This window comes from Triticum urartu, chromosome 7A (genome assembly GCF_056163025.1).
Source record: "Triticum urartu cultivar PI428250 chromosome 7A, HENAU_Tu73, whole genome shotgun sequence".
NCBI lineage: Eukaryota > Viridiplantae > Streptophyta > Magnoliopsida > Poales > Poaceae > Triticum > Triticum urartu.
Window position 1 is genome coordinate 177,758,683 of NC_141879.1, and position 60,410 is coordinate 177,819,092.

General features: G+C 44.5%; 2 protein-coding genes, 1 long non-coding RNA gene and 1 pseudogene across 4 annotated transcripts; 1 reads left to right on the plus strand and 3 right to left on the minus strand.

Moving 5' to 3' along the window:
• Positions 1–18,248: 18,248 nt before the first annotated feature.
• LOC125525359 (DExH-box ATP-dependent RNA helicase DExH12-like) lies at positions 18,249–27,426 on the minus strand (annotated as a pseudogene). Its single transcript, XR_015611693.1, has 5 exons — positions 26,713–27,426; positions 24,356–26,607; positions 22,877–23,266; positions 22,435–22,779; positions 18,249–21,062 (listed from the first exon to the last, which is right to left on the minus strand). The product of XR_015611693.1 is annotated as a DExH-box ATP-dependent RNA helicase DExH12-like (transcript).
• Positions 27,427–28,682: 1,256 nt separating this feature from the next.
• Positions 28,683–40,630, plus strand: LOC125520623 (uncharacterized). Its single transcript, XM_087532338.1, has 6 exons — positions 28,683–28,891; positions 29,000–29,245; positions 38,336–38,600; positions 38,728–39,052; positions 39,153–39,449; positions 39,713–40,630. Exons 1-4 carry the CDS (start codon positions 28,683–28,685, stop codon positions 38,983–38,985), a joined length of 978 nt encoding a protein of 325 aa, XP_087388464.1. The 3' UTR covers positions 38,986–39,052; positions 39,153–39,449; positions 39,713–40,630.
• A 96-nt stretch (positions 40,631–40,726) lies between these two features.
• On the minus strand, positions 40,727–41,483 carry LOC125520624 (uncharacterized). Its single transcript, XR_007288775.2, has 2 exons — positions 41,305–41,483; positions 40,727–41,219 (listed from the first exon to the last, which is right to left on the minus strand). It is a non-coding gene; the product is annotated as an uncharacterized LOC125520624 (long non-coding RNA).
• A 2,366-nt stretch (positions 41,484–43,849) lies between these two features.
• On the minus strand, positions 43,850–45,393 carry LOC147958863 (uncharacterized). Its single transcript, XM_087532339.1, has 2 exons — positions 44,016–45,393; positions 43,850–43,920 (listed from the first exon to the last, which is right to left on the minus strand). Exons 1-2 carry the CDS (start codon positions 45,391–45,393, stop codon positions 43,850–43,852), a joined length of 1,449 nt encoding a protein of 482 aa, XP_087388465.1.
• Positions 45,394–60,410: the final 15,017 nt, after the last annotated feature.

Genomic DNA, 60,410 nt, shown 5'->3' on the forward strand with positions numbered 1-60,410 from the left:
AACCTTCCGGCTACATCATATACAATTCTTCCTTAAGGAAACCATTAAGGAATGCCGTTTTGACGTCCATTTGCCATATCTCATAATCATAGAATGCGGCAATTGCTAACATGATTCGGACGGACTTCAGCTTCGCTACCGGTGAGAAAGTCTCATTGTAGTCAACCCCTTGAACTTGTCGATAACCCTTAGCGACAAGCCGAGCTTTATAGATGGTCACATTACCATCCGCATCTGTCTTCTTCTTAAAGATCCATTTATTTTCTATGGCTCGCCGCTCTACAGGCAAGTCAGTCAAAGTCCATACTTCGTTTTCATACATGGATCCTATCTCGGATTTCATGGCTTCCAGCCATTTGTCGGAATCCGGGCCCGCCATCGCTTCTTCATAGTTCAAAGGTTCACCGTTGTCTAACAACATGATTTCCAAGACAGGGTTGCCGTACCAATCTGGTGCGGAACATGTCCTTGTGGACCTTCGAATTTCAGTAGGAGCTTGATCAGAAGTATCTTGATCATCATCATTAACTTCCTCTCTAGTCGGTGCAGGCACCTCAGGAACATTTTCTTGAGTTGCGCCATTTTCCGGTTCAAGAGGTAATACTTTATCAAGTTCTACTTTCCTCCCACTTACTTCTTTCGAGAGAAACTCCTTCTCTAGAAAGGATCCATTCTTGGCAACAAAGATCTTGCCTTCGGATCTGAGGTAGAAGGTATACCCAATAGTTTCTTTAGGGTATCCTATGAAGACGCATTTTTCCGACTTGGGTTCGAGCTTTTCAGGTTGAAGTTTCTTGACATAAGCATCGCATCCCCAAACTTTTAGAAACGACAGCTTAGGTTTCTTCCCAAACCATAATTCATATGGTGTCGTCTCAACGGATTTCGACGGAGCCCTATTTAAAGTGAATGCGGCAGTCTCTAAAGCATAGCCCCAAAAAGATAGCGGTAAATCGGTAAGAGACATCATAGATCGCACCATATCTAATAGAGTGCGATTACGACGTTCGGACACACCATTACGCTGAGGTGTTCCAGGAGCCGTGAGTTGTGAAACTATTCCACATTTTCTTAAGTGTGTGCCAAACTCGTGACTCAAGTATTCTCCTCCACGATCTGATCGCAGGAACTTGATTTTCCTGTCACGTTGATTCTCAACCTCACTCTGAAATTCCTTGAACTTTTCAAAGGTCTCAGACTTGTGTTTCATTAAGTAGACATACCCATATCTACTCAAGTCATCAGTGAGTGTGAGAACATAACGATAGCCACCGCGAGCCTCAACACTCATTGGACCGCACACATCAGTATGTATGATTTCCAATAAGTTGGTTGCTCGCTCCATTGTTCCTGAGAACGGAGTCTTGGTCATTTTACCCATGAGGCATGGTTTGCACGTGTCAAATGATTCGTAATCAAGAGACTCTAAAAGTCCATCAGCATGGAGCTTCTTCATGCGTTTGACACCTATGTGACCAAGGCGGCAGTGCCACAAGTATGTGGGACTATCATTATCAATCTTACATCTTTTGGTACTCACACTATGAACATGTGTAGCATTACGCTCGAGATTCATTAAGAATAAACCATTCACCATCGGAGCATGACCATAAAACATATCTCTCATATAAATAGAACAACCATTATTCTCGGATTTAAATGAGTAGCCATCTCGAATTAAACGAGATCCTGATACAATGTTCATGCTCAAAGCTGGCACTAAATAACAATTATTAAGGTTTAAAACTAATCCCGAAGGTAAATGTAGAGGTAGCGTGCCGACGGCGATCACATTGACCTTGGAACCATTCCCGACGCGCATCGTCACCTCGTCCTTCGCCAGTCTCCACTTATTCCGTAGCTCCTGTTTTGAGTTACAAATGTGAGCAACCGCACCGGTATCAAATACCCAGGAGCTACTACGAGTACTGGTAAGGTACACATCAATTACATGTATATCACATATACCTTTCGTGATGCCGGCCTTCTTGTCCGCTAAGTATTTGGGGCAGTTCCGCTTCGAGTGACCACTTCCCTTGCAATAAAAGCACTCAGTCTCGGGCTTGGGTCCATTCTTTGGCTTCTTCCCGGCAGCTTGCTTGCCGGGCGCGGCAACTCCCTTGCCGTCCTTCTTGAAGGCTTTCTTACCCTTGCCTTTTTGAACTTAGTGGTTTTATTCACCATCAACACTTGATGTTCCTTTTTGACTTCTACCTCTGCTGATTTCAGCATTGCAAATACTTCAGGAATGGTCTTTTCCATCCCCTGCATATTGAAGTTCATCACAAAGCTCTTGTAGCTTGGTGGAAGCGACTGAAGGATTCTGTCAATGACCGCGTCATCCGGGAGATTAACTCCCAGCTGAGTCAAGCGGTTATGCAACCCAGACATAGTGAGTATGTGCTCACTGACAGAACTGTTTTCCTCCATCTTACAGCTGAAGAACTTGTCGGAGACTTGATATCTCTCGACCCGGGCATGAGCTTGGAAAACCATTTTCAGCTCTTCGAACATCTCATATGCTCCGTGTCTCTCAAAACGCTTTTGGAGCCCCGGCTCTAAGCTGTAAAGCATGTCGCACTGAACGAGGGAGTAGTCATCGGTACGTGCCTGCCAAGCGTTCATAACATCTTGTTCTGCAGGGAGAACAGGTGCGTCACCTAGCGGTGCTTGTAGGACATAATCTTTCTTGGCAGCTATGAGGATGATCCTCAGGTTCCGGACCCAGTCCGTGTAGTTGCTGCCATCGTCTTTCAGCTTGGTTTTCTCTAGGAACGCGTTGAAGTTGAGGACTACGTTGGCCATTTGATCTACAAGACATATTGTAAAAAAATTTAGACTAAGTTCATGATAATTAAGTTCATCTAATCAAATTATTCAATGAACTCCCACTTAGATAGACATCCCTCCAGTAATCTAAGTATAACATGATCTGAGTTAACTAGGCCGTGTCCGATCATCACGTGAGACGGACTAGTCAACATCGGTGAACATCTTCATGTTGATCGTATCTTCTATACGACTCATGCTCGACCTTTCGGTCTTCTGTGTTCCGAGGCCATGTCTGTACATGCTAGGCTCATCAAGTCAACCTAAGTGTTTGCATGTGTAAATCTGTCTTACACCCGTTGTATGTGAACGTTGGAATCTAACACCCGATCATCACGTGGTGCTTCGAAACAACGAAATGTCGCAACGGTGCACAGTTAGGGGGAACACTTTCTTGAAATTATTATGAGGGATCATCTTATTTACTACCGTCGTTCTAAGTAAACAAGATGCAGAAACATGATAAACATCACATGCAATCAAATAATAATAGTGACATGATATAGCCAATATCACATAGCTCCTTTGATCTCCATCTTGGGGCTCCATGATCATCTTGTCACCGGCATGACACCATGATCTCCATCATCGTGTCTCCATGAAGTTGCTCGCCAACTATTACTTATACTACTACGGCTAACGCGTTTAGCAATAAAGTAAAGTAATTTACATGGCGTTTCTCAATGACACGCAGGTCATACAAAAAATAAAGACAACCCCTATGGCTCCTGCCGGTTGTCATACTCATCGACATGCAAGTCGTGATTCCTATTACAACAGCATGAACATCTCATACATCACATATATATCATTCATCATTCATCACAACTTTGGCCATATCACATCACAGAACACTTGCTGCAAAAACAAGTTAGACGTCCTCTAATTGTTGTTGCAAGTTTTACGTGGCTGCAATAGGGTTCTAGCAAGAACGTTTTCTTACCTACGTGAAAGCCACAACGTGATTTGTCAACTTCTATTTACCCTTCATAAGGACCCTTTTCATCGAATCCGCTCCAACTAAAGTGGGAGAGACAGACACCCGCCAGCCACCTTATGCAACTTGTGCATGTTAGTCGGTGGAACCGGTCTCACGTAAGCGTACGTGTAAGGTTGGTCCGGGCCGCTTCATCCCACAATACCGCTGAAGCAAGATAAGACTAGTAGCGGCAAGAAAGTTGACAACATCTACGCCCACAACAAATTGTGTTCTACTCGTGCAAAGAGAACTACGCATAGACCTAGCTCATGATGCCACTGTTGGGGAACGTTGCAGAAAACAAAAAATTTCCTACGGTTTCACCAAGATCCATCTAGGAGTTCATCTAGCAACGAGTGATTGGATTGCATCTACATACCTTTGTAGATCACGCGCGGAAGCGTTCAAAGAATGGGGATGAGGAAGTCGTACTCGACGTGATCCAAATCACCGGAGATCCTAGCGCCGAACGGACGGCACCTCCGCGTTCAACACACGTACGGTCAGCGTAACGTCTCCTCCTTCTTGATCCAGCAAGGGGGAAGGAGAGGTTTGAGGAAGATGGCTCCAGCAGCAGCAGCACGACGGCGTGGTGGTGATGGAGCTGCAGTACTCCGACAGGGCTTCGCCAAGCTCTATGGAGGAGGAGGATGTGTTGGAGAGGGAGAGGGAGGCACCAAAGGCAAAAGTAAGAGGTCCTCCATCCCCCCCACTATATATAGGGGGGCCTAGGGGGGGCGCCGGCCCTAGGATATGCAATCTCCTAGGGGGGCGGCGGCCAAGGGGTGGGGGGCTTGCCCCCCAAGCAAGGGGGCGCCCCCCCCCCTTTAGGGTTTCCCCCACCCTAGGCGCATGGGCCCTAGGGGAAGTGGCGCCCCAGCCCACTTTGGGCTGGATCCCTTCCCACTTCAGCCCATGGGGCCCTCCGGGATAGGTGGCCCCACCCGGTGGACCCCCGGGACCCTTCCGGTGGTCCCGGTACAATACCGGTGACCCCAAAACTTGTCCCGACGGCCGAAATAGCACTTCCTATATATAATTCTTTACCTCCGGACCATTCCGAAACTCCTCGTGACGTCCGGGATCTCATCCGGGACTCCGAACAACTTTTGGGTTACCGCATATACATATCCCTACAACCCTGGCGTCACCGAACCTTAAGTGTGCAGACCCTACGGGTTCGGGAGACATGTAGACATGACCGAGATTGCTCTCCGGTCAATAACTAACAGAGGGATCTGGATACCCATGTTGGCTCCCACATGCTCCTCGATGATCTCATCGGATGAACCACGATGTCGAGGATTCAAGCAACCCCGTACACAATTCCCTTCGTCAATCGGTATGTTACTTGCCCGAGATTCGATCGTCGGTATCCCAATACCTCGTTCAATCTCGTTACCGGCAAGTCACTTTACTCATACCGTAATGCATGATCCCGTGAACAGACACTTGGTCACCTTGAGCTCATTATGATGATGCATTACCGAGTGGGCCCAGTGATACCTCTCCGTCATACGGAGTGACAAATCCCAGTCTTGATCCGTGTCAACCCAACAGACACTTTTGGAGATACCCGTAGTATACCTTTATAGTCACCCAGTTACGTTGTGACGTTTGGTACACCCAAAGCACTCCTACGGTATCCGGGAGTTACACGATCTCATGGTCTAAGGAAAAGATACTTGACATTGGAAAACTCTAGCAAATGAACTATACGATCTTGTGCTATGTTTAGGATTGGGTCTTGTCCATCACATCATTCTCCTAATGATGTGATCTCGTTATCAATGACATCCAATGTCCATAGTCAGGAAACCATGACTATCTGTTGATCAACGAGCTAGTCAACTAGAGGCTTACTAGGGACATGCTGGTGTCTATTATTCACACATGTATTACGATTTCCGGATAACACAATTATAGCATGAATAAAGACAATTATCATGAACAAGGAAATATAATAATAATGCTTTTATTATTGCCTCTAGGGCATATTTCCAACACCTTCCCATTTAGAGAGAAGTTTTCCTGCAAAAAATCTTGAACGAGAGTTGTATAACAATACATAATCACCTACATTAAACTCACATTTTTGTATCCTTTTGTCGTGCCATCTTTTAACCTTTTCTTTAAACAGTTTGGCATTCTCATAAGCCTAGGTTCTCCATTCATCAAGTGAGCTAATGTCAAAAAGCCTCTTCTCTCCGGCATGTTTAAAATCATAATTGAGCTCTTTAATGGCCCAATATGCCTTATGTTCTAGTTCGAGAGGTAAGTGACATGCTTTTCCATAAACCATTTTATATGGAGACATACCCATATGATTTTTATATGCAATTCTATAAGCCCATAATGCATCATCAAGTTTCTTGGAACAATTCTTTCTAGATCTATTAACAGTCTTTTGCAAAATTAATTTAAGCTCTCTATTGCTCAATTCTACTTGACCACTAGACTGTGGGTGATATGAAGATGCAATTCTATGATTAACATCATACTTAGAAAGCATTTTACGAAAAGCACCATGAATAAAATGTGAACCACCATCAGTCATTAAGTATCTAGGGACTCCAAACCTCGGAAAAATAACTTCTTTAAGCATCTTAATAGAGGTGTTATGATCAGCACTACTAGTTGGAATAGCTTCTACCCACTTAGTAACGTAATCAACAGCAACTAAAATATGTGTATACCTATTAGAGGAAGGAAACGGTCCCATATAGTCAAAGCCCCAGACATCAAATGGTTCAATAACAAGTGGATAATTCATAGGCATTTCTTGAGGTCTACTGATATTGCCAATTCTTTGACATTCATCACAAGACAAAATAAACTTATGGGCATCCTTGAAGAGAGTAGGCCAATAAAACTAGATTGCAATACCTTATGCACAGTTCTATCTCCAGCATGGTGTCCTCCATAAGCCTCAGAGTGACACTTGCGTAGGATCTGTTCCTGTTCATGCTCAGGTACACAATGTCTAATGACACCATCTACTCCTTTGTAAAGGTGTGGGTCATCCCAAAATTAATGTCTTAAATCATAGAAGAACTTTTTCTTTTGTTGGTATGTGAAACTAGGTGGTATAAATTTAGCAACAATATAATTGGCATAATCAACATACCATGGAGCAGTATGAGAAGCATTTATGACAACTAATTGTTCATCAGGAAAGCTATCATCAATAGGTAGTGGGTCATCAAGAACATTCTCTAACCTAGACAGGTTGTCTGCAGCGGGGTTCTCAGCTCCCTTTCTATCAATAATATGCAAATCAAATTCTTGTAGCAAGAGAACCCATCTAATAAGTCTAGGTTTAGCATCTTTCTTTTCCATAAGGTATTTAATAGCAGCATGATCAGTGTGAACAATCACTTTAGAATCAACAATATAAGGTCTGAACTTATCACAAGCAAATACAACTGCTAAAAATTCTTTTTCTGTAGTAGAATAATTTCTCTGGGCACTGTATAGAGTTTTACTAGCATATTGGATAACGTTTAATTTCTTATGAACTCTTTGTCCTAGAACAACACCTACAACATAATCACTAGCATCACACATAATTTCAAAGGGTAAATTCCAATCAACTGGCTGAACAATAGGTGTAGAAATCAAAGCTTTCTTAAGTATTTCAAATGCTTCTACACAATCATCATCAAAGACAAAAGGAACATCTTTTTGTAAGAGGTTAGTCAGAGGCCTAGAAATTTTTGAGAAGTTTTTAATGAACCTCCTATAAAAACCGGCATGACCAAGGAAACTTCTTATACCTTTAATGTCCTTAGGACACGTCATCTTTTCAATAACATCAACTTTAGCCTTATCAACTTCAATACCTCTTTCAGAAACTTTATGCCCCAAGACAATACCTTCATTAACCATAAAGTGGCACTTCTCCCAATTCAAGACAAGATTAGTTTCTTCACATCTCTGCAAAACTCGATCAAGGTTGCTTAAGCAATCATCAAAAGAAGTTCCATACACGAAGAAATCATCCATGAAAACCTCAACAATCTTTTCACAAAAGTCAGAGAATATAGCAGTCATACATCTTTGAAAGGTAGCAGGTGCATTACATAAACCAAAAGGCATACGTCTATAAGCAAAGGTACCGAAAGGGCAAGTAAAAGTTGTCTTTTCTTGATCCTCTTTTGACACAGGTATTTGAGAGAAACCAGAATAACCATCTAGAAAGCAAAAATGTGTATGTTTGGATAATCTTTCTAGCATTTGATCAATAAAAGGTAAAGGGTAATGATCCTTTCTAGTAGCTTTATTTAATTTGCGGAAATCAATTACCATTCTATAACCTGTAACAATTCTTTGTGGGATCAGTTCATCTTTATCATTAGGAACAACAGTAAGACCTCCCTTCTTAGGGACACAATGGACAGGACTTACCCACTGACTATCAGCAACAGGATAAATTATACCTGCCTCCAGAAGCTTTAGTATTTCTTTTCTTACCACTTCTTTCATCTTAGGATTTAACCGTCGTTGGTGATCAACAACCGGTTTCGCGTCTTTCTCCAATTTTATTTTGTGCTGGCATAGAGTGGGACTAATGCCCTTAAGATCATCAAGAGTATATCCAATAGTAGCACGGTGCTTCTTTAGAGTTTTCGATAATTTCTTTTCTTCATGCTCTGAAAGGTTAGCACTAATAATAACATGATATATCTCTTTCTCATCAAGATAAGCATATTTAAGAGTATCATGTAAAGGTTTAAGCTCAAACACGGGATCACCCTTGGGTGGAGGAGGATCCCCTAAAATCTCAACAGGCAAGTTGTGTTTCAAAATAGGTCCCTGTTTAAAGAATACTTCATCTATTTCCCTTCTTTCATTCATAAACATATCATTTTCATGGTCTAGCAAATATTGTTCTAAAGGATCATTAGGAGGCACAGCAATAGAAGCAAGACCAATAATTTCATCTTTACTAGGCAATTCTTTATCATGGGATTGTCTACGAAATTTAGCAAAATTAAACTCATGAGACATATCCCCCAAACCAATAGTAACAACATCCTTTTTGCAGTCTATCTTAGCATTAACAGTATTCAAGAAGGGTCTACCAAATATAATGGGACAAAAGTCTTCTTGTGGGGAACCAAGAACAAGAAAATCAGCAGGATATTTAACTTTCCCACACAAGACTTCAACATCTCTAACAATCCCAACTGGTGAAATAGTGTCTCTATTGGCAAGCTTAATTGTAACATCAATTTCCTCTATCTCAGTAGGTGCAATATCATGCATAATTTATTTGTATAAGGAATGAGGTATTGCACTTGCACTAGCACCCATATCACATAAGCCATGATAGTAATGATCTCCTATTTTAACAGAAATAATAAGCATGCCTACAACAGGTCTATGCTTGTTTTTAGTATCAGGTCTAGCAATTCTAGCAGCTTCATCACAGAAGTAAATAACATGCCCATCAATATTATCATCCAAGAGATCTTTAACCATAGAAATACTAGGTTCAACTTTAATTTGCTCAGAGGGAGTAGATGTTCTAGTATTACTCTTACACTAGAACTACAGTTGAAGCTTTAGCATGATCCTTTATTCTAACAGGGAAAGGTGGTCTCTCAATATAAGCAGTAGGAACAACAGGATCATTATATGTGATAGTCTTTTTCTTCAACTTTAATAGGTGCAACTACTTTTACTTCAATGGGAGGATTATATTTAAACCACTTCTCCTTAAGGAGATCAACATGAGTAGCAAAGGATTCACAGAAAGAAGCTACTATCTCAGAGTCAAGTCCATATTTAGTGCTAAATTCACGGAAAACATCGGTATCCATAAAAGATTTAACACAATTAAACTTAGGTGTTCTACCTAACTCCTTACCTTCGTCGAGATCGCAATCTTCAGAGTTGCGTTTAATTCTTTCCAACAAAACCCATTTGAATTCAATAGTATTCATCATGAAAGAGCAAGTACAAGAAGTATCGAGCATGGAGCGATTATCGAGAGAAAGCCGAGCATAAAATTTTTGAATAATAATTTCTCTTGAAAGCTCATGATTGTGGCATGAATATAACATTGACTTAAGCCTCCCCCAAGTTTGAGCGATGCTTTCTCCTTCGCGAGGCCAAAAATTATATATATAATTACGATCATGATGAACAAGATGCATAGGATAAAACTTCTGATGAAATTCCAATTTCAATCGGTTGTAGTTCCATGATCCCATATCATCACATAGCCTAAACCATGTAAATGCCTTTCCCTTCAAAGATAAAGGGAGACCTTCTTCTTGATAACATCCTCAGGCATACCTGCAAGCTTAAATAATCCACAAACTTCATCCACATAGATTAGGTGCAAATCGGGATATAATGTTCCATCACCTGTGAAAGGATTAGCTAGAAGTTTCTCTATCCTTTTTAGTAGCTTTATTTAATTTGCAGAAATCAATCACCATTCTATAACCTGTAACAATTCTTTGTGGGATCAGTTCATCTTTATCATTAGGAACTATAGTAATACCTCCCTTCTTAGGGACACAATGGGCAGGACTTACCCACTGACTATCAGCAACGAGATAAATTATACCTGCCACCAGAAGCTTTAGTATTTCTTTTCTTACCACTTCTTTCATCTTAGGATTTAACCGTCGTTGGTCATCAGCAACCGATTTAACGTCTTTCTCCAATTTTATTTTGTGCTGGCATAGAGTGGGACTAATGCCCTTAAGATCATCAAGAGTATATCCAATAGCAGCACGGTGCTTCTTCAGAGTTTTCAATAATTTCTTTTCTTCATGCTATGAAAGGTTAGCACTAATAATAACAGGATATATCTCTTTCTCATCAAGATAAGCATATTTAAGAGTATCAGGCAATGGTTTAAGCTCAAACACGGGATCACCCTTGGGTGGTGGAGGATCCCCTAGGATTTCAACAGGCAAGTTGTGTTTCAAAATAGGTCCCTGTTTAAAGAATACTTCATATATTTCCCTTCTTTCATTCATAAACATATCATTTTCATGGTCTAGCAAATATTGTTCTAAAGGATCACTAGGAGGCATGGCAATAGAAGCAAGACCAATTATTTCATCTTTACTAGGCAATTCTTTATCATGGGGTTGTCTACGAAATTTAGCAAAATTAAACTCATGAGACATATCCCCCCAAACCAATAGTAACTACATCATTTTTGCAGTCTATCTTAGCATTAACAGTATTCAAGAAGGGTCTACCAAATATAATGGGACAAAGGTCATCTCGCGGGGAACCAAGAACAAGAAAATCAGCAGGATATTTAATTTTCCCACACAAGACTTCAACATCTTTAACAATCCCAACTAGTGAAATAGTGTCTCTATTGGCAAGCTTAATTGTGACATCAATTTCCTCTATCTCAGCAGGTGCAATATTATGCATAATTTCTTTATATAAGGAATGAGGTATTGCACTTGCACTAGCACCCATATCACACAAGCCATGATAGCAATGATCTCCTATTTTAACAGAAATAATAGGCATGCCTACAACAGGTCTATGCTTATTTTTAGTATCGGGTCTAGTTAGCAGCTTCATCACAGAAGTAAATAACATGCCCATCAATATTATCAGCCAAGAGATCTTTAACCATAGCAACACTAGGTTCAACTTTAATTTGCTCAGAGGGAGTAGGTGTTCTAGTATTACTCTTATGAACAACAGTTGAAGCCTTAGCATTATCCTTTATTCTAACACGGAAAGGTGGTTTCTCAATATAAGCAGTAGGAACAACAGAATCATTATAAGTGATAGTCTTTTCTTCAACTTTAATAGGTGCAACTACTTTTTCTTCAATGGGAGGATTATAGTTAAAACGCTTCTCTCCTTAGGGAGATCAACATGAGTAGCAAAGGATTCATAGAAAGAAGCTACTATCTCAGAGTCAAGTCCATATTTAGTGCTAAATTCACGGAAAACATCGATATCCATAAAAGATTTAACACAATCGAACTTTGGGGTTATACCTGACTCCTTACCTTCGTCGAGATCCCAATCTTCAGAGTTGCGTTTAATTCTTTCCAATAAATCCCATTTGAATTCAATAGTCTTCATCATAAAAGAGTCAGTACAAGAAGTATTGAGCATGGAGCGATTATTGAGAGGAAGCCGAGCATAAATTTTTTGAATAATAATTTCTCTTGAGAGCTCATGATTGGAGCATGAATATAACATTGACTAAAGCCTCCCCCAAGCTTGAGCGATGCTTTCTCCTTCGCGAGGCAAAAAATTATATATATAATTACGATCACGATGAACAAGATGCATAGGATAAAACTTCTGATGAAATTCCAATTTCAATCGGTTGTAGTTCCATGATCCCATATCATCACATAGCCTAAACCATGTCAATGCCTTTCACTTCAAAGATAAAGGGAAGACCTTCTTCTTGATAACATCCTCGGGCATACCTGCAAGCTTAAATAATCCACAAACTTCATCCACATAGATTAGGTGCAAATCGGGATATAATGTTCCATCACTTGTGAAAGGATTAGCTAGAAGTTTCTCTATCATACCCGAAGGAATTTCAAAGTAAACATTTTCAGTAGGTTGAGGAGTAACTCTTTGCTCTACTAGTCGGGGTGAAGATACCCCGAACAAGCTCCTCAAAGGATTATGTTCCATAGTAACAAGTGACAGTAAATTTCATCACACTATATAAATTTTTCCTTACCAAATTCCACTCACCAAAGGCGCTTCACTCCCCGGCAACGGCGCCAGAAAAGAGTCTTGGTGACCCACAAGTGTAGGGGATCTATCGTAGTCCTTTCGATAAGTAAGAGTGTTGAACCCAACGAGGAGCAGAAGGAAATGATAAGCAGTTTTCAGTAAGGTATTCTCTGCAAGCACTGAAATTATCGGTAACAGATAGTTTTGTGATAAGGTAATTTGTAACGGGTAACAAGTAATAAAAGTAAATAAGGTGCAGCAAGATGGCCCAATCCTTTTTGTAGCAAAGGAGCCTGGACAAACTCTTATATAAAGAAAAGCACTCCCGAGGACACATGGGAATTATCGTCAAGCTAGTTTTCATCACGTTCATATGATTCGCGTTCGGTACTTTGATAATTTGATATGTGGGTGGACCGGTACTTGGGTACTGTCCTTCCTTGGAGAAGCATCCCACTTATGATTAACCCCTATTGCAAGCATCCGCAACTACAACAGAAGTATTAAGGTAAACCTAACCATAGCATGAAACATATGGATCCAAATCAGCCCCTTACGAAGCAATGCATAAACTAGGGTTTAAGCTTCTGTTACTCTAGCAACCCATCATCTACTTATTACTTCCCAATGCCCTCCTCTAGGCCCAAACAATGATGAAATGTCATGTAGTCGACGCTCACATGACACCACTAGAGGAAAGACAACATACATCTCTTCAAAATATCGAACGAATACCAAATTCACATGACTACTTATAGCAAGACTTCTCCCATGTCCTCAGGAACAAACATAACTACTCACAAATCATATTCATGTTCATAATCAGAGGGGTATTAATATGCATAAAGGATTTGAACATATGATCTTCCATCGAATTAACCAACTAGCATCAACTACAAGGAGTAATCAACACTACTAACAACCCACAGGTACCAGTCTGAGGCTTTGGGGCAAAGATTGGATACAAGAGATGAACTAGGGTTTGGAATGAGATGGTGCTGGTGAAGATGTTGATGGAGATTGACACCCTCCCGATTAGAGGATCATTGGTGATGACGATGGTGATGATTTCCCCCTCCAGGAGATAAGTTTCCCCGGCAGAACAGCTCCGCCGGAGCCCTAGATTGGTTCCGCCAAGGTTCCGCCTCGTGGCGGCGGAGTTTCGTACCGTGAGCTTGCTTATGATTTTTTTCCTGGACGAAAGACTCCATATAGCCAAAGATGGGCATCAGAGGGCTGCCAGGGGGCCCACGAGGCAGGGGGCGCGCCTAGGGGGGGGGGGTAGGGCGCACCCCCACCCTCGTGGATGGTGGGTGTTCCCCATCTGGTACTTCTTTCGCCCAATATTTTTATATATTCTGAAACTTGCTCCCCGTGAAGTTCTAGGACTTTTGGAGTTGTGCAGAATAGGTCTCTAATATTTGCTCCTTTTTCAGCCCAGAATTCCACCTGCCGGCATTCTCCCTCTTCATGTAAACCTTGTAAAATAAGAGAGAATAGGCATAAGTATTGTGACATAATGTGTAATAACATCCCATAATGCGATAAATATCGATATAAAAGCATGATGCAAAATGGATGTATCACCAAACTTTACCAATTTTTTTCCACAAGGTCGTGAGAGCACGCCACGGGCACACATCGATTTTGATGATGTCCGGACTCCATCTGAATTTCCTGTAATTAAAATACCAACTAGGCCTACGCCAGTGGCCGCACCTCACGACCGAAATGTTTGAAACTTCTCCCCGCTTCTCCAACAAACGGATGAAAATTCTTGCCAATCCATTTAAAGGCATTGCATGTATCTGGTTTGGCCTTTGAGGGCCATACGAACTCAACAACATGTACCTCAACCACATTGCCCGTACTATCATTACCATATTAAACCATATGCATTTTAGAGCTACTGGATTTATACCTACGAATTTCTTTAAGTTGTTTTCTTCATCTCTTTTGAGCTAAAACTTTTTGTAAGACTTGGTTAGTACTTATAAACTTATAATCTTCTAACCTATTTCTAGTGTGAGTTTTTAAGCCATTAAGCACAAGATTTGTCAAACGTCTCCCAGTTATCACTAAGTTATAACATTGTTTTTATATCTTTAAATCTTTTGACATGATCAATGACCGATTCATCATGTTATTGGTTAATTGATGTAATATCTGATAAATCAAGCTCATTATCGTTGTTGCTTAAAAAATTATGATGAAATTTTTGTTCTAGTTGGGACCATATGAGAATAGGGCCGTGTGTAAAGCAACAAACCATGAAAATGCCGAGAAAATTAAAGATAAAAGAATTAAACACACTTTCAACTCATTAAAAAACACGCCTCACCTAATTGCACCAAATATTGGCTAGCATGATCCCATGTTTTTTTCATACCCTCACCATTAAACTTAACAAAATTGGGAACCTGATTACCGTAAGAATATGAAACTTTGAAATACCTTACTCATAGCCTCCCTAAGTTTAGCCAAAGCTTTGAATTTGCTAATCAAACGCACTTGTAGTGATGGCATAGGTGGGGCTAGACTACCAACCAAGGGTTCGGCCGAGTCCTAACCAAGCTCATGCGTAGAGGTGGAGTAGCTAAATCTTGGTTCAACATTGCCACCAGACCTGACACACTCATGATTGGACTCCAGATGCCACTGGTGGAGCTACGGCTAGACTTGTATTGTGAAGAGAAATTTTCTAGGGTCCTCAGATTGGAAAATATCGTCTTTGCCCCCCCTCGAACATCTATATATTGTGATTCGCCCCCTCAGAAGATCTGGGCTAGCTCCGCAAGAGCCACACATTCGAGCAACTTCTCCCACTACTCATGGTAGATATTTAACGGTTGTGTGTTATACAATTATCCATCATCTCCTACATACTCCCCTATAAACTAATATAAGACCATTTAAATCACTACTTTAATGATCTAAACGATGTTATATTAGTTTACAGATGGTGTATATATGAGATTGTTGAACTTTCATACAAGAAAATGACTTCAATATTCGCCCAAAACCTAAAACCTACCCTGACTCATAGTAAGTTGGACAATCCAGCCTACAAGGACCTCTGGTCGCTGGATGGCGGCCACTTGTCCGGGTCACCTTGTTGGTTCATTGACGAAAGCATATTCCCGTGCACGGAGCATAAACAAAGCTGCGGCTGGTATGTTGGTTGCTGTGACAAATGGATCAGCATGACATGGCGTGAATCGCGAAGATAAAAAGACCATGGAAACAAGCTGCAGCTGGTTGTTGCGGGCCGTGGCGAACGCCCGTGACATGGCGTGAACCTCGAAGTGAAGAGCATTGTTTGAAACTGGACAAATCCTGTGGGTAGAGTTATCCCCTTGTCTTTTTCTGGAACAATCCCCTTATCTTATCTTCAATGTCAACTTGCATCCTTTCGTCACCGTGGCTACACCACTTTAGATATTGCGTACAAGCAGTATATTAGTAACGCGTCACCCAGCGTATCCAGAAAGCAATGTCCCCAACTGCCGCTAAAGATAAAAAGGGAAGAGAAGAGGCTCACCGCTCACCAGGCACTGCTAGTCTACGTCGACTATTCGTACTAATTCATCTCACTCTCGTCAGTTTTGGTCATAATTTCATATGTGCCCCGGTTTCATTAGTGAAACCCATTGCAAAAAATCACTTTGGAACCCGCGTGCATTGGAGCCCTATTTTTTGAACCGTGCCAAAATGCTATTTTGAAGTTTTAAAAAATTCTGAAAACAAATCAACATGTTTATATGAATGTATATTGCACATGTGTAAATTTTGATGCTGAAATAAGTAACCATGTGAGTTACACAAAAATGACAAAATCATGATTTTGGAAAGATAAGCAGTGCATGCATTATTCACTATTTGGAAATCACCATTTTGTCATTTTTGTATAGGTCACATATTTACTTATTTCACCACCAAACTTTACACATGTGTAATATACATCCATATGATCACGTAGAATTTTTTTTAGAATTTTTTGAAAGCTAACAACAGCCTAACACAGAGCGCAAAGTACCCCACTTATCAAAAACCCAAAAGTCACACGCAGCAACCATAAGACATACTCCCTCCGTTCCAAAATAGATAAACCAACTTTGTACTAAAGTTAGTACAAAGTTGGGTCATCTATTTTGGAATGGATGGAGTATCCAGCATGATCATCTAAATTTGTTCACTCACTTCATGAAGTTCACCACAGTTGGATCATTTGGCATCTTCCCTTGGGAAACAAGCATTGTTGCTAAGTTCCCACAGGACCCAAATATAACCTCAGCTACTCCTATACCAAGATTTCATTGACTTCAGGATCATGAACAATTGCAGCCATCGATCCATTAGACTGCAGAGTTGACCGAACAGATGAAATGAAGAAAGGCATTTTTAATTTATTTTGAAAGGTATCACGGTACATGTTTGTGCCTAAAGAGTACTAGGAACTAAATAAATGCCAGCGATCCAATGAAACATGGCACTGATCATCAAACCACCTCAAGTTGGCCTTTGATCTCGAGCATGCAACAAAAATGGCAGGCCATGTGGCCGTGAGCTAGTCAAGTACTTTCTCCGTTCCAAACCGTGAGGCGCTTACATATCGCAAGACTTAGTTTTGACCCAAAAAATTAGATAATTGAGTTGACACACAAGTGATATTAGCTATTCCAACAACATCCTTTCTGTATCACTTGCTGGTCAAACCTAAATTTTGACATGCATGAACGGCCTTACATTTTGCGATGAATTAAGTACTTCCAAATTCCAAAAAAATGGAGAATACTTTCAAACATTCTATAAAAGACAGCTAGTAGTGTATTCTGTATTCTAGCAACAATGAAACATTCTAGAAAAGATTGGCTAGTGTAATACAGTTAAGAATCCCTGCATAAATTCAGCTAAAACCAATATGAACATAAGAGAAAATTGACAAGATTCAGTTGTGCATTCGTCTTCTTATTTCAGATTCCAGTTTCAGTAGATTTTGATAGTTTTTATTTTTCCCATTGCATTGAGTTAACCTTTGACATTATGTACCAATTTTCTTTCGAAATTTTCATGACCATTAGATAAACTTACCAGAGTTGATACTTAGAAAAAACAAAAAGGGCATTTGTACCAGTGGCACTCCCTCTTGACTGTTGACTTAACTCCACACTGTGTGCATTCTGCTATATATATCCAAAATAAAGAGGTGACTACTTTTGGAGAGAGAAAATAGTTGGCAATTTTCGGAAAAAAGAAGCAGTCGATCACTTAACTAGTAGCTCATCACTATTTTAGACACCCGCTGCACCTCAGATCCTTGTTAACCTGTTCAAAAATAAGAGAGCATCAAGCCGTAGCATAGACCATAGTTATACAATTCGCGAGGCCTGTTCGTTCAGAGAGTTGTGGGAAATGGCAACACTATAGAGTGCAGACGCCATGTATCAAACACATACATTGCTCATCCAACAGCACCAAAACACTATATCCATGCACTATCATTCAGGTTTTAACAGTTCAAAAATATACATGATTCAGGTTTTATGTTCATAAATCTGTTCTAGTATATCCACTTCATATCACAGACAACCCTAACAGACCAAGAAGCAACACCATGACATGCAAGAATATAGATCTGGGGGTGCAAGTATTGAGCCGTTTGGCTTGCATTCTCCAGGAATAGCAGTGCATACAAGAAACTCAGCATCAGACGTTACCTGAGCAACTACTTCTCTTCGGATCAATCCCCTCCGGCATCCTTCACGTTCACAGTGAACACGTATTCCTGATCAATGCCCAGATAGGAATCTGACATCAAAAAAACCATGAAATCCTTCTTCCCTGCTTCTGCGGGAGCGATGAACTCAAGCTTCAGGCGAGCCCTCTGCAGCACTGCAACCCACTTGATTGCCAGCAACTGGTCGCTGGAGCTATCACCAATCACGAGCCACCAGCCTTCCTGCCTGGGCTTAGGATACCTCGGGGCATTAACTGGCCCAACCTCAGAAGGCAAGTTCGTCATGTCACGCTCTAGAGTAACCTGCAAAGTTACATTGCCACTGGCTCTAATATCATCACCTTCAAGGACTTCATATGCCATTTCGATATCCGGGAACCGTTTGATGAATCCGATGATGTCCTTAAGCTGAGAGTTTGGTAACTGCAGCAGATTCTGCATCTTGTCTGCGCTCATCTCAGCAAGATCAAAGATGTTATCAATGCCATTTTCCTGGCATCTCCCAGTTAATTCCTTGGTGAAGTGGGGGAGTTGAAGCAGCACAGAATCACGATCCCACATGCCTTGTGTCACCATCTGACTAAGCTCCATTGCCTTAAGAGCCAGGCTGAGTCATCCATTGCTGGAGATAACATCAACCAATGACTTGATCAATCTAGGTGCAGGAAGGAGTATCTCCCGTTGGTCGGCTGCCAGGTTCCCTACAACCGTTTGCCTCGAGAAATGTGCTTGCAGCAGCGCGTTCGCCTTGATGTGTACATCATCATTCTTAGAATTCTCAGCAGAAAATCTCTGGTGACGAACTAGCGTCTCAATGGATTCTTCCTCACCTCGGCAACTTGGAAGCTCTGCATATTCTGATACAGAAGCTAGAATCTCCAGGAGACCTTTGATCTTAGTCTTCTGGGTTATCATTGAACTGAACCGTTCGATAGTCTTGTAGCTGATGTAGTAGTACGAGGCTATGAGACCAAGGTTGAGGGGCTTCAGAAACGTATCCTCTTCTATAACCACACACTTGCTTGACTCAAGGTCGTCCAATACTGTCTCCACTAGCTCAGAAAGATGATCAGACACATGCCTGTGACCTGTTCCCTGCAGATTGTAGTAGTTAGGGTTCTTGGTCAGCCTCCGGTACATGAAAGTCCAAGTAAGATAATCCACAGCAGCTTGCTTGTTTTCTACAACACCACAAACAACTTCAGCATTCATATGATCATGCAAATTATGGTGAAGATGGCTCTCAACAGGGAAGGCCTCTGAAAGGAACTTCCTGTGGTATTCCTTGCGAGGTGCATGGCACAATATAACACATTTCCCTGAGTTATCTTGAAGAGGCCTGCTGGCATGACCCATCATTTGTAGCAGATCACTGACTGGATAGTCAGTGACACTGCCCCACCCATCAGAATACTGTGTTCCCATCACAACAACCAAATGGGAAGGCAGTGATCTTCCCCAGCACATTGTGCTGCTCACGACACACACTTGGATCTTCCCACAAAGGAACAGCTGAGTCACAACTTCCTGATCAAGATCACTTAGAGCCTCATGCAAGTAGCCTACACCACATTTCAGCGTATTTACAAGCGTTTCTTCATTGACACCTCTCGTGTACGTATCCATCTCATCTTCTGACCCAAGAAGGAAAGGTGTTCCACAACCTTCAGCATTTGAGTATGTGCACAAGTTCAACGCAGTAAACCTTGCATGCTTCATTGCTGGTACAAATACCAGGGCAGGCTTACCATGCTTTGCATACTGTCTGATAGCATTGTACGTAGGCTTTGCCATTGCTTGCATCCTTGCCTCAAAGTTTGCTATGTCCATACCCTGAATGTGTGTTTCTAAAGGTACCGGCCGCACTGCTGGAGGGAAATTGAAAAGGCCATGAGAGGTGGCACCAATCCACTCTCCGAGATCTTTAGCATTCGCAAGTGATGCTGAAAGCGCTACGATCCGGATGTTGCTGCAGGTATGATTTGCAATACGCCTCATCCTTGATACAATGATATCCAAAACATGTCCCTTCTCAGATCCAATTAGGTGAAGCTCATCGACAATGAATAAGCTGACCTGTTGGATGTGTTTCCTCTGTTTCCACCGGCGTGAGAGTGAATCCCACTTCTCAGGAGTGCTAATAATAATCTCCCCTTTATCAAGAAGCTTCAAATCACGTGCAGTTTCACCAGTTAGCTCAACTACACAGGCGAATTCTCCAAATTTCATCTCCCAGTCCCTGTATCTTTCTTTCGCCAGAGCTTCAATAGGCGCTATATGCACAATTTGCATGTTGTTTTCACCAGATACTGCCTTTTGATGGTTCCTTAGTATCGCAAACTCCGCACATATGGTCTTCCCGCTGCCTGTTGGCGCAGCAACCAAAACACTATCATCACTGTTATACAAGACACTGAACACTTGAGTCTGAATGGGGTTGAAATGTTTCCAGGCACTATAAAGGCCTTCATATCGTGCATTCCTCAGTGCGGTAACAGGTAGTGGTTGCAGATCAAGCAATTCGGTTGGTGGAGCATGTTTGTCTGGAAGAACCAAGTGCCTAAATGAGACTGGAAGAATTGTCCGAGATCCAAGCCACTTGTCAGATACGACATGTATAAAGTACAGAGGGGGCAGTTGCTCATATATTGGCACTGTGAAATTAAGTGTATGATCTTCATTCAGCCATTGTTTCTTAAGCATGAAGTATTCATGGTGAAGAATGCACTCGCTGTCATTGTCCTCGACTAGAATCCAAAAAGGTTCAACATATCCATGTATCTTATCATCCCACTGGAAATCAGCTGTTAGAGTCAGAATACCGGCTTGCTAAATGGGACATCATCTGTAGACCGAAAGACCAAGGGGGTCTTGGTATTGAAAATCTCGAAGTTAAGAACAGATGCCTTCTTAGTAAGTGGTTGTGGAAACTGTCTTCCGGGACTGAGGCCATGTGGGCGCAGATCCTACGCAGCAAGTACCTCCAGACTAAAACATTGTCCCAGGTCGCAGTTAGGCCGACTGATTCGCCTTTCTGGAAAGGACTAATGAAAGTCAAACAATCTATGTTCAATAGGACGAAATTTGTTATTGGAAACGGTACGACTACACGTTTCTGGGAGGATACTTGGCTTGGTGAATCACCTTTGGCCATTCAATATCCGCCTTTATATCGGATTGCTCAACGACACGACGTGTTTGTGGCAACGGTATTCCAATCTGTTCCCCTTAATATTCAGTTTCGGCGGTCGCTAGCGGGCAATCGTTTCGAACAGTGGCTCCATCTAGTTAGGAGACTGATGGAGGTTCAACTGTCTGACCAACCCGATATATTGCGCTGGAAGTTGACTAGATCTGGAGTATTTACAGTTAAATCAATGTATATTGATGTTATTAATTCGAATGCTATTCCAACTTCCAAGTATGTTTGGGCTGTCAAAGTTCCTTTAAAAATTAAAGTGTTTATGTGGTTTGTCCATAAACAAATTATTCTGACAAAGGACAACTTGATTAAGCGCAATTGGACAGGACCTACTAGGTGTAGTTTCTGTGATCGGGATGAGACGATTAAACATCTATTCTTTGATTGCCCGTTGGCCAAAGTTCTTTGGCAGATGGTCCATATTGCTTTCAATATTACTCCACCGACTTCGGTCAATGCTTTATTTGGGACATGGCTTAATGGGGTTGAGCCTGCATTAGCAAGACATCTTCGGGTTGGAGTTTGCGCCTTGTTATGGACTATCTGGAATTGCAGAAATGACTTAGTTTTTAACAGAACTTCACGGATTCATTTTTTGCAGGTTATTTTCCGAGCTACGGCACTGATCCGTTCATGGTCGCTACTCACTCTGATGGAGGCCAGGGAGCTTTTGGTTACTGGATCTATCCGTTGGGAGATGGTAGCTCGGGATATCTTCAACCGGTTTGGATGGCGGTCATGTAATAGGATAGGCAATTAGTTTCCCTATCTATTTTTAGCCAGCCGGTTGTGGCATCTTTTTCGGGCTAGTTTGTGTATCTAGCCGTCTGTTGCTCTGTGTGAGCTGCTTTTTTCCTTGGCTTTTTGTTTGGCTCGAGACTTTGGAACCTTGTTGGCACCTTTTGTTATTTGGTTAATAAGATGGCCGTATGCATCGTTTTGATGCAGAGGCCGGGGAGATCCCCCTTTTCGAAAAAAAAGAGTCAGCTCAAAACCCAAAACTGTACGAGTAATAGGTTGAACATGGGCTGAAAGGTTCAACTTTGGTAACTGGTGGATGCACTGGTGTAAACGCCTCCCCATCTTGGGATAACGGATCAGCTCGCCGATTTCCTGTGATGATAGGTCAAAATACCTCTCCCAAGCCAATTCCTTTTTCTCCAGTTTCATCAGGATTTCATTTGGAATGCCAGGAAACTGGCGCAAAGGATTTTGGACACTCCACATCTGCTTATCAATCATCGTGCAAAGATTCAGAGCCTTCTCTGCTAGTTGAGACCATCCTCTCTTCAAAACTATCTCAAATATTGCTCGTGAGAGGCGACCAGCACTCTGCATCATGGAGAATAAAAAAAAATATGTAAGAACAATAACTAAATAAGCAAGCAATTCAAATCAGGAGCTGCATTCAGAAGAGGGAACATGTTACCTGTTTGATATAGACCATATCAGAGCCAAGGGAGAGACCCTCTAGCTTAAGCCCAGAAATATATGCTTGCAGCAGAACATTGATCTTTGTGCTGGGCTCCTCCAAGCTCTCTTTCACAGGAATTGGCACACGATCCAAAAGCTTTTCCAGCTCCATCTTCTCATCTTTTCTGACACTAACATACTTAAATTCTTCACTAAGAGAGAACAATTGGCACAGCTCAATATAACCCATGGTAGGCTTCAGGTACTCGTTGTAAGTTGAAATAGTCCTGTGACTAATATAGTAATAACTAGAAATCCTCCCCAGGTCAGTAGCCTGAAAGTATCCAGTTCTCTTATCATACTTTATCAAATTGTTCCTATCCAACAGATTTGCAGCTGAGTGTACCTGCAGCAGCACAGAAGTACAGGAATCAGCAGTGGAACACGAGAACAATATTTTTTTTCTTGAGAAAACGCAAAGAGATTCTTGTGCTTCTTTGTATTGAGAAGATAGAGTTTATGTTACAATCCTCCTAGGAGGTACAATGAACAATATTAAAGCACAAGCATGCATCATCTTACGAATATATGGATGTAACACTTCCCTACAGCTTTGCACTAGTATCAAGATTGCTAGTTGACTACTTCAATTAACCGAGTTTCTTTGCTACTCTACGAACACTTCTAGTGACAAGACTCTGCTCCAAAGAGACAGCAGAACAAAATATGAACCACGCAAGCAGAGGCGCCTTTTTGCTGTTCCCAGGGGCAGCATCCAATTATAAGTCATACCTTTTACTATGATGCTACTGTATAATTTGATGTAGCCATTTCACTACATGGGAAATAACTTCATGCCAATTTAGTATCTCTAATGGCCCAAGGACGACTTGCTACATTCCATTGAAAACATAGTGTTGTATGAACGTAACATTTCATTGTACCCAGGAAAATTTTCAGGAGAGATCATTTAGGGTGCGTTTGGATCTTAGGCAAGGGCAGCTCCTAGCGTTGCCTGGCAAGGATACTCATTTTGTTAGGATAATAAAGCTAGCATATGATGGCAATTTAGCCTTTAACCGCCAGAAAAAGCTTGCCGGTGGAGGTGAGCCAATTCGGCTCTCCCGCAGTGGCAAAAAATACGATCATGGGCTATTTGGCAGTTAGTGATTCTATTTTGCGTCTTTCCAAACACAGAGTCTTGCTTTTGACGACTCTAGCCGAAGCGGGCTAGGTTAACCTGGCCAAGCTAAGCTAGGTGAGCTAGCAAACCAAACACACCCTTATGCTCAACAACCGTTCGACACTAGGATTTAGAGAGGCCACAAACATATTCAGAAACAGCTTAGAAAAAACCTAAGAAACAGGTGGCAATACAACATGCAATTTGGGGATATATTCAAGCACAATAGCCAGCACAATGCTGGATAAAGAAAATAGACATGTAATTACTATGAACCTTAAAAAACAGAACATAAGTTTGGCATGTGCTTACCACGTCGGCTCTCCTTTCATCTAGTGTTCTGTCTCTCTCCATGATATCTTCAGGTAGGCCATACAATGTTGGATTCCGGAGCATCCGGATGTAGAGGTAAGTGTATCCAAGCCACGAGCATGCCACCTGGGCATTCTGAATAGTTCCTAAAACAATCTCTGCATTTAACTGATCGGCCAGTTTGGATATAAACTGACTCTCAATAGGCAGCTGTTGATTCATAAGAGACAGGTAGTATTGCAATTCACTGTGGCTTGTTAAGATTATACCCTCTCCATGTGTGTCATACTGAGGCCTGCCTGCACGACCAAGCATCTGCATGACATCCAGTGGACTTAGTTCTGTCCAAGCGCCCTTTTCTGAATTGTAAATCTGGGTACCCTTTATAATAACAGTGTGCGCAGGTAGATTGACACCCCATGCGAGGGTGGCTGTCGAAATAAGGACCTGTATATGCTTATCAACAAAAAGTTTCTCAACAAGTTCACGGTCTACCCTTGCCAACCCAGCATGATGAATAGCAAACCCATATGGCAAAAGGTCTTTAAGGTCACTACTTTTGACAAGTTCTGCATGAGCACAAAGGATCTCTTGACTTGCACTGTCATCCTTCAGAAAGCGAGGCAACACGTCATTAGCCAATGCAGTGTCTCTGATGGCACGAGCAGTTTGCGCTGTCTCCTTCCTCGAGTGCACAAATATAAGCACTTGGTGCTTACCAGCAGCAGCCATAACCTTCTCATAACAAATCTCATTCATCAACTGAAACCTCTGCAGTGGCTTCTTCGCTGTGATCCCGATGTACTGTTGAGCTAGAGGGCAAGGTCGGTAACTGTTATCAAAATGGAAGAGACCGTCTGAGCGAAAACGCAAGAATACCGCAATATCTTCATAATTCGGGAGAGTTGCAGAGAGGCCAACTAGGCGGATATGTTCCTTGGTCGTTTCAATCTGCCGTACTGTTCTAGAAACAATACTCTCCAGAACAGGCCCTCTGTTATCATGGAGTAGATGGATCTCATCAATGATTAGAAGCTTTACCATTTGAGTATAGATTCTATCACTTGATTTCCTTGTGACAATATCCCATTTCTCAGGTGTAATGACAATTATCTGTGTCTCATCAATCTGTTGTTTGGTCAGGTTCTGATCTCCACTAGCTCACTAACAGTGACATTGTACTCCTTCAGCCGCGCTGACAAATTTCCAACAACTTCAGCAACCAAAGCTTTCATCGGGGCCACATAGACAATTTTGTACTTTGTATTATCAAATTCACCATCCTTCATATGCAAACCAATCTGCTGAAGAATTGTAAGCACAGCCACATTGGTTTTCCCAGCACCCGTTGGAGCACAGAGAAGGATGTTATCTGGTTTGTAAAGGGCAGTATCATAAACCTTGCTCTGAACTCTGTTAAGTTGCGTCATCCCAGCAAAAGCTGGTCGGGCCCACTCTGGCATATCAGATATCTTCACGATCCTCTCTGCAGATTCATATGGCAGAGGTCGCAGCGCTGGCACATGGACTTCCTCATAACCCCTCTGAGGGGTTCTGAATGATCCTGGAGGAAGTTCACATTTTTTGTTGGACATCAAGAGACTGCCTTGGTGGAAAGAAAGGTTATCAAGATCAAGCAACTGCCTCTGGCCTTTCAACCATCCACTTTCGATATACCGATCAACTGCCTTACTATCTCTCGCACCATCGGTACCAGCACTGTCATTGTTGAGGAGCCTCTTAGCCTCATCCCTGATACTTCTCTCCAGATTCTTCTGCCTCTCCTTTGCAGATGCTCTCGTTGAATGTAGCTGCTCCAAAATTGGAGCTAATCTTGGGTCACTCATCATCTCTTCGGCTATCTTCTTCCGCTGTTCCTGATCTTCAGCCCTGGCTAAGAAGGTACACCAAACTATCTTGAGTCGGTTGTGAAGCAGCAATTTAATGAGATCAAAATTCTCGTGGTCCAGCAGCATGACAAGCCGATTCTCGACATCTCTGTCATCACCCTCGGCGATCACCTTCAAGATCTCCTCGGCAAGCTTCTGGCTATGCTGGGGGTCAATATTTTCATATGCTTGTGATATCTTCCTCTGAAGCCAGTAAGCATCAATATCTTGCACGTCTAAAGTCAGACCCTTGTTGCAGCTCTGCATATCATCGTCATACAACTCACCATCCGTTTGCATAGTTCCAGGAACGTTCAACTCGACAAGGTCATCTTCATTCTCATCATCCAGCTCATCTTGCACCTGATCAAGACAAGCAAATGAAAACCCTGTAAGTTCATGTAAGATGCTTCAGTCAGGCAAACAACAAAGAAATTGTAGACAGAAGATTAAGCTAGATGTGCATACCTGATAAATGTTACTCTCCTCATCCTCATCATCTTCGAACTCAACAGTAATGCCAATATCATCATCGAGTGGCATGTCTGTGCCATCAGCAGAAGGCACACCGGCAGAATCGCCGGCCGCATCATGGAAATCCGTGATGAGCTTCCCAATGGAGACGAGCTGGCCGAACATCTGATCCGAGACAGGGTTGATGAGCTTCTCTATCACCTTCTTCTTGTCAGGGTTCCAGACCCTGTCGTCCTTGAGAGCGGCAAGCACCTCGTCCGCGGCATCCGCAAGCACGTCGAGGGGCTGCCCGCCGAGCTGCCGCTGGATGACGCTGAGCAGCGCCTCGTAGGCGGTGCGCGTCTCCCTGGTCCGGGGCATGTAGAGGGCGTCGTGGGCGAGCGAGAGCACGCTGTCCTCTGGCCGCACGGAGCCGCGGCGCATGCGCTTGGCGTCCCGGTGGGGGAGGTCGGCGGAGGCCGCGTCGCGCGCCTTCTTCCCGCGGGACCTGCCTCGCTTCTCCTCTAGCCCGGGAGGCCTGGTCCGGACGGCGCGGTCGCCGAAGCTCCTCGCGCGGATCCTGCCGCTGAGCGTCTGCGGCTCGCCGGTGGGCTCGTGGTGCGCGTCGCGGGGGCGCGAGCCGGTGTTGACGACGAGGTTGGAGTTGGCGCCGTAGTCGTACTGCCTCGAGCGCGCGCGCGCCTCGGCGCCACCGCCCGGGCTCTCCATGGCTGCAGCTCGGGTCGCGGAAGAGCGGGGAGGAATTAGTTGGCACCCGCCCAATGTGGGTCGAATCGGAGAGGCCGGGCTAGGTTTGGGAGGGAGGAGGGAGGGCTCGTTACCTTGGGTTCGGCTAGTGGAGCGCCGGCTCAGCGCCTCCCCGTCGACGGGCGGCTCCTGGAGGAGCTGCGGCGTCCGGTGCCGGCGCGTCGGGGGCGGGGAAGAGGGGTTTGGGGTTTGATCTGTGGCGACGGTGCGGGAGACTGGTGCTATAGGAGACGAGCCATGGTCGGTTGGAGGCGAAGCGCGCGAGCCATGGCGAATAAGGCCTTTACTAACTCATTGCGCGCGCAACCAGTATCGGGGCCGTCCCTGCGCCTTGTGATCCGCGCGAGCCTGGCCCACATGGCCCCACCGTGATATGGTGATTTCTGTTTTCTCGGCGAATACGAAGCGAATACATGTCCTATCATATCTGGCTCCTATGTACGCTCCACCCTAGCCCGTACTCGCCTACTTCCCCCGTCCACTACCCCCGTGGACGTGACCAGGCTGCCCCATCCACCAAGCCGGACGTAGTTCAAATTTCGAATCTCATCAGGCTGCCCATCCACCAAGCCAGCCGCCCCTGGATCTCAGATCTCGTGAGGCCATTACGATTCAAGAATGAATCGCGGTTGATCCTAAAAAAAAAAAGAATGAATCGCGGTTGCGCGTCATTCACGGATCTCCTCTTCAGGTTTCTCCTCTCACAGATCCTCTTCTTCTTGCTTCGTATTATCTAGCAAATCCTCAAATCTTCATCTTCTCCTGTTCTTGGGCAGTTTTTGTTCCCAACCGGTCGCAGCCGAGGGCGTCCCAGATCCGGCATTGCTAGAGGAAGGGGAGGAAGACGACAAGTGCGGGGGTGGAGGGGATTATGACGTTAATGACTCTCCTTACTCAAGTTCTGCATCTCAAGTTCATGAAGCCACGGAAGATTTTCTCAATGTCCCAGATTGTGACAACACCAACAGTTACAAGGAGCCTCCATCTGAATCCCAGCGCACTCCAATGTCGTGGCCTCAAAGGTACAAGCTAAATCCATCTGAATCCCAGCCATGCTAGTCATCTTTTTTCAGTAAAGCACCTAGCCTGATGAAGCCTTGAGGATTCTGGTCAGCGTTTTTAATTCAGTAAATTTGTTGCCTTGATGAAAAATCAAGTAGACGTAAAATTATTTCCAAAACCAGCATGACGGGAGCATCACGGGTTCAGTCGCTATCATGGACATTGACATGATAAAGGAGAAAGAGCCTTACCGGGTTCTGCTGTTTGCTGTCAAAAGCTTGTCTATCTTGGTTCCAGTCGATGATCCAAATTATGTTTTGTGTCAAGGACTCATAAACTCGGCTATTGGTTTAAGTACATTTAATAGTCAGATTTTGCCTGCTGTTTTGCTGGCCGTTATACAGTCAAACATGCAGGCTACACAGTTCATTATTTTGGAGCAAGTTGGTTGTTACATATTAGTCGGATTCTACTTTCATTCCAAGTGTGGTTAACATCTCAATCATCTTCATCTTCTCCTGTTCTTGGGCAGTTTTTGTTCCCAACCGGTCGTAGCCGAGGGCGTCCCAGATCCGGCATTGCTAGAGGAAGGGGAGGGAGACGACGAGTGCGGGGGTGGAGGGGATTATGGTGTTAATGACTCTCCTTACTCAAGTTCTGCATCTCAAGTTCATGAAGCCACGGAAGATTTTCTCAATGTCCCAGATTGTGACAACACCAACAGTTACCAAGAGCCTCCATCTGAATCCCAGCGCACTCCAATGTCGTGGCCTCAAAGGTACAAGCTAAATCCATCTGAATCCCAGCCATGCTAGTCATCTTCTTTCAGTAAAGTACCTAGCCTGATGAAGCATTGAGGATTCTGGACAGCGTTTTTTATTTCAGTAAAATTGTTGCCTTGATGAAAAATCAAGTAGACGTAAAATAATTTCCAAAACCAGCATGGTGGGAGCTGTTGGGGACCGTAGCATAAATTCAAAATTTTCCTACGTGTCACCAAGATCTATCTATGGAGTCATCTAGCAACGAGGGAGGAGTGGATCTACATACCCTTGTAGATCGCGCGCGGAAGCGTTCAAGAGAACGGGGTTGATGGAGTCGTACTCGTCGTGATCCAAATCACCGGAGATCCTAGTGCCGAACGGACGGCACCTCCGCGTTCAACACACGTACAACCCGGTGACATCTCCCATGCCTTGATCCAGCAAGGAGAGAGGGAGAGGTTGAGGAAGACTCCATCCAGCAGCAGCACAACGGCGTTGTGGTGGTGGAGGAGCGTGGCAATCCTGCAGGGCTTCGCCAAGCACCACGGGAGACGAGGAGAAAGAGAGGTAGGGCTGCACCAACGGGGAGAGGAACTCATCTCGTGTGTTGGGCAGCCCCCAAACCTCCACTATATATAGGGGCAAGGGGGAGGGGGAGGCGCCCTAGGGTTTCCCCTAGGGGGGCGGCGGCCAGGGCAGATGGGATCTCCCCTTTGGGTGACTTGGCCCCCAAGCCAGGAGGTGGGAACCCTAGATAAGGCGCCCCAAACCCCCTTCCCTTGGCCCATGAAGCCCCCCAACACTTGCCGGGGCTTCCGAAACACCTTTCGGTCATGCTGGTCATCACCCGGTACCTCCGGAACACTCCCGGACTCCAAAACCCTTCGTCCAATATATCAATCTTTACCTCCGGACCATTCTGGAACTCCTCGTGACGTCCGGGATCTCATCCGGGACTCCGAACTACCTTCGGTAACCACATACAAACTTCCTTTATAACCCTAGCGTCATCGAACCTTAAGTGTGTAGACCCTACGGGTTCGGGAGACATGCAGACATGACTGAGACGTTCTCCGGTCAATAACCAACAGCGGGATCTGGATACCCATGTTGGCTCCCACATGTTCCACGATGATCTCATCGGATGAACCACGATGTCAAGGACTTAATCAATCCCGTATACAATTCCCTTTGTCTATCGGTACGATACTTGCCCGAGATTCGATCATCGGTATCCCGATACCTTGTTCAATCTCGTTACCGGCAAGTCTCTTTACTCGTTCCGTAACACATCATCCCGTGATCAACTCCTTGATCACATTGTGCACATTATGATGATGTCCTACCGAGTGGGCCCAGAGATACCTCTCCGTCACACGGAGTGACAAATCCCAGTCTCGATTCGTGCCAACCCAACAGACACTTTCGGAGATACCCGTAGTGCACCTTTATAGCCACCCAGTTACGTTGTGACGTTTGGTACACCCAAAGCATTCCTACGGTATCCGGGAGTTGCACAATCTCATGGTCTAAGGAAATGATACTTGACATTAGAAAAGCTTTAGCATACGAACTACACGATCTAGTGCTATGCTTAGGATTGGGTCTTGTCCATCACATCATTCTCCTAATGATGTGATCCCGTTATCAACGACATCCAATGTCCATGGTCAGGAAACCGTAACCATCTATTGATCAATGAGCTAGTTAACTAGAGGCTTACTAGGGACATGGTGTTGTCTATGTACCCACACATGTATCTGAGTTTCCTATCAATACAATTCTAGCATGGATAATAAACGATTATCATGAACAAGGAAATATAATAATAATCAATTTATTATTGCCTCTAGGGCATATTTCCAACAGTCTCCCACTTGCACTAGAGTCAATAATCCAGTTCACATCGCCATGTGATTAACACTCACAGGTCACATCGCCATGTGACTAACACCCAAGAGTTTACTAGAGTCAGTAGTCTAGCTCACATCACTATGTGATTAACACTCAATGAGTTCTAGGTTTGATCATGTTGCTTGTGAGAGAGGTTTTAGTAAACGGGTCTGCAACATTCAGATCCGTATGTACTTCGCAAATTTCTATGTCATCTTGTAGATGCAACTACTAGCTACATTTGGAGCCATTCCAAATAACTGTTCTACTTGGAGCTATTCTAAATTGTTGCTCCATTATACATATCCGGTATCTCTACTCAGAGCTATCCGGATAGGTGTTAATCTTGCATCGACGTAACTCTTTACGTCGAACTCTTTATCACCTCCATAACCGAGAAACATATCCTTATTCCTCTAAGGATGATTTAGACCGCTATCTGGTGATCTACTCCTAGATTACCTTTGTACCCTCTTGCCAGATATGTGGCAAGGCACACATCAGGTGCGGTACTCGGCATGGCATACCGTATAGAGCCTATGACAAAAGCATAGGGGACGACCTTCGTCCTTCCTCTTTCTTCTGCCGTGGTCGAGCTTTAAGTCTTAACTTCATACCTTACAACTCAGGCAAGAACTCCTTCTTTGACTGGTCCATCTTGAACACCTTCAAGATCATGTCAAGGTATGTGCTCATTTGAAAGTACCATTAAGAATTTTGATCTATCCTTATAGATCTTGATGCTCAATGTTCAATTAGCTTAATCGAGGCTTTCCATTGAAAAATACTTTTCAAATAACCCTATATGCTTTCCAGAAATTCTACGTCATTTCTGATCAACAATATGTCAACATATATTTATCAGAAATTCTATAGTGCTCCCACTCACTTCTTTGGAAATACAAGTTTCTCATAAACTTTGTATACACCCAAAACTTTGATCATCTTATCAAAGTATACATTCCAACTCCGAGATGCTTACTCCAGTCCTTAGAAGGATTGCTGGAGCTTTGCATACTTATTAGCATATTTCAGGATTAACAAAACCTTCCGGTTGTATCACATACAACCTTTCCTCAAAAATCGTCGAGGAAACAATGTTTTGATATCCTATCTGCAAGATTTCATAAATGATGCAGTAATTGCTAATATAATTCCAACAGACTCTTAGCATCGCTACGAGTGAGAAAGTCTCATCGTAGTCAACTCCTTGAACTTGTCGGAAAACATCTTAACGACAAGTCGAGCTTTCTTAATGGTGATACTTACCATCATTGTCCGTCTTCCTTTTAAAATCCATATGTACCTAACAGTCTTACGACCATCAAGTAGTTCTTCCAAAGTCTACACTTTGTTTTCATATATGGATCCTCTCTCGAATTATATGGCCTCGAGCCATTTTGGAATCCAGGCCCACCATCGCTTCTCCATAGCTCGTAGGTTCATTGTTGTCTAGCAACATGACTTCCAAGACAGGATTACGTACCACTCTGAAGTAGTACGCATCCTTGTCATCCCACGAGGTTTGGTAGTGACTTGATCTGAAGTTTCATGATCACTATCATAAGCTTCCACTTCAATTGGTGTAGGTGCCACAGGAACAACTTCCTGTGCCCTGCCACACACTAGTTGAAGAGACGGTTCAATAACCTCATCAAGTCTCCACCATCCTCCCACTCAATTCTTTCGAGAGAAACTTTTCCTCGAGAAAGGACCCGATTCTAGAAACAATCCCTTATTGCTTTCGGATCTGAGACAGGAGGTATACCCAACTGTTTTGGGTGTCCTATGAAGATGCATTTATCCGCTTTGGGTTCAAGCTTATCAGCCTGAAACTTTTTCACATAAGCGTCGCAGCCCCAAACTTCTAAGAAATGACAGCTTAGGTTTCTCTAAACCATAGTTCATACGGTGTCATCTCATCAGAATTATGTGGTGCCCCTTTTAAAGTGAATGTGGTTGTCTTTAATGCCTAACCCATAAACTATCGTGGTAATTCGATAAGAGGCATCATGGTATGCATCATATCCAATAGGGTGCAGTTATGATGTTCGGACACACCATCACACTATGGTGTTCCAGGCTGTATTAGTTGTGAAACAATTTCCACAATGTCTTAATTCTATGCCAAACTCGTAATTCAGATATTCATCTCCATGATCATATCATAGATATTTTATCCTCTTGTCACGACGATCTTTCAACTTCACCCTGAAATTACTTGAACCTTTCAATAATTCAGACTCGTGATTCATCAAGTAAATATACTCAACATCTACTCAAATCATCTGTGAAGTAAGAACATAACGATATCCACTACATGCCTCAGCACTTATTGGATTGCACACATCAAAATGTATCACTTCCAACAAGTTGCTTTCTAGTTCCATTTTACTGAAAACGAGGCTTTCAGTCATCTTGCCCATGTGGTATGATTTGCATGTCTCAAGTGATTCAAAATCAAGTGAGTCCAAACGGTCCATTTGCATGGAGTTTCTTCATGCATATCTACCAACAAACATGGTTCGCATGTCTCAATCCTTTCAAAAAATGAGTGAGTCCAAAGATCCATCAACATGGAGCTTCTTCATGCGTTTTATACCGATATGACTTAAGTGGCAGTGCCACAAGTAGGTGATATTATCATTACTATCTTATATCTTTTGGCATGAACATGTGTATCACTATGATCGAGATTCAATGAACCATTCATTTTAGGTGCAAGACCATTGAAGGTATTATTCAAATAAACAGAGTAACCGTTATTCTCCTTAAATGAATAACCGTATTGCGATAGACATAATCCAATCATGTCTATGCTCAACGCAAACACCAAATAACAATTATTTAGGTTTTAATACCAATCTCGATGGTAGAGGGAGCGTGCGATGCTTGATCATATCAACATTGGAAACACTTCCAACACATATCGTCAGCTCACCTTTAGCTAGTCTCCGTTTATTCCGTAGCTTTTATTTCGAGTTACTAACACTTAGCAATCGAACCGGTATCTAATACCCTGGTGCTACTATGAGTACTAGTAAAGTACACATCAACACAATGTATATCCAATATACTTCTATCGACCTTGCCAGCCTTCTAATCTACCAAGTATCTAGGGTAATTCTGCTCCAGTGGCTGTTCCCCTTATTACAGAAGCACTTAGTCTCGGGTTTGGGTTCAACCTTGGGTTTCTTCACCAGAGCAGCAGCTGAATTGCCGTTTCATGAAGTATCCCTTCTTGCCCTTGCCCTTCTTGAAACTAGTGGTTTCACCAACCATCAACAATTGATGCTCCTTCTTGATTTCTACTTTGGTGTCAAACATCGCGAATATCTCAAGGATCATCATATATGTCCCTGATATATTATAGTTCATCACGAAGCTCTAGCAGTTTGGTGGCAATGACTTTGGAGAAACATCACTGTCTCATCTGGAAGATCAACTCCCACTCGATTCAAATGATTGATGTACTCAGACAATCTGAGCACAAGCTCAACAATTGAGCTTTTCTCCCTTAGTTTGCAAGCTAAGAAAATCGTCGGAGGTCTTATACCTCTTGACGTGGGCACGAGCCTGAAATTCCAATTTCAGCCCTCGAAACATCTCATATGTTTCGCGACGTTTCAAAACCGTCTTCGGTGCCTCAACTCTAAACCGTTTAACTAAACTATCACGTAGTTATCAAAACGTGTATGTCAGATGTTCGCAACATCCACAGACGACGTTCGAGGTTCAGCACACTGAGCGGTGCATTAAGGACATAAGCCTTCTATGAAGCAATGAGGACAATCCTCGGTTTACGGACCTAGTACGCATAATTGCTACTATCAACTTTCAACTAAATTTTTCTCTAGGAACATATCTAAACAGTAGAACTGAAGCGCGAGTTACGACATAATTTGCGAAGACCTTTTGACTATGTTCAGGATAATTAAGTTCATCTTATGAACTCCCACTCAAATAGACATCCCTCTAGTCATCTAAGTGATTACATGATCCGAGTCAACTAGGCCGTGTCCGATCATCACGTGAGACAGACTAGTCAACATCGGTGAACATCTTCATATTGATCGTATCTACCATACGACTCATGCTCGACCTTTCGGTCTCTTGTGTTCCGAGGCCATGTCTGTACACATGCTAGGCTCGTCAAGTCAACCTAAGTGTTTCGCGTGTGTAAATCTGTCTTACACCCGTTGTATGTGAACGTTAGAATCTATCACACCCGATCATCACGTGGTGCTTCGAAACAACGAGCTGTCGCAACGGTGCACAGTTAGGGGGAACACTTTCTTGAAATTATTATGAGGGATCATCTTATTTACTACCGTCGTTCTAATTAAACAAGATGCAAAAACATGATAAACATCACATGCAATCAAATAGTGACATGATATGGCCAATATCATATTGCTCCTTTTGATCTCCATCTTCGGGGCTCCATGATCATCAACGTCACCGGCATGACACCATGATCTCCATCATCGTGTCTCCATGAAGTTGTCACGTCATCTATTACTTCTACTACTACAGCTAACGATTAGCAATAAAGTAAAGTAATTACATGACGTTTATGTTGACACGCAGGTCATAAATAAATTAAGACAACTATTATGGCTCCTGCCGGTTGTCATACTCATCGACATGCAAGTCGTGATTCCTATTACAAGAACATGATCAATCTCATACATCACATATATCATTCATCACATCCTTTTGGCCATATCACATCACATAGCATACCCTGCAAAAACAAGTTAGACGTCCTCTAATTGTTGTTTGCATGTTTTACGTGGCTGCTATGGGTTTCTAGCAAGAATGTTTCTTACCTACGCAAAACCACAACGTGATATGCCAATTGCTATTTACCCTTCATAAGGACCCTGTTCATCGAATCCGATCCGACTAAAGTGGGAGAGACAGGCACCCGCTAGCCACCTTATGCAACTAGTGCATGTCAGTCGGTGGAACCAGTCTCACGTAAGAGTACGTGTAAGGTCGGTCCGGGCCGCTTCATCCCACGATGCCGCCGAATCAAGATTGGACTAGTAACGGTAAGCATATTGAACAAAATCAATGCCCACAACTACTTTGTGTTCTACTCGTGCATAGAAACTACGCAATAGACCTAACTCTGATACCACTGTTGGGGAACGTAGCATAAATTCAAAATTTTCCTACGTGTCACCAAGATCTATCTATGGAGTCATCTAGCAACGAGGGAGGAGTGGATCTACATACCCTTGTAGATCGCGCGCGGAAGCGTTCAAGAGAACGGGGTTGACGGAGTCGTACTCGTCGTGATCCAAATCACCGGAGATCCTAGTGCCGAACGGACGGCACCTCCGCGTTCAACACACGTACAGCCCGGTGACATCTCCCATGCCTTGATCCAGCAAGGAGAGAGGGAGAGGTTGAGGAAGACTCCATCCAGCAGCAGCACAACGACGTGGTGGTGGTGGAGGAGCGTGGCAATCCTGCAGGGCTTCGCCAAGCACCACGGGAGACGAGGAGAAAGAGAGGTAGGGCTGCACCAACGGGGAGAGGAACTCATCTCGTGTGTTGGGCAGCCCCAAAACCTCCACTATATATAGGGGCAAGGGGGAGGGGGAGGCGCCCTAGGGTTTCCCCTAGGGGGGGCGGCGGCCAGGGCAGATGGGATCTCCCCTTTGGGTGACTTGGCCCCCAAGCCAGGAGGTGGGAACCCTAGATAGGGCGCCCCAAACCCCCTGGTCACGTGGGAATAGGTGAGGGGGGCGCACAGCCCCTTAGTGGGCTGGTTTGCCCCCTTCCCTTGGCCCATGAAGCCCCCCAACACTTGCCGGGGCTTCCGAAACACCTTTCGGTCATGCTGATCATCACCCGGTACCTCCGGAACACTCCCGGACTCCAAAACCCTTCGTCCAATATATCAATCTTTACCTTCGGACCATTCTGGAACTCCTCGTGACGTCCGGGATCTCATCCGGGACTCCGAACTACCTTCGTAACCACATACAAACTTCCTTTATAACCCTAGCGTCATCGAACCTTAAGTGTGTAGACCCTACGGGTTCGGGAGAAATGCAGACATGACCGAGACGTTCTCCGGTCAATAACCAACAGCGGGATCTGGATACCCATGTTGGCTCCCACATGTTCCACGATGATCTCATCGGATGAACCACGATGTCAAGGACTTAATCAATCCCGTATACAATTCCCTTTGTCTAGCGGTACGATACTTGCCCGAGATTCGATCGTCGGTATCCCGATACCTTGTTCAATCTCGTTATCGGCAAGTCTCTTTTACTCGTTCTGTAACACATCATCCCGTGATCAACTCCTTGATCACATTGTGCACATTATGATGATGTCCTGCCGAGTGGGCCCAGAGATACCTCTCCGTTTACACGGAGTGACAAATCCCAGTCTCGATTCGTGCCAACCCAACAGACACTTTCGGAGATACCTGTAGTGTACCTTTATAGCCACCTAGTTACGTTGTGACGTTTGGCACACCCAAAGCATTCCTACGGTATCCGGGAGTTGCACAATCTCATGGTCTAAGGAAATGATACTTGACATTAGAAAAGCTTTAGCATACGAACTACATGATCTTGTGCTAGGCTTAGGATTGGGTCTTTGTCCATCACATCATTCTCCTAATGATGTGATCCCGTTATCAATGACATCCAATGTCCATGGTCAGGAAACCGTAACCATCTATTGATCAACGAGCTAGTCAACTAGAGGCTTACTAGGGACATGGTGTTGTCTATGTATCCACACATGTATCTGAGTTTCCTATCAATACAATTCTAGCATGGATAATAAACGATTATCATGAACAAGGAAATATAATAATAATCAATTTATTATTGCCTCTAGGGCATATTTCCAACAGGAGCATCACGGTTTCAGTCTCTATCATGGACATTCACATGATAAAGGAGAAAGAGCTTTACCGGGTTCTGCTGTTTGCTGTCAAAAGCTTGTCTATCTTGGTCCCAGTCGATGATCCAAATTCTGTTTTGTGTTAAGGACTCCTAAACTCGTCTATTGGTTTCAGTACATTTAATAGTCAGAATTTGCCCGCTTTTTTGCTGATTGTTATACTGTCAAACATGCAGGATACACAGTTCATTATTTTGGAGCAAGTTGGTTATTACATATTAGTCAGATTCTATTTTCATTCCAAGTGTGGTTAACATCTCAATCATATGTAGGATCCGTCTTGGTAAGATACCTGACCGCCGCGCCTCATTGTCAGGAAGGAAAAGTCCTTTGGAGAAGGCCATGAGAAACTTTGCAGATAAGAAGTCAGGTATCATTGTCAAGCCGGAGATCAGTCAGGAATTTGACTCTCTCGACGAAGCGTACGACTTCTACAACCTATACTCTTGGGAGACTGGTTTTGGCATCAAGTATGGGCAATGCAGAAGAAATGTTGACAAGTGCAAGACTGTCCAGGACATAGTATGTGGATGCGCGGTGAGTTATATCACACACTTTGCCCACATGTGCACTTGCATTAATAGTCAGTGTATAATGACTGATCTTCTCGTTCGAAAACTCCACATTTACGACTGACTGCTTTTGTTCACCACCACTTTATCAGGGGAAACCACGTAGGGAGAATTCACATTCAGTATGCTGCCAATGTCCTGCACTTATGAGGTTGCATCACACATCAGACCATGGCTGGTTCATCCATGACATGAAGTATCAGGGGAAACCACGTAGGGAGAATTCACATTCAGTATGCTGCCAATGTCCTGCACTTATGAGGTTGCATCGCACATCAGACCATGGCTGGTTCATCCATGACATGAAGTATGAGGTTGCAGCCGGCATCGTCTATGAACAACTTTGTTAGGCAGTACCAGAAAATATTGTTCGACCGCCAATCAGAGGAAGATTTTCAAGAGAAGAAGACTCGTGTGGTAAGCCATAGGAAAAACATCATACATAGCATTGTTTTTAACCTTGAACTGCATATGTAGAAATTTTCATATGAAATTGATGGGCCACCGGTGTTTTCAGGGTGGATTTGTTTTTAACCTTGGAGTGCCACTAGAATACCATGCGAGCAAGGTCTATACCGCAGCTATGTATGAGCTGTTTCAACACGCAATTTACTTTTCAGGGTCATATGTGTTACAAGAGGCATGTCGGACAGAGCTAGGTGTGGTGTACGTCGTTAACCACATCTATGCAGAGAGGAGGCAAGCTTGGTCCAGGACACAATATCATGTTCTATTTGATCAGGAATCTGGAGGATATTTATGTGAGTGTGGTCTTTACTCACACATGGGCATGTTGTGTTGCCATGCTATCCGGGTAGGTCAAAATGAGTCATTTTATCATTCATTGTATCTGAGTTAGAGCTTACTTGCGATGCTATAAGATTCTAGTAGCTGGGTTCAAGTTCAGTACACTAAATATCAGAACATAGGAAAGCATGGGCTGTTACAAAAATTGTATAACCTCCTTTAAATTCAGTACACTTACACTCATGTTTTTACTCTGCAAGCATAGATTAAAATGTGATCCATATCTAGTGTGTTTATTTGACCACACATCTATTTTTCTTTCCGTAACAGGTCATGCTAAATCTGGGAGTTAGGGAGATCCATCATGTACACATCATGAAGAGATGGACAAAGAACACTTGTGAGAACCTGCCAGAGCATCTGAAGATATATCAAGCAGGCAATTCTGCACTGAAGGACGCAACTTACCGACACTCCAGCTTGTACAGTAAGGCGCTCGAGATTGTACAGATGGGGGATAAGAACACCGAAGCTTATGGAGCTGCAATGAAGCAGTTACTAGATGCAATAAGTGTTCTAAACGATACCAACCAGGAGAGTGATGGGCTAGGATTACATGATCAGGCAGCGGCTCCAGTCCATGACCAAGATACGCCTATTACACCAGGAGCAAACAACTGTCAGGATCGATGAATGTTGTATCATGCAAGAGGGATCGAGGCAGGCCAACAAATGCAAGAGCAAAGCCAGGTTATGAAAATGTCAGCAAACCAAGAACAAAGTTTTGCTCTATTTGTAGAGGGAGGGGTCATAAAGCATCTAAATGCCCCTCATATGGAGGCGCAACAATGAAGCAAAGGAAAGTCCCAAAATGTACCAAGTGCGGCCTGGAAGGCCATAAGAGGAACAACTGCTCTGGAAGTTTGTTCGGCGTCTTCCAATGAGAATATCATGTTGGAGATAGCACTGCCCACGGAATTTGTGATATGCCTGGCTTGTGCTTTTTTTTTGCTAGCGAAGGTCTCGTTGTGCTGTTGACAAATATGAAAATTCATATTTCCATGGAACAATCAGGTTTTTTTGTGGCCAAGTAGTGAACATGTTTAATTCAAGACATGTAAACTTGGCAATGTTACAGGGATGTGTAAAGTCTGCCATTGTACTGGTGTGAGTACAAAGTGCAACTAAAAATATGAATTGGATGTTCATTTATGACAAAAATTCATATGATTTTTATTCCATCTTTCATATGTTGCTCCCAGAACATGTTTGGAGACACAATATCCTTGATCTGCCACATGAAATGGGTTGAGACTTGAGAAAACTGAAACATATAGAACACGGTGCACCCCAAATAGACACATTTTGCTGAACATAAACATCATTCTTCAGATTACACAAAAGGAATTGGTAGCGGATAGCACAATATTAATTAAATTGTTCACGAACAGCACATCAGCTCGAGCAGGGCAACAACAACTGATAAATACTAAGCTGCAAGCTTGCTAGCTAGAAACAGGAGGAACACTAACAAAATCACACTAAAAAGCATCCGCTTCTGCTGTCCATTTGCCTTTTCCTTGAGAAGGGCTTCAGTCTGACCCAACTTTTCTTCGAGAGCCTTATTTCGTTCCTTCGTCTTGCGCAATGCATCCCGCAAAGAAATATTAGTGGAGCTTCGTTCCTCAATCCCCATTTCAAGGTCCGCGTTGACTCAATTGAGCCGAGCGTTCTCCCTCCGCAGGTTGTGCACCGTGTCACGCAAATCGACCAAAAGTTGGCGAAGGAATGGTGTAGTAGGGTCATCAAACCACTCAAACCACTTGCAACCTCCGTCCTGGGGAAGAAAGTTTGCCAACTATATGAGGGAGAGATAGATTCAGCAAGAAACAAGAACAAGATAGATGCAAACAAATGCTTACACGAGATTTTTGGCAGTTCAGAAACCTGCGACCAGGGTTAGCGTTGGTCCAAGAGATTCTCCTCGCCCCTTTCTCTTCGCACCAGCAATTCGAAGCTGGCTCATATGCTAGCGCGTGCTCACGGTAAGGAATCGGAGATGGGTTGGGATAGTAGCCAACATCTCCAGCATTGCAGGACGAGCGCGCTCCTGATTTTTTTTTCGAAAAGGGGGTCTTCCCGGCCTCTGCATCAGAACGATGCATACGGCCATCTTATTAACCAAAAAAAGGCAAAAGTGCCAACAAGGTTCCACAGTCTCTAGCTAAACAAAAAGGAAAAATGGAAATGCAGCTCACACAGAGCTACAGACGGCTAGATATACAAACTAGCCCAAAAAAATGCCACAACCGGCTGGCTAACAATAGATAGGGAAATTAATTGTCTATCCTATTACATGACCGCCATCCAAACCGGTTGAAGATATCCCGAGCGACCATCTCCCAACAGATAGATCCAGTAACCAAATGCTCCCTGGCCTCCATCGGAGTGAGTAGCGACCACGAACGGATCAGTGCCGTAGCTCGGAAAATAATCTGCAAAAAATGAATCCGTGATGTTCTGTTAAAAACCAAATCATTTCTGCAATTCCAGATAGTCCATAACAAAGCGCAAACTCCAACCCGAATATGTCTTGCGAGAACAGGCTCAACCCCGTTAAGCCATGTCCCAAATAAAGCATTGACAGAAGTCGGTGGAGTAAGATTAAAAGCGATATGGATCGTCCGCCAAAGAACTCTAGCCAATGGGCAATCAAAGAATAAATGCTTAATCGTCTCATCCCGATCACAGAAACTACACCTAGTAGGTCCTGTCCAATTGCGTTTAATCAAGTTGTCCTTTGTTAAAATAACTTGTTTATGGACAAACCACATAAACACTTTTATTTTTAAAGGCACCTTGACAGCCCAAACAAACTTGGAAGATGGAATAGCAGTCAAATTAATAACATCAATATACATTGATTTAACTGTAAATACTCCAGAACTAGTCAACTTCCAACGCAATATATCGGGTTGGTGAGAAAGTTGAACCTCCATCAGTCTCCTAACTAGATGAAGCCATTCTTCCCAACGATTGCCCGCTAGCGACCGTCGAAACTGAATATTAAGGGGGATAGATTGGAATACCGTTGCCACGAACACCTCACGTCGTTGAGCAATCCGATATAAAGATGGATATTGAATGGCTAAAGGTGATTCACCAAGCCAAGTATCCTCCCAGAAACGGGTACTTGTACCGTTTCCAATAACAAATCTCGTCCTATTGAACATAGATTGTTTGACTTTCATTAGTCCTTTCCAGAAAGGCGAGTCAGTCGGCCTGACTGCAACCTGGGACAATGTTTTAGTTTGGAGGTACTTGTTGCGGAGGATCTGCGCCCACATGGCCTCAGTCCTGGAGGACAGCTTCCACAACCACTTACTAAGAAGACATCTGTTCTTGACTTCAAGATTTTCAATACCAAGACCCCCTTGGTCTTTCGGTCTACATATGATGTCCCATTTAGCAAGCCGGTATTTTCTTTTAAGTTCATCACCTTGCCAAAAGAAGCGTGACCGATAGAAGTCCAGTCGTTTCCTAACACCAACTGGGACCTCAAAGAAAGATAAGAGAAACATAGGCATACTCGTGAGCACCGAATTAATCGATATCAACCGGCCTCCGTATGACATGAGCTTACCCTTCCAACAACTCAGTTTTTTCTCAAATCGATCCTCGATGCACTTCCATTCTCTGTTTGTTAGCCTACGATGGTGAATCGGGATACCAAGGTAAGAGAGGGGTAAACTCCCCAACTCGCACCCAAACAACTGCCTATAAGACTCCTGGTCGTCTTTGGCTCTACCAAAGCAGAACAATTCGCTCTTATGGAAGTTAATCTTTAACCCGGTCAATTGTTCAAACAGACATAACACAAGCTTCATATTTCTCGCCTTGGCCAAATCATGCTCCATAAAGATGATTATATCATCGGCGTACTGAAGGATGGAAACACCTCCCTCCACAAGATGAGGAACCAACCCACCCACTTGACCATTTTCCTTAGCCCGGCCTATCAAAATTGCTAACATATCCACCACAATGTTAAACAGGATAGGGGACATCGGATCTCCTTGTCTTAGGCCTTTATGTGTCTGGAAATAATGACCTATGTCGTCATTCACTTTAATTCCCACACTCCCTTTTTGCGTAAATGATTCGACCTGTCGGCGCCAGGCTTCATCAAAACCTTTCATACGCAATGCCTGTTGGAGGAATGGCCACTTAACCTTATCGTACGCTTTTTCGAAATCCACCTTAAAAATTACTCCATCTAATTTTTTGGAATGTATTTCATGGAGCGTTTCATGAAGGACAACCACCCCTTCAAGGATGTTCCTATCCGGCATGAAAGCAGTTTGGGATTGCTGCACCACAGATTGCGCAATCTGTGTGAGCCTATTAGTTCCGACCTTGGTGAAGATTTTGAAACTAACATTGAGGAGGCAGATCGGCCTGAACTGCTCAATCCTCGAAGCATCCGTTTTCTTCGGAAGCAATGTGATAGTTCCAAAATTCAAGTGAAATAATTGAAGCTGTCCAGAGAATAGATCATGAAACATAGGTAGTAAATCCCCCTTAATAATGTGCCAGCACTTTTTATAGAACTCAGCCGGGAACCCATCCGGACCGGGAGCCTTATTGTTTTTCATTCGTGCAATAGCATCGAACACCTCCTTTTCTGAGAACGGGGCAACCAGGATATCATTATCAGCAGCAGTCAATTGAGGCACGTCCTCAACCCTGGACTCATCGAGGGACACACAATTGGCCTCCGGCGGTCCAAATAGCTGTCTATAGTATTCGGTAATATAGGTTTTGAGATTATCCTGCCCTACAATAGTACCTTCATCCTGCTCTAGCTGAAAGATCCGCTTCTTTCTGTGTTTACCATTAGCAATGAGGTGGAAAAATTGAGTATTCGCATCCCCTTGGACTACTTTGCGGACCTTGGCACGCAAAGCCCACTTCAATTCTTCTTCGCGGAGAAGTTCTTTCAGCCTCTTCTCCACCTCATTTTTAACTTGGAGCTCGGTGGGCAATAACAACGCGGATTCAGCTTTTACGTCCAATGCCCGTACAAGAGAGAGGAGCCTATCCTTCTCAATCTTATACACCCCACTTAGATGCTTAGCCCAGCCCCGTAAGAAACTTCTCAAATGCCTAATTTTATTCTGCCAGCGCTCGACCGCCGTCCTTCCTCCAACACCCTTAGCCCACTCCCTGGCTATGATGTCTAAGAATCCCTCGCGTTCGAACCAGGCCATCTCAAAAGAGAAGGTGTTTTTGTTTCCTATATGGTTCGGCTCCCCTGAGTCCACGAACAAAGGTGTGTGATCGGAGATTCCCTGCGTGAGAGCTTGCACCGTAACAAGAGGGAACTTCTGTTCCCACTCCACGCTGGCGAGAACCCGATCAAGCTTTTCATATGTCGGGTTTGGCATAGCATTAGCCCAGGTAAACTGTCTACCAGTGAGCTCTATCTCCCTTAGATCTAAGCTTTCAATAATAGTATTGAACATAAACGACCACCTGCCGTCGAAGTTATCATTGTTTTTCTCCTCTCTCCTTCTAATGATATTGAAATCACCCCCGACCAAAATCGGAAGCTGTTCGGACCCACATATCCGAACAAGATCCGCCAGAAACTCCGATTTAAGCTCGGGTTGGGCGGCACCATAGACCGCTACCAAAGCCCAGTTGAACCCATCAACTTTAGACCTAACTCGAAACTTTACCGCGAAGTCACCCATTACTACACTCCGGACTTCAAGGGAATCACATCTCACACCCAGTAAGATGCCCCCCGATCTACCTCGTGGCGGGAGGCAATGCCAATCGAAATCAAGACCACCCACAAGAGAGGAAAGAAACTGCGGCGCAAAATTATCTCGACCGGTTTCCGACAGAGCAACGAAATCTAACCGATGTTCCAGAGAAGCTTTAGCAAGAAACCTTCTTTTAGCCAAGTCTTCCAGACCTCTGCTATTCCAAAAGATTCCTTTCATAGTTCATCATGGAATTTTTTAGCAGTCCGAATCCTAGCACTCCTACGAACAGCAGAGTCGGGATAAATCTTTCGCTTCCACTTACACCTTGGTTTAGTGTGCTCCGTCACCCTGTCCTCATAACCGGACTGAACGGAACTGATATCTACATCATCTAAGGGCACATCCTCCCCTCCGACTCCTGATTAGAAGGTGCTAGGTCCACACATAGATTATTTAGCACTCTAACCCCTAACGCATCAATTTCCTCATCATTCATGGGCTTGACCGCAGCAAGATGACGAATAGTCTCTAAGCCCGCTCCGCCTCTAAATCTAACATATCATTCACCGAATTGGAGATTTCAATATCATTAGCGCCTAGTGAAACTCCTAATTGGTTTGCATTATTAACAATCTCCTCAGGAGAAAAATGCAATAAAGAATTAGATATGTTAACGGACATACCAGTAGATATCGCAGCATCGTGAAGCTTGGCCGCCCTCATAGCGCACCGCTGCTGCATATCGTCCACCTCCGGAAGGTCCAGAACACGAGCACTGGTCCGTCTCCCCGTCGAGACCAGGTCTGGGATACCGCCGAAGGCAACAACCTCCTCTCGAGAATGAGGAAGCTGCGGGCTCCCGTTGCCCTCAGACAAGTGCCCGACGGGTATGGCCAGAGGCGGGACAGCTGGGGCCACCTGCCCACTCCCTCCTCTTGCCCCGCCCACCGGCTCAGAGCGGAGCGTCGAAGTCGCCGAGAAAGCGGTCCTCCTGACCGCAGACGATGAAGGGAAGTCTAGGGCCACCTGCCCCAGCCCCTCCTCCCCCGGCGTCCCGGGGGATGCTGGTGCCACAGCCAGGGCCTGAGGAGGGAGAGCCGAAGCCACTTGCCTCGGGCTCCCGCTCCTATCGCTGGCGGCCCCCGACATGGCCGGTGACACCGGCGTCTGTATAGGTAGGGGAGAGGACAAGGCCACCTGCCTTGACCCCCGTCCCTTAAGGCCCACCTCGGTCATAGATGACAATGCCGGAGCCACCTCAACCGGTACAGCAAGGGAAATAGGAGCGACCTCCAGCTCTACATCCCGAACTGCAGTCCCCGCAAAGTCCAAAGAAGGAAGTGTGTGCTCAAACTCGTCATAAGTCTCTACCCTATCGCTCCACAGCTTGGGAGGCGCAGAAGCAGGCTCAAAGGACCCAAAACGCAGTGTCGTCGTGGGCACCAAAGGCGGAGTCGAGCCAGCTCCGGTCCCTTCCCCAGGCAACTGAGCATCTGGACGAGGTCCGGTCGACCCCTCTCGAGCAGACTCGTCTGGCGCCCCCGTGGCTCCTGCACCACCATCACTCTCGTGCATATCAACATCATCCCCAGCAACCTCGTCAGCGAACATCTCAACGTCCTCAAACTCTATGTCGAGCGGGAATACCTCTCCCCTATATGTCCAGTGAACGACATCAGGCACGAAGTCAACATTCGGAACACTCACCAATATCCGAGCCACTCCATGAGCCCGAGTGAAAGCCATATCCACTCTCTCCGTCTTTCCAACCATGATACCCATACTGGCTACAACTCGAACGTCCTGCAGAGGCTTAGATGGGGCCCCAGAAAACCGCAACCAGATCTGCGTAAGCGGCTTGCCTTTAGGCTCCACCTTCGTCCACTCGTGAAACTCTAGAATACACGTAGTACCTGGAACTCTACACAAGCCAAAACTCAGCAATTTCTGTAAATCCTCCACAGAAGGGAAATCCACCTTAAAGACATTCGCTTCGAGTCTGACCAGCTCCCACTGAAAGTCCCCCGGTGCCAACTCCTGAAGCCTCTGGATAATCTGAGCCTCAGTCACCTCGCCCTGAGTTGCTTTCACAATCCCGGTAGTTAGGCACTGTGTATCCTCGGGAATCTCCCTCGCGGCCGGGGACTCGAAGAACAATAACTCCGCACAGTACAGCCCATACATAGTCAGAGATGGAGCCTGGTCACGCACTAATGGGCAATCTCCCGAATCATGTGCAAGCTTGCCACACGAGTCACACAGCTCTGCGACGCACTCTGCAATAAAATGGCCCTTCTCACCACACCGGTAACACAACATCCTTTCCTTCTTGCGCGCCCACTTGGCCGCCCTCTCGGAGTCAGAGCTGTCTGATGTATCACCTACAACCCCAGGCACCGGAACATCAACCTTGGCCAGTGCCGTTACCACCTCCATAGCCTGAGTAGTAATATCCGTAGACTGAGCAGTATCTGTCTCAACCGCGGTAGCCCCATGGTCAACAGCAACCGGAGGGGGAGGTTGCTGACGAAACCTACCACGGCCCCCGCCCCGACCACCCCGACGTCCATGGAATCCACCTCTCTGGCGGGGATCCGGGCCGGATGCCCCCTTGACAAAGCCACCAGGAGGCCTGAGGAAAAGTCTCTCAGCAGACCCGTCACTCTGCCACGTATAGCCTCGGCCTCCACCGGTAGACGAGGAACCGCGGTACTGTCCGTCTCCATACGCATCAATACCATCATCACCCCACTGACCTCGGGGCGCCTCAAAAGACTCTCGAACTGTCAACTCCTTCCTAGGCTGCGAAGACCCTGACCGATATTGAGCCGGCCTCGCGGCATAGTGCGGCGGCGGAGCAGCCCGAGGCGGAGCACCACCTGGGGCCGGCACCATAGTTCTAGGACCAGACCCGCCACCACGACCCATGGCAGTGGCCACCGGAGGCGACGGCCCCGGAGGTCGCGGCCCTACTGGGGCTCCTCTTCCCGCGGGTAAGCCCGGCGGCCTGGCAGGCGTTGGCCCCGGAGGTCGGGGACCAGCAGGTCCTCCACTGCCCGTAGGCATCATCGGCGGCCGAGCCGCCGCAGGCACGGGCGGCCGTGCCCCTTGGTTGCCGCCAACCCGTCCTGAGGGGGCGGGAGCGCCACGCCCGGCCCCGACTATAGGTCGCCCAGCGCCGCGCTGAGCCCCACGCCAGGGGCCCCTCGACCAGCCCTCCCAGGCGGCGGCGGCGGCACGACAGCCCCGGCCATCCTCGCAGTCGCTTGGGGCTGCGCCGTCGGCGGCCCACCCGCTCCGCGACCGGCCATCGCACGCAGAGGCGGGATCCGGCGAGCACGACCAGGACCGCACGGAGGTAGAACGGGCGTCCCACGCCGACGAACCCTAGGCGAAGGAGCAGATACGCACGCGTAGGAGGAGATTACGTCCGTGCATGCGGCGCTGGATGTTGTGCATGTGTCGCCCGGTATGGCTTGGGCCTCATACCCAGCCATATCCGGCCCACGTTGCAGTGCGTCAGCGCAATTAGAATCCGGCCCACATCGGCCCAGTAGTTCGTTCAAGCGCTCGCGTCGAGCCGCTCGGATCCCGCCCGGCAACCTCGACGGCACCACAGCCGCCACCGGCAGTGATCCGGCTGTCGACCGACGAGCAGCCTTCCTCTTCTTGACCACCGTCCATGAATCCGGATGGATTAAATCGAACAAATTGAGGTTTGGAAGGCGTACCTTAGGCAACGGCCCCTTCCACGGTCTGACCGCCGATGCCGCATTTCTCCGGTGAACGACACGGCATACCAATTCCTTCCTCTCGTCCGGACGAAGCCCAACCCTCGCCGGATCCTCCACCGGCACAACCGTGTCTACGGTAGTGGCCACCTCCTCTTCGTCATACCCTGCATGAAACAGATCACAAACCAGATCCGAAGGCGTAGGCGACGGCGGCGAACCCTCTGAGACGTCGCTATCTCCGTCGGCCTCCTCTTCGTCCGTAGCCAATAGGGCCCAGAAGCGGCCGTCGATGCCCGCCCGAGCAGCCTCGGCGGGAGGACTGGGCGCGGCGGACGCCTCCGCGGTCCCCCGGGGAGTCGCCATCGATGCCTACCTACCACAAATAAGTATATCGCGCGCTCCTGATGATAACGAAGAGGACGCCATCTGAGATACAACAAGCCTGCAGCCCAACCAAAGATTCAGATCAGAGATAGGGTTAGGGTTGGGGAGGACGAGGGGATCTTGTGGCTACGGCTTCAGGTGGTGGGAGAGGGTGAGGTGGTTTGGTGGTGGGAGGGGGGAGGGGAGACTGGTACTGCTAGATACCACAGTATGAGACGGGTATGTAATGTTCTTTGGCAAAAAAAATGCGGGAGATAATCTATCTTGGCGTGACAACCCCTGGTTAGTGTTCCTCCTGTTTCTAGCTACTGGGCAGCCCAACCAAAGACCGCGCAACGACTGTGACGGTTAGAGCGTCTCTAGTGGCCTGTCTAAATTTGATAGTGTATATCTACATATACAAAATGGTGTAAAAAGATTTTCTTTTAGACAACCTAAGTTTTCCAGCGGATTGTCTATATACATGATGTCTATATTCTCTTTCATATATATTAATAGTATCTTTTAGCATCTATATTTTCTAAAAATCTTATGTTGGTCATTTCTGAGTTGTTTTCATTTATTTTTTTCATCCGCAAGACATATAAAGGAGAAAATAAACCAGCCGCGAAATTATTTTAGGTTCAACACTAGCAACACCCTATATAATTTACGAGAAATAAACAATAGCAACAGGTTCAACCCTGATGAGGCGGCGGTCCAGGCGCAACAGTCTCCGTGTCCAACGCCGGCGCGGCCGCCTCCCTGCCGACGTCCTCCAATTGCTCCGAATTGGTGAATGGCTTAGCTCATGAGCCAACATTTTTGGTTTAGACATTGTGGGTTGGTTGTCTAAATGTGGACGTCGGGTAGTTAGTTTGGACATTGTCTAAATTTTAGACGACGCAATAGACAAGCCATTGAAAACGTTTTTTACCATTTGCACAAGCCACTAGAGATGCTCTTAGGTCGTGATTTTTGAGATGATGGCGCCCAGATGATTGCTTGTGTGTGATATATATAGCGGAGGTACGACAGTTCCGGGCGCAGGTGCGTTGGCCATTATAGCATCTATCCTAACCGATGGCCCGAATTTTGACGCCGTGTGACAGACGCGATAACAAACCGACATAGCGACGTGGTCGGAGCAAATGGAAGGAGTAAATAGTTCATAGCCAAATTCACCATGGTCGCAATACGGCGGCGTCGTCCCTATACAGTAATGATTTTTCTCACACTCCCGTTCCCATCTCGTGCGTTCAGTATCGGACGGAGGACTCGTGCAGTAATGTATAGGCATGGTCATACAATGTCGTCCCAAGGAGATAGATGTCTCCAATATAGTAATGCTTCTACACCAACAGTTACAAGGAGCCTCCATCAGTGCCGTGATAACCCCTGGTTACAAGTCATACAAGTCATATAAGACATATTGTGTCGCTTACCAAAGACCGTGCAACAACTGTGACGGTTAGGTCGCGATTTTTGAGATGATGGAGCCCAGTTGATTTTTTTATTGTGATATATATAGTGGAGAGACGACAACTCCGGTGCAGGTGCGTTGGCCATTATAGCATCTAGTCCTAGCCGATGGCCCGAATCTTGGCACCGTGTGACAGATGCGATAACAAACCGACATAGCGTCGTGGTCGGGGCAAATGGAAGGAGTTCATAGTTCATAGCCAAATTCGCCGGCACTATACAGTAATGATTTTTCTCACACTCACATTCCCATCTCGTGCGTTCAGTATCGGACGGAGGACTCGTGCAGTAATGTATAGGCATGGTCATACAATGTCGTTCAGTATCGATGGTGCTCCTTTGTCTAGTGATGAAAGGATCTTATCTCATGTTTTACTAGTTCATATTTATTCCGAGATAGACGTCTCCAATACGCTACTTACGTTTGACTAGTGCTTTTTTGATCCGAGATGAAGGACTTTATCAAGAGATGATACTGCTCGACCATGCCACGGTATTTAAGCACATCCGGAGATTATATGATTCGAGACGAAGTACTTTAGTGAGTAGTTTGATAAAGTGCACATAATTTCTTTTTAATAAAGTCGTTCATCTTGAGCACAAAAGGACCCATAAAACTACCCTATTACCCATCAGACTTTATCAAGAAGTGGAAATGATCGACCACGCTATGATACTTAAGCATATCTGGAGCTCATATGAGTCGGGATGAAGGACTTCATCAAATAGTTGGAGTGAATGCCCACGAACATTATTCATGTGGTTCGAGATGAAGAACTCATATGGCTCAAGACGAAGGACTTTAGAAAAAGAGTTAACATTGCTCCACTATAATACTTTACTTACGTATGCCTGGTGCTTATGTGTTACGAGATGAAGGACTCTGACAAGTAGTTCAAGAAAGTGCACATGAAAAGAACTCATATGGCTCGAGATGAAGAACTTTTGAAAGAGTTGACATTGCTCCACTATAATACCTTACTTATGTATGTCTGGTGCTTATGTGTTACGACATGAAGGACTTTGATAAGTAGTTCACGAAAATGCACATGAAAAGAACTCATATGGCTCGAGATAAAGGACTTTTGAAAGAGTTGACATTGCTGAAAGACTTATGTGTCAATCATGAAGGACTTTACTGAAATCACCGGGCGATTGCACAAAGATAGTCGCCCACTTGATGAACTTTAATCCTGCATACCCGGTGTGTTCGTGTACAAACATGAAGGACTTTGCATAATTCATTGGGCGACTACACAAGAATAGTTTCACGCATGACAAACTTTAATATAGGATGCCCAGTGCTTTCGTGTTCAAATACGAAGGACTTTACTGAAAGCACCGGGCGATTGCACAAAGATAGCCCCCCGCTTGATGAACTTTAATCCCGCATACCCGGTGTGTTCGTGTACAAACATGAAGGACTTTAAATAATTCATTGGGCGACTGCACAAGGATAGTTTCCCGCATGACAAACTTTAATATAGGATGTCCGGTGCTTTCGTGTTCAAATACGAAGGACTTTACTGAAACCACCGGGCGATTGCACAAAGATAGTTCCCCCTTTGATGAACTTTAATCCCGCATACCCGGTGCGTTCGTGTACAAACATGAAGGTCTTCAGATAATTCATTGGGCGACTGCACAAGGATAGTTTCCCGCATGACAAACTTTAATATAGGATGCCCGGTGCTTTCATGTTCAAACACGAAGGACTTTACTGAAAGCACCGGGCGATTGCACAAAGATAGTCCCTCGCTTGATGAACTTTAATCCCGCATACCTGGTGTGTTCGTGTACAAACATGAAGGACTTTAGATAATTCATTGGGCGACTGCACAAGGATAGTTTCCCGCATGACAAACTTTAATATAGGATGCCTGGTGCTTTCGTGTTCAAACACGAAGGACTTTACTGAAAGCACCAAGCGATTGCACAAAGATAGTCCCCCACTTAATGAACTTTAATCCTACATACCCGGTGTGTTCGTGTACAAAACATGAATGACTTCACATAATTCACTGGGCGACTGCACAAGGATAGTTTCCCACATGACAAACTTTAATATAGAATGCCCGGTGCTTTCGTGTTCAAACAGGAAGGACTTTACTGAAAGCACCGAGCGATTGCACAAAGATAGTCCCCGCTTGATGAACTTTAATCTCGCATACCCGGTGCGTTCGTGTACAAACATGAAGGATTTTAGATGATTTATTGGGCGACTGCACAAGGATAGTTTCCCGCATGACATACTTTAATATAGGATGCCCGGTGCTTTCGTGTTCAAACACGAAGGACTTTAGTGAAAGCACCGGGCGATTGCACAAAGATAGTCCCCGCTTGATGAACTTTAATCCCGCATACCCGGTGCGTTCGTGTACAAACATGAAGGACTTTAGATAATTCATTGGGTGGCTGCACAAGGATAGTTTTCCGCATGACAAACTTTAATATAGGATGCCCGGTGCTTTCGTGTTCAAATACGAAGGACTTTACTAAAAGAACCGGGCGATTGCACAAAGATAGTCCTATTGGATTATGGATGGGCTTAGGCCCATATAAGACACTAATCCCTGGTTAATCTTGAGGCCCATGTATGAGATGGCAGGTGGTGGGAAGTTTAGTCCCACCTTGCTAGTTGAGGAGAGTTGAGACCCCTTTATAAGGGCTGCTCTACCACTTGCCATTGGGAGCTTGGGAAGAGGAGTGGTACATGCGCGCTCCTCCTCCTCCGCCGCCCGTCTCACCACGCCTCGTCACGACGCGCGCACCATGGGTTTCGGATTGCGGGAATGAGCCGAGCCGAAGCTTATTTTTGCCGCTCAGGAATGAATTAATTAATCAGGGATTAATTAACGAGTCGCTAACATGTGGGCCATTGTCCAAGACGTGGGATTAATTAACGAGTCGCTAACATGTGGGCCATTGTCCAAGACGTTGGACTGTGGGCTCACTTGCATTGCCGGGATTCGTCGACCCCTTGCTGGGACCCTCGTTGCCGTGATTCGTCGACCCCTTGCCGGGGTGCGACGCTTGCCGGGAACAACGACTCCCTTGCCGGGAGTGGGCCGACTCAGTCGTGGGCCCCCGCAAGGCCCACGACTTTCTTCCTTACGGACTATATAAGAAGGCTCTGGCCAGTGAAGTAACCTAGTTCGGTTCAGGGGCGAGCCCACGTTGTGCCAGCAGGTAGCACAGGACACCGGGTAAAAAATGTCTTACATTATACCTATAGAGCCCATGTACCCTGGGACACCCCTAATTTTTCTAGAGGGACACCCGTACAACTCCACCCAGCACAACTCAAGTGCAGCCCAGCGCGTGACGAAGGCCCAGTCCAACCTGTCTAATGCGCGCAGTGGATCGATCGATCAATAGATCCATACGTGATTTCCTATTCGTCCGCTACATGCTGCGCTCTGGGCCCTTGACCTTTGGCTTTCGTCTGTATCCCCCCGTACGCCGTACTCGCCGCCTATCGCCATATCACGGCGAGTCGTCGAATCAGCGGAGAAAAGAAGGAACAGGTACGCTGCATCAGTCCCCAAACCCAATGAGGTCTGCCTCAGCCTCTATTGCATATCCGGTTCTAATTATTGCTTTTTTCTCTAACCCTAGGGAATTAGGGCTACTGAATAAGACTAAAGATTTTGATTGTATTGGGTAATTGGACTATTTTAAATAATTTCGCACCGAGTGGAGACCAATATTGCAACACTCTAGGACGGCAGCACAATATCAAATAATTTTTATGTTACAACCGTGCAATTGCAATTCAAGTATTCTGTGTGTACACATGATTCATAGTTCTTTTCTTCCTTGCAAATTTTAATTATTTGAATAAATTACAAATTTCAGGTGAAGCTCGGTTTATTGAAAGGTTTCTAAAAAAGAGGAGAACCTCAGTGCAAGATGAAAATGTTGGTCTGTCACACGAACATAATCAGAATGATGTCTCTTTCTCGCCACCATCAGATGGACAAAGTAATGCCTCACCGCACGAACGGGATTAATGTCCCACCCCGCCATCACCACATGGACAAAATAATGCCTCCAGATATGGAGTTCTGCCAATAATACAAGGAATTCATTTCAAGCTGAAGAAGAGATCAATTGGGAAGGAAAAAAAATTGATCGAGGTAAAAGGAGAAGCATTGATGAGTACCATCCAAATCAGCAAGATTTGGTAAGAAGGAAATATTTGGCCAATGAGCCTTCTCAACCTTGTACTTATTCTTAAGTGGATTGTTCTAATGATGTTATTGATTGGTTGCTTCAAGAATTTGATAATAGCTTCACGGAGAAAAATTATGAACTGCTTGTTTGCTCGGCGACTTTGAGCCCAAATGAATTATTTCGTGATTTCAACATAGTGCATTTGATGAGTCTTGCTAAATTTTATCCAAAATATTTTGATGATGGAGAACTCAGGGACCTTAGACATCACCTTCATCTTTACATTGTTGTGTCCGAGCAAGATGATCGCTCCTCTGGTTTAAGTAATATTTGTGAGCTCTCTTGAAAAACGGAGACAAGAAAACATGTTGTCTATCCCTTGGTTTATCAGACTTATTATTGCACAACTGTAATTAATATTTTTCTAAGTGGTTTTGCTTCTTTTGATTTGTAGGCAATCAAGATCTAGTGTTGCATTTTCTTGTCATCGGTGATACTTTATCTAGAATCTGGACACTTCTGTTCTTCTTCAACGTTCAATTTCCTGCTATCAACTAATATTTCAAGTGAAACTCTTTATTTTAGATCTCTCGTAAGCATATTCAACGTTATATTGTATTCTTGGTATATTGTTTGTTATAAGTGTGTTACTTTTATCTACATAATTACATGAGATCGACATATATGTGATAGAGATGGGACCCCGGGTCATTTTTGTCCTGGGTCCGCCCCCGGTTCGGTTGACTCACTCCCTCTCGTGTGACCTAGCCGTCATCTACTGTTCCTCACTCTGTGCTGCCCCCGGCGATCCCATCCCGACGACCGCGTGCACGGCCGGTCGGGAGAGCAGGTGCCTCCGGAACCCTGTCATTCGAGATCCTGCCTGGGAGAACGGCAATGAGGTTTTTGGGGAGCGTCTCGACGCGACTGCTCCCGATCCGTCCCCAACTCTGTTCACCTCTGCTTCCACTACTTCCTCTGCATCGACACCATGGCCGACGACGCCGCCGCTAAGAAGAAGGCCACGGACGACGCCGAGGTTGCTGCTGCAGCCGCCGCGCTGGCCAGGCCAACCGGAGGGTATGATCTATTCATCCCTCGTTTACTCATACTTATGCTAGCCATATATGTGCTGCTCATAGAAGGTTCGATTCTATGTTCTGTACGTGCTAATATGCTTAGGTATTGCTATGAGATGCATGCCTTTTATGCCATACTTACTGCTTACTCGTGGATAAGTCTAATCGGAAAAGTGCTAATATTTCCAACAAGTCCCCCACTTAATGAACTTTAGTCCTGCATACCCGGTGCGCTCGTGTACAAACACGAAGGACTTTACATAATTCACTCGGCGACTGCACAAGGATAGATCCCCGCATGACAAACTTTAAGATAGCATGTCTGGTGCTTTCGTGTTCAAACACGAAGGACTTTTCTGAAAGCACCGAACACTCATATGGTGTTCGACGAAGGACTTTTCCTTACAGTGTGGTTATTCATCTAGAGGGCATTTATATAACAATTTCTTGAAAACTTCCATTCATTGGGCTTTTTGGATACTAACCTTTATATCACATATCACCGTGGATGCATGCCTCTTGCTCTCGACCACCAGTAACTTTAATGCTATAGTGATTGGTCATGTTAGTCAGGCTCTTTAGAAACAAATTCTACAATGATCGCGATGTCTACGACAAAAGGCCTGCAACTAAGGATATAAACTGCCAAGGTAGAAGTCCGAGTTGGATCTCATCAACTTCAACTACAAATCATGAAGCGCTGGCATGTCCAAAATATTATAATACTATCTTCATTCCAAGGTAGAAGAACTTCAACTACAAAGGATTCGTAGCGCCACCTTTAACTACAAATTGAAGTTTCGGATTTTGCACAGAGTCAGCCCAGTTTAAGTTTGATCAAGCCTATTAAAAAATATTAACATCTGAAGCATCAAATTAGTTTCATTAGATTCTTTACGGACTATTTTTTATTTGTCGTAGAAATAGATATATCTAGATATATTTTAGTTTTAGATATATCTATTTTTATCTATTTCTCCGACAAATATTTCCGTATATAGTAACAATATACGGAAAATACACAGGAGCTCTTGGGTGCTCCACAGCCCTATATAAAAATTAATCATAAAAAATACTCAAAAATAAAAAAAAATCTGAATTTTGGGATACTAAATTTGGGTCCCCGATCTACTTCCGTGTGAAATGTTATGAAAAAATACCAAACGTATCTGTGGCGAACGAAATACTGTGCGCTGTGCAGCAACTTGAGATCACCGCACATTTGATGGTACGGCCAAAAAAATACCAAAAAGCGTCTTGGCTAGCAAGGTGCGCTGCGAAGCAAGCCAGCGTAGAGCTATTGGGTTCAAGTGAACCCAATGAATTTTGCTTGATACGTTTGTATTTATACGTATTTACGCGACGTGAACCCAGTAAAATATCTTGTCTGACCCCAACAAATATATCTCACGTGGAACAAAGGGCCCAAAGGCAACAGCCCACTAATCCATTCACATGCCTAAACCATGAGTCCGTGAGTCACGCAAACATGCAGCCACACGCGGCACGCCTCATCTATCGTCTGTTTTTTTTTCATCATTCGTCTTTTCGTTTCTTTGACTCCCATCTCGCCTCTTCGTGTTGCTTGGCGACTCGGCCACCGCCGCATGACCACGGCAAGCAGGCAGCCACAGATCGACATCGGCAACAATTAAATCCCAAAAGTTGAGGTAATTAGATTGCATTGCCGCATCTTCTCTCTCTCTCTTGTCTATGTTCTATCTGATGACCTAATAGCCCAATACAACAATGATTGTTTTGCCCTAGTCTTATAAAGAAATCCATGCACTTTGATTGATCTACTTTATGGAGCGGTATTTTTCAAAGGGAAATCGGTCACTAGATCAAGATAATGATATAGGCACATCGAGGTCATCAATTAGACCTAGGCAAAGTGCATCGAATGTCACTGCAGTTAAGTCTCCTGAAGCCTACTATTCATACAGAAATTAACTTAGATGAGTTGCCTTATGATACGGATGATCGAATGAGAATTTCGAAGTACACAAGAAACCCAAAGAAGCAAGATGAGAGAAGGTGCAAATATTTAACAAGGGGACCTTATAGGCCATCGTCTGATTTTGATTATCCACAGAGGAAGATTGGAGATACTCAATGAAGATTTAATCTAGATTGTTGATGAGTAGTGTCCTTGACTTGAGTATAATGATAAAGTGAATTAGGCCTTCTTCGGCTACCTTTTCAAAAATTACGACGAGGGATAAGCTGGGACTGGTGCGTTTGCAATTAACGGCTAGAACGGTTGGAACAAGAAAAGCAGACTATATACTCATGAGGGTAAGGGTAGTGTTATTAGCTTTCATAATGTAATAGTAGAAAGATGTGTTGCTTTGATGAATCAAGTTCAGTCAATTCAGGTTGCTCTTGATAAGCAAACTGACCGAGATACTTGTTGCATTAAGGCTTAACTTTTTGAGGCCATGATGAGTCAAAAGAGTCAAAAAATAAGGAAATTTTTCAAGAGTTGGTACATACTTTGGCAAACCAAAATAAAGCTATATGAAATATAGGTCTGGAGTGAATCCAATGGACAAATTTTCTGGCTCCGTCCCTGGAAGCAACTTGACTGCACAAGGTGATACGGCCAAAGCATGGGCGAGATGCATGTCAGTCATAAAGCTGGTGCCCATTTAAAAATGAGATGACACACTGGTGGTGGAGTGTCCAAGGGTGACAAGGGATGCATCTACCGGGGGAGGAGCTATCTGTTCATCACATGCATGGTAGAATCCATGGCAATTTATGCGGCACACTGAAAACAGCTGCGATCGAAGAACTTTCGGCATCGCGATCGAAGAACTTTATATCTAACATAACAAAAATATGTGATACGAGATAATCATCGAAGGATTAAACAACTGCGTGTCCGGTGCTAACTAACAAGCTGGATGGTTCGTAACAAACATTATTTCATGGGCTTGCATGCTACCGAAACACGAGCATAGAAGGATAAAGAGAAGCGCAGTACGGTGAGAGAGGAATCCATAGGTCGTGGCACTACAAGACACGTTGTCAGATGAATCTATAGGACAGTGGCCCCGCATCAGTTCAAATACAACCTCTTATACGCACGATAGAATAGCACATGATCAGGAAATACAGTGCATGCTGACAACATGGTGGGGCATGACGATTAGACAGCACCCTGAATCGACGGCAGAGATATAAGTTGTGCGCGCAACTAGTTAGGATAAATTCACATCCGAGCCATGGTTGGTTGGAGACTATGGCGCGCGGGCGCGGCCGGAGGCGGCGCAGCGGGTCAACGGGGTCTCCGAGAGCGCCCTCGTGGGCTCCTGACCACCGGCTCTTCTTCACTATTCACGAGCAGGCCATCAAAAGCCCAACAAGCCGAGGAAGTAGAGGCCCATTTACAAGGTGATTGCTGGCCAGGCTGGCCTTTTTTCCTTTTCTAAATGCCGGTCCGTTTCCCCTTTTCTTTTCCTGCCGTGCTCTCTTTTTTAGAAAAAAATGGTTTCTACTGGTTCCATTTTTTAAATAAAATTCAACCAACTTGTTTTCACTTCCAAGTTACCAGCGGAAAGTGGAGTACCTCCTCAAGTACCACAGCAGCACAATAGCATCAAATCTGAGCTGAAACATTAATGATTTATGGAATGAAATAGTGATGAAAACATTTAAAATAGCAATGACACATAAATGAAATTGTATAGAAGAGCTTTTTTTTAAATAATACTTTTAGAACTCAGCCCAACTATGAAAAGTAATTTAACAAAATAAAATGATCTGAAACTTATTTCAAAACTCCAAAAATAGAAATGAAACCTGAATGAAATAGTATTGATATCCAAACGAAAAAACATACTCCCTCCATCCGAAAATACATGTCATCAAAATAGATAGAAAGAGATGTATCTAGATACATCCTCCTTTATCTATTTTGATGACAAGTATTTCCGAACGGAGGGAGTACAATATAGTCAGTTGTCCATTTTGATCCATTCGAACAATGGGTCGAGGCTGATATCCAAATGAAATATTACCGATATCCAATAAACATGCAATAGTACCGATATCCAACTGAAATAGTACCGATAGTAATAAAAACATGCAAGGAAAAAAATTGAATTTGAAAAAATTCAAACATGTCTAAAACTGATTTTAATTTGAAGATTTAAATATCATGAGTACTAATATTTTGTCAACCGGACATTTTTTCAAAAGATATAATTGATACAAACTATATAATCAAATTAAAAAAACATGGGTGAATGAGATAAATACTCCTCCCTCCGTCCTAAAATAAATGACTCAATTTTGTATTAACTTTAGCTCCCTCTGTCCCAAAATAAGTGACTCAACTACATTTTTACTTCAAACATAACCACTAGTCACTCTGTTGCGGGGTCTCCTCGCTAGCTAGTTGTCCCACACGTCA

What these genes read in the sequence shown, in the direction of transcription:
- LOC125520623 (XM_087532338.1), top strand. Translation starts at nt 28,683, where the DNA reads ATGGACATTGACATGATAAAGGAGAAAGAGCCTTACCGGGTTCTGCTG. An exon ending in TCAAACATGCAGGCTACACA is followed by an intron (nt 28,892 to 28,999) that starts GTTCATTATTTT and finishes GTTCTTGGGCAG; the next exon opens with TTTTTGTTCCCAACCGGTCG. An exon ending in CCAATGTCGTGGCCTCAAAG is followed by an intron (nt 29,246 to 38,335) that starts GTACAAGCTAAA and finishes AATCATATGTAG; the next exon opens with GATCCGTCTTGGTAAGATAC.
- LOC147958863 (XM_087532339.1), bottom strand. Translation starts at nt 45,393, where the DNA reads ATGAAAGGAATCTTTTGGAATAGCAGAGGTCTGGAAGACTTGGCTAAA. An exon ending in GAAAAACAATAAGGCTCCCG is followed by an intron (nt 43,921 to 44,015) that starts GTCCGGATGGGT and finishes TTCTCTGGACAG; the next exon opens with CTTCAATTATTTCACTTGAA.